This window comes from Astatotilapia calliptera, chromosome 12 (genome assembly GCF_964374335.1).
Source record: "Astatotilapia calliptera chromosome 12, fAstCal68.1, whole genome shotgun sequence".
Taxonomy (NCBI): Eukaryota; Metazoa; Chordata; class Actinopteri; order Cichliformes; family Cichlidae; genus Astatotilapia; species Astatotilapia calliptera.
This window is the reverse complement of record NC_137433.1, coordinates 27101120-27165033: the sequence shown is the minus strand read 5'-3', so window position 1 is coordinate 27165033 and position 63914 is coordinate 27101120. Positions and strand designations below refer to the sequence as shown.

The 63914-nt window shown below is 39.4% G+C and overlaps 2 protein-coding genes across 3 annotated transcripts; both read right to left on the bottom strand.

The window, feature by feature from the left end:
- Positions 1-3298: 3298 nt before the first annotated feature.
- Positions 3299-34361, bottom strand: loxhd1b (lipoxygenase homology PLAT domains 1b). Its single transcript, XM_026188989.2, has 42 exons — positions 33900-34361; positions 32224-32338; positions 31717-31797; positions 31441-31625; positions 31203-31301; positions 30929-31077; positions 29030-29153; positions 28602-28711; positions 27235-27375; positions 27015-27150; positions 26178-26338; positions 25988-26074; positions 25633-25768; positions 25380-25534; positions 25095-25255; positions 24725-24801; positions 24450-24646; positions 23554-23746; positions 22932-23092; positions 22499-22817; positions 21297-21448; positions 18882-19015; positions 18575-18720; positions 18369-18473; positions 18147-18275; positions 17886-18050; positions 15828-16009; positions 15627-15743; positions 14691-14853; positions 14049-14203; positions 13758-13967; positions 13532-13658; positions 11967-12175; positions 11581-11766; positions 11355-11482; positions 10724-10841; positions 7246-7423; positions 6703-6888; positions 4801-4971; positions 4534-4666; positions 4141-4296; positions 3299-4064 (listed from the first exon to the last, which is right to left on the bottom strand). Exons 1-42 carry the CDS (start codon positions 34138-34140, stop codon positions 3584-3586), a joined length of 6759 nt encoding a protein of 2252 aa, XP_026044774.2. The 5' UTR covers positions 34141-34361; the 3' UTR covers positions 3299-3583.
- An 18211-nt stretch (positions 34362-52572) lies between these two features.
- Positions 52573-56693, bottom strand: ptger4a (prostaglandin E receptor 4 (subtype EP4) a). 2 transcript variants are annotated; one of them, XM_026187442.2, is made up of 3 exons: positions 55853-56693; positions 55606-55753; positions 52573-55269 (listed from the first exon to the last, which is right to left on the bottom strand). In XM_026187442.2, the coding sequence occupies exons 1-3, from the start codon at positions 56383-56385 to the stop codon at positions 54700-54702; spliced, it is 1251 nt and encodes a 416-aa protein (XP_026043227.1). In that variant the 5' UTR covers positions 56386-56693; the 3' UTR covers positions 52573-54699. The 2 variants fall into 2 exon arrangements, with proteins under 2 accessions (XP_026043227.1, XP_026043226.1); XM_026187441.2 differs by having other exon boundaries at positions 55606-56693.
- Positions 56694-63914: the final 7221 nt, after the last annotated feature.

Here is a 63914-nt window from a genome sequence, read left to right as displayed (position 1 = left end):
AGCAATCAAGATGTTATTAAACAGTGGAAGGTCTAGAATCAGGAATGCAGAGGAGAGGGAGTATCTGAAACAGGCTCTGTGTGGTGTGTGAGGTCTGGCTTGACAAAGGAGGATGCTAGGGATAGGGTGAGATGGAGGCAGACGAGCTGCTATGGCGACCCCCAAAGGGAGCAGCTAAAAGAAAAAGAAAAATCAGGACGATATTAAAGTGGAGGTTTTTTTTAGTTGACAAATATATTGCCCACTTGTTAAAGTATCTTCACTAATAAGACAAGCATGACCGATAAAGTCATGCCTTGGCTAGGTGTCCGTCATCTGTCCATCCACAGCTGACAAGATTCACTAATCCTCCTGGAGTATTGGTCAGATTTGATCACCTAGTGGATTTTCATCCATATTGTGCTCACGGTCAAGCTCGAGGTCACATTTATTGTTCTCACTGGATTTTCATCCTGATTAGTTTGTGCAATATAGCCACAATGACAAGGAAGCCTACTATATCGCTTTCTTTCTGTATTTCACGGATTACAATACCTTGTAAATTGTTATAGACAATAGTCACAGTAAGCCAGATGAGCTACTTATGACAATGAAGTTCTGTTTTTTGTATTTCTTATGCAATCCAAGATTACCTGAAATCTGAAAATCATAGATAATGTCCATGTGGTGATACACTTATTTAAAAATAACAATCAACATATAAAGAAATAACTGGGACACTGTAAAATGTTACTCTAATGATCACATTATGCGTGTGATTATGTGTATGTGTAGGTCTTTATCTAATAATAATAATGGATTGCATTTAGCGCTTTTCAAGGCACCCAAAGCGCTTTACAATTCCATTATTCATTCACTCTCAAATTCACACACTGGTGTAGGCAGCTACAGTTGTGGCCACAGCTGCCCTGCGGCAGACTGACAGAAGCGAGGCTGCCATATCACACCATCTGCCCCTCTGGCCAACACCAGTAGGCGGTAGGTGAAGTGTCTTGCCCAAGGACACAACGACCAGGACAGAGAGCCCGGAGAGAACCGGTGACCTTCCGGTTACAGATGCGCTTCCCAACCCCCAGCGCCATGGTCGCCCCTACTACTCCTACTCCTACTACTCCTCAACAGGTGGGCCAATCCAAACAAGACTGCACAAACATGGAATCTGTATGTTAAAAAAAGTTTTGTAATATTTATTATAAATTATGAATACATTGTTTTGAATTTGGTTTATATTATGTTTATTTCATCATCCCCCTACAAATGTTATATGTTCTCCTTTTGTCTTTGTTTCACGTGTCACGTTCAGTGTATCTCGTCCATACTTAACGGTCAACAAAATTTGATCTGTGATGTAATGAAGCATCACTGTGTATTAGTTCTGGTGGATTATGCAACGTGATATCCCGAAGCAGTGCCACTGTGCACTATTTCTAAGAGTGCAGCGCAGGCGCTGTTTCAGGTCGTCTCCTGATTTGGCATCCCGAAAGAGATACTGACTGACTGGTAGGTACTGGTCTGTTTGGACCAGCATCCACTACCTTCAGACTGCTTCTCTGGTGACTCTGGTGAAGGAGACAGATGAGTTAGGACCAGAGATGCCAAATTCCACCATTCCATCCTCCATTCATTGTGATAACCATCTCACACAGGCCCAGAGAGCGGATGTTGCTGCATTGCAACAGCATTTTGCAGATGTGTTCTCCCTCCTGCCCAGCCATACCAATCTCATAGAGCACCATTTTGAAATATGCCCAGGCGTGATGGTGCGTTCATGGCCCTGCAGGTTTCCTAAACATAAAAGGCTAATTGTTCAGAGGGAAATGGCTGAAATGCTAAAGCTTGGAGTTCACTAGCTGGGACCACATCCTCGTTAATGATGGGCGATGAGGAATGAGGAAGTGTGAACTGGTGCTGCGGTTTGGGGAAGGCCTCGAAGGGGACTGGCGAAGGCTCTCGAGGAGGAGAAGGGAGGGGAAAATTTGGGGGGGGGGGGGGGCATGGGGCATGAAAATGAGAACAGCAGGTATTGGAGAGGGGGGCTTTTATAGCCTGAGGCGTGAAGGAAGAGTGGTCCTGCTCCTGAAATTCAGATGATATCTCTACTAATAGAAGAGTCATACAGTGGGTGGTATAGCCCCGTGGTCCTTGTGGTGAAGAAAGATAGGTCTATACAGTTCTGCATTGACTACCGCAAGGTGAATGAGGTGTCACAGTTTGATGCCTACCCCATGTCCCGGGTTGACGAGTTCCTGAACTGGTTAGGCATTGCTCAGTTTTTCACAACTCTGGATTTAACCAAGGGCTACTGGCAGATTCCCAGGAAAAAGCATCCTTGTGTACTCCTTACAGGTTGTACCAATTTGTCACACTTCCTTCTTTGGAGCTCCAGCCATTTTCCAACTCCTCATGGACTGGGTACTGCATCCGCAGGCTGCATATGCTGCCGCCTACCCGGATGTCACTGTGGCTGGCATCATCCACAGTGACACCTGGGCGGAGCATGTGCAGTGGGTGGCCACGGTCCTGGAGTCCCTGAGGCACGTGTGGCTCACGGCCAGAAGAAGTGTACGGTTGGACGGAGGGAGGTACAGTATTTGGGGTACCGCTTGGGAGGCGGGCCGGTGCGCCCTCAGGTGTAAAAAACAGCAGCCATTGCATGCTTGCTACAGCACAGTTGAAAAGGAGTGCTTGGTAATCTGCTGGGTGGTTGACTCTCTTCATTTTTACCTCCTGAGCTGCCCTTTCATCCTCTGTTCGGATCACGCTCCGCTACAGTGGCTCCATCACATGCAGGATGCCAACGCCCGAATCACCTGTTGGTGTCTGACCTTACAGCCTTTTAAGTTACAGGTGATCCATAGACTGGGGGCGCAGATGGTCGTGAAGTAAAATGTCTTGGTCGAAACATCTGATATATTCTCTATGTTCTGTTGTGAATGAAATATGGGTTCATGAGATTTGGAAATGATTGCATTCGTTTTTTTATTTACATGTTAAACAGCATTCCGCGTTTTTTTTTGAGTTGTCTTTGTTTTTGCTGCTACGATTGGCTATTCGCCTTCCCTGATCCCTGTGTAATACTACCCATCATTCTACAAAAGGGTTTTTAAATTTATGCATAATGAATATTTTAACCCCTGTTGGAGTGCAATGCCCATATATTATGCTTAAGCAAATGAATTTATTTTTGCTGAACTGTTTTCCAGCTTTGCCTTTATCCCTCAAGTGATTGGCATTGGTATGAAACCTTTCAGTGAGACGTGAGGAAAAGTAAAATGAAGGTAAATATTTGTTGTGGTGAGCTGGGTAATATTCAGTTCTGTTTATTTGTGCGAGATGGAAGCAAATGGCTTTTTCTGAAGAGTGACAGCCTAAACAGTTGGCACAAACTTAAAAAAAAAAAAAACAAACAAAAACAAAAAACTGGCTTTATCCTGAAAAAGTTGAAATGCATTTATATTCAGATGGATTAACTCTAACTTTTCCGTGCAATGTTTCTCTTACAATTGGTAAAAACCCCCAACAAAACAAATGAGTCAAACAGGAAAAAGCAAATGCTCACCCACTCTTTCTTTCTAGCATTATTCTAATATCTGGGATTGAGCACTCGCTGAATTTGTCCATCAGCTTTAGCAGTGTGCAACCACTTTCCACAGTGGAAGATTGTTGTGACTGAATTGGCTGTGTTGGTCACCTCAATACACTCTAAATACCACCCACTGTTGGGGCTAGTGCCGTCGTGCTCCACTTTGACCCTCAGCAATTCCCCAAGGTCCAGCATCTCCAGAACGAAGCGGTCTGTCCGCCCTCGCTCGAAAAGGTTGCGAAACTTCTGCCGTAGGTGACGCTTGCCTGAGTCACCATTGACGCCATACATGGTGATAAAAACATTTGCGTCTGTGCCGGCCGCTTTGACGTCCCCGGTGATGACGATGATTTCATACTTGACAGGGACCAGGTTGCGGACTTTGCTTGCAAAGCTCTCGATGGATTTATAGCACTCGAATGTCTGGAACTGGTCTTTTTTGGCTGCCAGGGGAATTTGTGCATCACAGTGGAAGAAATACCTAACCACAAGAGGATGCATTGATTCAGCACCATCAGTTTTATATAACATAATGCATGTTGTGAGAGTCTACTCACTTGTTTCCCAGCTCCTTTTCTGTCACCACCACCTCCATAACATGCCAGAAAGCCTCATTCTTCACCTTCTTGCCGTCTTTTGTGATGTGGCCAACGCAGATGCTAGCGATTTCCCCCACGTGCTTCGACGAGAACTCAAACGTGTCAGTGGCACCGCTGTGGAAGGGTGCAAGAGAAGTGTGTGTAGGGTTTTGATTTTAAACTGTTAAATTTTGTGGTCTGCCTGAGAGGTTCTGTTTCACCTCATGGGATTATCTCTCCTGAGAGTAAAGAGAAAATGAAGCTACAAGATAAAAGGGGGTAGAAAAAAATGTGTAAAAGAGGGCGATTATGTAAGACCACATTAGAGGGTTTTGCCATGAGTCGTGAACCCTGGACTCTCTGAAGACCTACCTTAAGAACTTCTTTTTCTTATTCTCCAGAACAAACTCCTTGGAACGGGCTTTCCTTCCTTCCAGCAGGATCCAGACATTTTCCGTTGTGGAGGCGTCATCTGCGTTAGCAGTTGTTGTGGCAATTTCATATTCTGTGGCCATGCACAGAGACACAAATTGCTGCATTATTTTACAAGTGACAAATGGTTGTAATTTACTGCAAGTGATTCATCTCAGATAATTACACAACCCATGATTATGCCTACAGACTCTCAGGATTACTAACTTGTTTTGTCACTGAGGTCTACAAAATCATTGTTGGCACAAGCCAGTTCCCTCATAATCTGCCCGTCATCTTCGTTTTTTGCCAACCAGCGGTCACAGGGGAACCTGAAGGTGTTGTCCAGGGCCTCATCTTTCACGTCAAGGTACTCCAGGTGCCATCCAGGAGCAGGGCCTGTTTACAGTAAGAGCAACAGTCAATGGTGAATTTATTCCATCTGTGCACAAATGTTATCTCAACCACTGATCTAAATTTTCCTGTTCCATTGTTTAACAAAAAAAAGGTAAAGTATATATAGTATAAAGTTTCTTGAGATGACTACTATTGTGAACAGGTACTTTATAAATAAAATAGATTTGAAGTAAACAAGCTAACATTAACACTGTGCTGTACATCCACTCTTGCAGTATCTAAGCAAGATTCTGTTATTCCATCTTCCAAGTATCCTTGTAAGACATTTTGTCAGCTTTTTTAGTCAAAAAGTTGAAAATAAAAAAAAGTACTTTGCTTCAATTCATTGCTTATACACAGCTCTTTTAAGGCCCTGCTGTGGCATTTCAATTGGGTTGATATACAGTGGCTTGCAAAAGTATTCGGCCCCCTTGAACTTTCCCACATTTTGTCACATTACAGCCACAAACATGAATCAATTTTATTGGAATTCCACGTGAAAGACCGATATAAAGTGGTGTACACGTGGGAAGTGGAATGAAAATCATACATGATTCCAAACATTTTTTACAAATAAATAACTGCAAAGTGGGGTGTGCGTAATTATTCAGCCCCCTGAGTCAATACTTTGTAAAACCACCTTTTGCTGGAATTACAGCTGCCAGTCTGGGGTATGTCTCTACCAGCTTTGCACATGTAGAGATTCTACAAAACAGCTCCAGCTCAGTCAGATTAGATGGACAGCGTTTGTGAACAGCAGTTTTCAGATCTTGCCACAGATTCTTGATTGGATTTCGATCTGGACTTTGACGGGGCCATTCTAACACATGGATATGTTTTGTTTTAAACCACTCCATTGTTGCCCTGGCTTTATGTTCAGGGTCATTGTCCTGCTGGAAGGTGAACCTCCGCCCCAGTCTCAAGTCTTTTGCAGACTCCAAGAGGTTTTCTTCCAAGATTGTCCTGTTTTGGCTCCATCCATCTTCCCATCAACTCTGACCAGCTTCCCTGTCCCTGCTGAAGAGAAGCACCCCCAGAGCCTGATGCTGCCACCACCATATTTGACAGTGGGGATTGTGTGTTCAGAGTGATGTGCAGTGTTAGTTTTTTGCCACACATAGCGTTTTGCATTTTGGCCACAAAGTTCCATTTTGGTCTCATCTGACCAGAGCACCTTCTTCCACATGTTTGCTGTGTCCCCCACATGGCTTGTGGCAAACTGCAAACGGGACTTCTTATGGTTTTCTGTTAACAATGGCTTTCTTCTTGCCACTCTTCCATAAAGGCCAACTTTGTGCAGTGCATGACTAACAGCTGTCCTATGAACAGATTTTCCCACCTGAGCTGTAGATCTCTGCAGCTCGTCCAGAGTCACCATGGGCCTCTTGGCTGCATTTCTGATCAGCGCTCTCCTTGTTCGGCCTGTGAGTTTAGGTGGACGGCCTTGTCTCGATAGGTTTACAGTTGTGCCATACTCCTTCCATTTCTGAATGATTGCTTGAACAGTGCTCCGTGGGATGTTCAAGGCTTGCGAAATCTTTTTGAGCCTGCTTTAAATTTCTCAATAACCTTAACCCTGACCTGTCTGGTGTGTTCTTTGGACTTCATGGTGTTGTTGCTCCCAGTATTCTCTTAGAAAACCTCTGAGGCCGTCACAGATTACTCCAAACTGCTAAAACTTTCCTTCCTTTATTATGTGCTTACTTATGACTGTAGTTCTCCTTGTCTCCTTACCTTTGTTGTCATGCCACACTCTGACTTTTGACAGTTCGCCCAGACTGAGCATGTCAGGAAATCTGAACACGTCCTTCATTTTTCGCTCAAACTTGTTTCTGTTGGTGCTCTCTTTCAGAGGCAGCGTCCCTGTGTCTCCATACTCCCCAAACACAATCAGAAACACGTTGGCATCAGTGCCAGCACCTAGAATATTGCAAAGATCAGAGAACAGAACTCCAATAAACTTTAACTTATGAGAAAATCTATTAGTAGTTGTAAACATGCTTGTTAAAGTTAAGCACTCAGTGTCTTATTTAACACTTAAAAAAGATGTAAAATACTCATAGAAGTTCAACAAACGTAAAATTTGGGGAAGAAATTTGTGCAGTTAAAGAGGGCTCTGGGATGATTAGAAAAAAACCCCAACTTTGAATATTGATATTTATTTATTTATTTTTTTAAACTTTATTCCAAGCAGACAAATTAAGTTAAAATTGACTGATACAGTTTCTTTAACCTGGTCAACTTTCTAAATATATGTGGAAACATTCTGTGACCCACCTGCAACGTCACTAGTCTGGACTTGGATGATGTAAGTTGTTTTTTCTACCATCTCCTCGTCATCCACCATAGCCGCCAGCTCACACACCTTTGTCCTCTTGGGCCCTTTGGTCTTGGACAGCCAGTTCTCGTAGGTGAACAGGTACTCTTCCTCTGTGGTCAGGTTTCTCATCAGGATCTAACATTTTAAATCAGACGATGACCTCACAATTCGCATTAAACAAATGTCCACATGTGAAATCTACTATTTAGCTGCAGCAGAGGAGGAGGAAATTGACTGTGATTTTGGAATAAATGCATTAATGTATATTTGTGGCTTGAAAAATGTTAAACAATCCACAAATACACTAAAGTTAACCTAGCATTCATCTGTTTCCACTGCAAAAGAATCTGATTAATTAACGGTATTTGCGAAGGCTGAAAAAAGAAATTGCTTCATTATTAAATTAGCAAATTAAAAGATTGTGGTTTAAAAATCACAAGAGTTATTGTTTTAATTACAGCTTAGAGACAGCGCCATCCACTGCAATGATATACCAAACACGCAAGTGAAATTTACTAACTTGTGAAAACTGTTCAGTGTTCCACCTCATTTCATTACCTGAATAGGAACATTTATATAATTTCACAAATACTGTACAATCATTACTTACTTCATTAGGTACATCTGTTCAACCGGTTAATAATGCAAATATTTAATTAGTAAGTCAGACAGCTGCAGCTCAATGCCTTTAAGTGTGTAGACATAGTCCAGATGACCTCCTAAAGTTAAAACTGAACATCAGAATGTGGAAGAAAAGTTATTTAAGTAACTGACCGTGGCATGGTTGTTGGTGCCAGATGGGCTGGTCTGAGTATTTCAGAAACTGTTGATTTTCCCACATAACCATCTTTAGGGTTTATAGTAGTGATGTGCGATACCACTGATTTCCTTTCCGATCCGATACCAATTAATATTCAGGGTGGTATCGACGATACTGATCCGATACCGATAGTTTGATCTCAAGTTATAGCATCATAATGATTACAGGACATCAGATTTCTTGTTCTTATCACTTAATAATGCAGATGAGTTCATCATATAGAAATAGAAAAACTGAAGTTGGGCGCTATTTGAACACCTTGCCTGCCTGCATCACTAAAGGACTCCGTGAGAGTCTCGCCCTAGCAGCACCTGTCCATCTCCTCCTCTTCAGTTCGCTTCAACATACGCTCGTCATATTCTGTGATATGATTTGCTCTGAGGTGTTTGACAAGGTTAGTGATGTTGCCACAACCATACATGCCAACCCTCCCGATGTTTCCAGGAGAATCCTGAATTTCAGTGCCCCTTCCAAAAATCTCCTGGAGCCACCATTCTCCCGAATTTCTCCCGATTTTCCACCCGGACATCAAAATTGAAAAACCATGTCGCAGAATTCATAGCGCGGCGCGGCCCAGCCTATTCCAGTTTCCAGATACTTAGTTTTAATATTACTCTTATTTCTCTTTCTGGGTCGCAAAAAAACTTTTAACATATTTTCAGGTGAGAATGTAGCTGTGTAAACTTCAAATATCTGAGCCAACCGACACATCGTCTTCAAACCCCCGCGGTCGTTAAACATGATATATAAGTCACTTTGATAACTTAAAAATGTTATTGTTTGGCTTTTTCAGTGTTTTATTTGTTCGCGAGTAAATCGGTTTGGCTGAGAATAAAGTTATTAGATTAGATTAAATAAAATTTAACTTTATTAATCCCTCGAGAGGGTTCCTCCGGGGTTTTCACACAGCTGAATAAACGTCAAACAGAAAACTGTTTAAACAGAAGTGTGAGACGGTCGAGAGTTTAAGTCAGCGCCCTGTTATATTTTAGATAGCAAGGAGCAGAGTCTCAGGTGGAAGCAGCCTCTGAATTTGGACACCCCCGCTGTTTCCGGGCCGGCCAATAATAACGGTGACATTTAACGTATTTTATCCGATAAATAAACACTGTAAACTTTATTTATCAACCCCCCAACAGCCTTTTTGAATGTCTCCCTAATTCTGAGGTCTCAAGGTTGGCAAGTATGGCCACAACACCTCACTTTTTGCCACATGTATCGCAAACCACGTCTTGGCTGTTTGTGGATGTAAAATACGTCCGCAAATTACTCCAATTACGCTCAGCCATTGTTGTGAGTGCACACGCCAGCGGCTGCGAGACATTTATACAGCCGTATTTCGCACATGACTATGAAAGGCGGAAGAGGAAGTAGTGCCTTTGAATGTAGACAATCCGAATGTTATAGTTTCTTTCCACTGTGTTGCTGTTAATGATAAACTACAAATTTACTCTAAACTACTAAAATATCGATATTTTAATGTGAGAATCGATTCTAGAACATAAATGATTGGTATCGGAGGAATCGATATTTCAGGATCGATCTGCACATCACTAGTTTATAGAGGACGGACAGAAAAAGATAAAATATCCAGTGATCTGATTGTTCTCTGTGCAGTGAAAATGCCTTTTGATGCCAGAGAAAGACTGCATTGAGCTGATAGGGAGCCAACAGTGACTCAAAAAAACCACACCTTGCAACCAAGGTATGCAGAAAAACATCTCTGAAAGCACAAAATATCAAATGCTGCAGCAGATCACACTGAGTGCCACTCCTGTTTGCTAAGAGCAGGAACCTGAGGCTACAATACACATGGGATCAACAGAACAGATGATTGGAAAAATGTTGTCTGGTCTGATGAGTTCTTGATTTCTGCTGCAACATTCAGATAGTAGTGTCTGAATTTGTTGCAAACAACATGAAAACATGGATCCATCCTGCTTGCATCAACAGTTCAGGCTGCTAGTGGTGGTTTAATGATGTGGGGGATATTTTCTTGGCATGCTTTGGGCCCCTTAGTACCAACTGAGCATTATTGAAATGCCACAGCCTACCTGAGAATTGATGCTGATCATTTCCATCCCTTTATGGCCACGGTGTACCCATCTTCTGATGGTTGCTTTCAAAAGGATGACACACCATATCACAAAGCTCAAGTAATCTCAAACTGATTGCTTGAATATGAAAATGAGCTCACTGTTCTCAAATGGCCTCTACAGTCACCAGATCTCAATCAAGCAGAGCACCTTTGGGATTTGGCTCAACGGGGGATTTGTATCATGGTTGTGGGGCCAACAAATCTGCAGCAAGTGTTTGACGGTATCATGTCAGTAATGGGTAAAATCTCAGAGGAATGTATACACCACCTTGTTGAACCTATGCCATGAAGAATTAAGCCAGTTCTGAATGTAAAAGGGGATCTAGCAAACTGTACCTTATAAAGTAGCACATGAGTGTAACACGTAATATTTATGATAAACTGATGTGAAAGTTTTGTGCTACCTCAAAATGTGCATCTGCTTTCCGGTAATTGCAAATTATTTCTTATCATTCCTTCTTTCTTACATTTTGTATTCTAATACCAGACGTGTTGCATCAGACTCTCTTTGCATTACCCTGTCAAGAAACCAGTCTGGGCGGCTTCCGGTGCCATCTATTCGAATTCTGATCTTCTTCAAAGGAGCGATGTCATCTATCTCCAAGGTAAATGTGTCTTCTTGCCCTCTTTCAAACCTGAATGAACCAATATATATGGATTAAGCTGCATTTAAAGACATGACTGTGCTAATTAAATAGTTTAACCTTTCTGAAGATACATTTAATTGCATTTTAACTTTCATGCCTTTGTAGCTGTACACAGCAGCTGGTTAGATTATCTTAGGTTAAACGGCATAAACAGTGAAACAGCCTGTCCAATTTTGTCCATAGGCAACAGCACAGATTAACATAAAACACTGTGTTTATTCAGAAACATGTGGTGCTTATGGCATTTATATGGCAGACTCTTTGTTATTACGATCTTAGTGCCAATAAAGGAAATCACTGCTTTGATCCAAAATACCACACAATAAGTGACATTTCTTTATAATTAGGTCACATTAATGAGATGCAACACATATATTATTGAACTTTAAAGGTGCTGATGAGCTCATTTTGTTTGTTTAAACTCAGGCATCCCACATTTCCAGTATTTGCACTGAAAGTATCAACTGTTTCTTTACTGATAAGTAATCACTGTGAACTGACCTATCCTCATTTTTGGGCAGAAGCATTTCCTCTGTGCTCCCATTGGCTCCGAACACGGTCAGGAAAATGTTGGTATCAGTTCCTGCATACTGAATGTCACCTGTGGCAACCGTGACTGAATAAACAACCTAAAAAAATACAGTACACAGAGATACAGATACAGTTTTTATGTAACACATTAACTGAATGTTTTCCAACACTTCATATTTTAGGTGCGGTGACTCACTTTGCGGATAATGTTGATCGTGCTGGAGTCCAGCACATTGAACAGTCTGGCAGTCAGACCATCTCCCCTGTCTTTAGCCAGCCAGCACTTACATGGAAAGATGTACTTGATACCTTTGGTTGGCACGGCAACCGACAGCTCATCCACCAACCAGCAGCTCTCTGGTGTGACACCATTATGGCCAAGCTGAGAGGGAAGAGAAGGGAGAGGAGATGGAGAGGGAATTTGTATATCACTTGATTTTTGTTTGATCTAGGCACATCTAGAATTAATTATTGCTGAGCTAGAATGGTTTTATTAAAATTTTAATAGCAGTGCATCTGAAGAGACAGCAGAGAGGAGACAGTTTCACAGATTTAGCTACAGAAAGAGTCCCAGATTCTCACTTCCACCCTCTTGATCTCTCCCACGTCAGTTCCATAGCACACAAAGTGCTCCATGGAGCCAGCTGTGAAGGATTTCTTTCCCTCTGGCAGGTCCAGCCACAGCCGGTCTGTCTCGACGTCATTGGGACCAATGATGATGACATAAACCCTCGCTGTGGTGCTGGCATCTTGTTCGATCGCCGTGGACAGGGTGAAGTGATAAGGGATGACTGGGTGAGAGAGAAAAACTGCTTTGAGATTTTTTTCCACATATAAAATTCAGTCTGATGTCTCAGCCACTTCAGAGACCATTCCTACTTCTTTAATATTAGTACTATCATCTAGCTCCAGGCTGAGTGTGACCTTTTGATCTTTTTCAAATATGGATGGAGACAATATTAAAGTTTATCTTAAAGGAGTAGTTTGACATTTTGGGAAAGGTGTATTCTTACAGAAAGTCAGATTAAGGTGGAAGATTGTTAGCACTCTTTTAAAACTGTAGCCAGCAGCCATTTACCTTAGCATAGCACGAAGACTTATAGTCAGGAAATAATCCTTCATCACTATACACTGTAAAAGCATACAGCTGTTCTTCTTAGACGAAACATGTTGTGTTAATTAATGAGCCTTTAAGGTGTTTGTAGATGCTTTTCTTTTATTAAGGCTACATCAGTGTTATTCTAGTGCTTTAGCACACACATACTATCATGTGCAGCCAAAGAAAGAGAGCAGAGGGATGCTTGTTTTGTGTCTTGTATCATACAGAAGAACAGAAACAGCAACGTTTCAGATCAGAGATTTATTTTGCCTGAGGTAGAGCAGTTCCACTACTAATCAGAAGGTCAGTTGTTCAATCCCTCCTCCTCCTTCATTCTGCACGTTGAAGTGTCCTTGGGCAAGATACTGACCCTCAAATCCGCCTCCCCGTGCATCCTTCAAAAAGTGTGTTCGTGTGTGTGTTTGAAAGTCCTTAGAGGCAGAAAATATAGCTCAAATGTGTGTGTGAATGTGGGTTGTAATAATCAATTGCTTTGAGTGCTCACTTAGACTAGAAAAGCACTACATAAGTACCAGTTCATTTAGCATCCCTGGTAGAGAGGTACAAAGAGGATTATAGAGGATGAGGTTACAAAAGGTGTCTGAGCCAAGCTATCTTTTTTGTCTTTTTTTCTCATTTTTTGAAGCAATTGTAGGTCTGCGTACTACAATTTTGTGGATGTCTCTGCTTTCCTTTCCACACTAAAAAAAGTCAGAACTGCATTGGCAGGACTTCCAGAAGTCTCAGTTTTAGGAGTGCTGTGGTGAGTGAGTTCAGGCACAAGGCGTAACTTTGGTAAGTTAAACACTTTAAAATGAAAGCCACCAAGCACAAATTTCTTTAATGTTGGTTAATTTGGTGTAAATATTAGGGTGAACTATGACCTGATTGATATTACCTATATTTATCAAATTTCTATAAGTTTGCATTGATTCTTCCTGTTGATATTGTGGTTATTTATCATGTTGAATTTCAGTATTTTTTCCTGATATTTGTGTCCACTTCCAGAAACGTCATTTCACAAAGAGACACAATGAATAGACCTTACTTGGACCCTCTTCAACCACTACTGCCTTTTTCTTCTTTTTCTTCTTGTTGGCATTCTTGTCCAGTCCCAGTTTGGCCTGAGCAATCATTTTGGAATATGGATCAGAGCTTCTTTCACCCTCATACCCCTGAAACAGGCACAAAATAAACACAGCTATCAATTTTCTTTTCTGGAATAACTCTGACATACAAAGAAGAAAATATAAAACACTGTCTTTAAATACAACCTTGACGTAGAAGGTCCTGTCTATTCGTTTGTCCTCTTTCTTCGTTGATAGCCAGCGCTCACACAGGAACATGTATACCTCTTCTGTTTCCACATCCAGCACCTCCACCTGGTCCAGGTACCAATCAGCCCCAATCATAGAGTTGTTATGACGAACATGAATCTTAAACACCTGCCCCAAATCCACGGCCTCAATATTGAACTTATCCACCTAAAAGGCAAAAGGAATTGAACAGATTTAGATTTATTTTTGTGCAACATCACATAACGATTCGCACTTCTCCTCTAATACCTCTCCTCTCTCAAACTTGTTCTTGTTATTCTCAGATTTGGCGAGTTTCCGCTCTCCTGTGTCTCCCAAATCTCCATAAATGGTGAGGAAAACGTTGGCATCGGTCCCTGCTCCGTACATATCGCCTGTCCGCACAGACACCGTGTATGTGTGAGCTGTGAGGGAGGAAAAATTTTGAAGTCGGTAAATGCAGACCTTGTTTGCTAATAGATTTTTTTTTCCAACTGTGTTGTTTCCAGTCTCACAGCGTGTCTATTTATACAGCAAAATGTCTCAAAAAATTTGTACAACATGCAGAGGGTTGGTGTGACAGAAGAGGATGCTTTGGATAGTGCGAGATCGGCTGTGGTAACCCCTAAAGAGAGCAGCTGAAAGAAGAAGAATGTCTCAAAATTGGACTTTAAACCGTTCTCCCCACTAACCCTTTCAAAACTGAGTTCAGCTTTGAAAAAGTGCATGCTAGAAGAGCATATTAGGATGCTGAAAAGCAAAATCTACCAAGGCTTATATTGCTCCATGCTAGTTCAACATCTTCACCATGCAACAGCTGAAATACAAATAAGCACCTCTAATGTTTCCTTAGACAGAGCACTTGAAAGCAAGTGTAGTTACATTCCACCGGTGACATAACTTTCAACCTACTTTCCAAAGCATCTTCCACCTCAGTTTCAGTCGTTTTCAGTGTCCCATCCCTGAGGAGTTTCTGTGTGATGATGTCTGAAGGGACAAGCTCCCTCACCGTCTCACCATCATCTTCAGACTTAGCTAGCCAGCGCTCGCAAGGGAATATAGTCGTCTCAGAACCCTGCCATTAAACACACACAACTCTTCAGTCTGGCACCAGCTATGTTTCTCTAGCTGAGACTCAATGAACTGTGTGAGCCAGAAGATGTTAAATTATTAATTTGTTAATAATTTAATGAGGCCACAGACAAGAAATCTCTTAACGATGCACTTACAGTGCATTGCCTAAAGTATTCACTCATCTGCGTTCAAAGGCATATGAACTTGAGTGACATCCCATTCTTAATCCATAGGGTTGAACATGATGTTGCAGCTATAATAGCTTCAACTCTTCTGGGAAGGCTTTCCACAAGGTTTAAGAGTGTTTTTATGAGAATATTTGACTACTCTTCCAGAAGAGCGTTTGTGATGTTGGATGAGAAGGGTGCTGTCAGGACTCTGTACAGGACAATCAAATTCTTTCACACCAGACTCGCTCATCCATGTTTTTATGAACCTTATGTGCCTCGGTATGTGCTCTGTGATTTTATGTGACCTACCACTTTGTGGCTGAGCTGCTGTCATTCCTCAATCGCTTCCACTTAATAATAATAACAGTAAAAGTTTAATGTGGAATCCTTAGTAGTGCTTGACTTCACAGAGCTCCTGAGAGCAACCCATTGTGTCACAAATGTTTGTAGAAGCAGTGTGCATGCCTAGGTGCTTGATTTTATACACACACCTGTGGCCATGGAAGTAACTGGAACACCTTAGCCATGATTTGGATGAGTGAGTGAATAGTTTTGGCAATATAATGCCGCTATTATGGTGTCATCTCATGTGGCTTTTGCTTACCTTTCCTTTCCTGAGCTGTCGCCTGATCTCCACTCTGTCAAGATGCCATCCAGGATTGGTGCCGCTGTTGTCATGTCCTATCCTGATTTTCTCTATAACATCACCAATGTCCTCCAGCTGTTTAAAGACAACTTATCATTCGCAAACCGGCCGCCACTTTTTGAAAAGCTCTATCAGTGAGTAGCCACACATTACACTTACCTCCACAATAAACATGTCTTCAGCTCCCCTCTCAAAGCACAAGCGTCGCTCTCTCTTGTTGACACACAGGTGCTTCTGCTGAGTGCACACCCCCTTATGGCCATACAAGACTATAAACACGTCAGCATCTGTTCCCGCTCCAAATACATCGGTGGTGTATATCTTTATCTCATAAGGCACAACTGAAAAAAATGGAAAAGCTTTTTTGTTGACAGGTAAGGTGGAAGAACCCTTTTTGAGCCGTACACACACTGGTCCCATCATCGTTTACACTTCGGTTTATCAGGTGTCAGGTACAGCTGACCACTTGTGTTCAGATTTCCTTTCCTTCTTTTTAACCAAGAGTCAGCAAAGAAAACAACTATTTTAAGACTTGTAAAACACAAAAGCTGCATGAAAAAGAGAAAACAAGGTGTTACAATCTTGTTGTGGATGTATTAGACGCACTACAAAAAAATGTCAGTGCGTCAAAGACTGAAACTGCTTTGGCGGTTTCACCATTTATTGATGAGCAAACACTATCATGGTTAACTCATATTGATGACGTAGGAGTGGGTATATTTCAACTTAATATTCAAAAGCTTGCGTTTTGAATTTCAGAGGCCACAATTAAACGTGTATAATAGTCTTTGTTTCTATCCCACCTTGATTACTTGTCTGTTATTTGGTTTTAGTGCTTCAGAAGTAAGACCCTTGCTCAAAACAGAGCTACCCATTTTGCTCTTCACTGAAGGACAGTGTGGGTGGGAAACATGCCAGGCTGTCATGGATGAAGGTGGAGGACAGGCTGGCATATAATCTAGTCTTTTATATAAGAAACATTTGCATTTTAGGAAAGGCTATATTAGTATTCACAGCTAACGTTTACAGTTATGATACCAGACGTGCTTTTATGCCTTACAGAAAACATATCAGACTAAACTATCTAACTGTAATAACTGTCCATCATTCTTACTACAAGCATTGATAAGCAATTAAAAGCAAGAAGTTTAGGAAGAAAGTCGTGCAGTATATGTGGTTATTTATCTGTGGAGAGGGATCACAGTTGTGCTAGCTGATAGCATAACTGCTGGCTTAAAATGTGTTTATTGTCACTGATGACATTTTTCTGTTTTAGTGTTAACTTGTTGTTGAAACTCAAAGGAATCATTTGATCTTTTAATACATTTGCTGTCCTAAATAGTTAACATCTAACTGGTAAGATACTGAATGAAAATACAAAGTAAGGTGTAGAAATTATATCTATAGATAATTGCTACTATAATATCCTGAAATTGGTTGAACTTTTAGAGCCTGCTTTATAAAAATGCCCTTATATTGAAGGGCATTAAATTATCGTCATTGATTAAATAATAACAGTCTTTGAGCCCGCTTTATAAACTGCAATATTATTTATTTACTTTCTTGTTGTTTGTATAAACTAACTGACATGAATGGATCATAATGCATAAGTTGAGTTTGCATACATATTGATAAAAAACAAACTATACTCTATAAGTCAATATTTCGGGCTGTTGTCTCAAACTTTATCTCAAAATTTGGATTTATTAACTCAAACTAATGAGAAAATAACTTTATCAAGGGGAGGCTGGAGCCTATCCCAGCTGTCATAGGGCGAGAGGCAGGGTACACCCTGAACAGGTCGCCAGTCTAACACACAGACACAGACAACCATTTGCACTCAAATAACTTAAATTCTGAGTAATTTTGTCTAAAGTTTGAGTGAGTAAGTCATAATCTTTTTTTGGAAAATAACCTGAAATTTCGACTTAGCTCTGCCAATCGAAAATGTTTTTTTCAAGGGCAGAAACAAGCCTTCATTGGAGGAATGATAATAAAAAGACAGGACACCACTGCAGCTTTATAACATTCATTACAGGTTGGAGTTAAGCACCATTCTTCAGGCAGACTGCTTTAAAATACATTTTACTGCTAATGCTTCCGCTCTTTTATCAGAGTGAAATTTTGCATAAAGCACTTTTAGAGGACGATTTCTCAATAAGCCTACTCTACGTTTACTAATGGATTTGAGTGCTTATATCACTGCTGTTCACTCACATGGTGTGTAGAATTCAGTCTGTAAGTCAGCAGGATAGAGGTCCCTCACAGTTGCACCATCATCCTCCCCTTTATCCAGCCAACGGCCACATGGGAAGCGCATCCTCTGACCCTGTGAAGGGGCATCAATGTCGATCCAGTCCAAGAACCAACCAGATGAACCCCCTGATTCAGAAAAAAAAAGTTTATTTTTTTTGTACAGTGCAGTGCTTATGTATATGACTGCTTTGTTTGTTTTTGGACAGTACGTTCTTTCCCCACCTGAGTTGTCGTGCCCGATTCGAACTTTTACCAGGTCGCCCAGATCCACGGCCTCCACAGTGAACTCATTTATCATCCCCTGTTCAAACTTATTCTTGTAGTTTTTACAAGCCTTTAGATTGATGATCCCTGTGGGTGACATGCAGATTTTTTTAAAATTCTGATATTTAGCCAGTAACAGGGATGCCACCATAATGCAGGGATGATGCTGAATTATCGCACCTGTGTCATCATTTTCACCAAAGAGGATGGCGAAGACGTTGGAATCAGTTCCAGCATACTTCTTTTCTCCAGTTTTTATCTTAAGAGTATATGTAGTAGACATAGCTGCAGGATAAATTTATCATATAAGTACATGAAACTTGTCATATTGGTCTTCCACTAATCTTATCCCACTGAGGCGTAAACAAGCTTTGAAGCTTCATTACATTTCTGCTCCAGGCCCAGAGTACCACTCGTGCCCTCATCATCATCATCCTTCCTCATGAAGGCCTCATCCACGGGAACCAGCTCTCTCGCTATCTGCCCGTCGTCTTCATCAACTGCAAGCCAGCGGTTACAAGGGAAGTAGTATCTACAGAAGAAACACCTCTGTTCAACACTCCAAGATATAATCTTGTTAATTTACTCTCCTAATCACACAAAATCTTTAATCCTTGTTTGCTGTAGGATTTTTCTGGAATCCAGCTGAATAACTAAGCAAAACCCACATGGCTGTATGTTTGTGGCACCTACGTTGTATCCTCTTTTGTGTCCACTATTTCAACACGATCCAGGTACCAAGAGGAGTAAGACTCAGAGTTGTCATGACGGATTCGTAGCTTCTTCAAAGGGCCCAAATCAACGGCTGTCACGATGAAAACATCCTCCTGCAAAATGCAGCAACTAGATGTTTTACAAATCACTTTTAATTTAACTGTTTTTATTTGATAGTCCAAAGTGATACCAGAGCAGAAATGAATCGGGACTCACAAGAGTGTTAACTGATAGAAGAGAAGTTGGTTTGAAACAGTACTGAAATATATGAAAGCTTTGAAACTTTACAAGGGAAAGACAGAAAAGGCACAAATATATGAAAATGGAATGCAATCCATCCAGAGTTGCTACAGTATATCTGACCACATCACAAATATATTATTAGAAGAAGCATGTAAGCAAAAACAAGGTAATATGAAAACTCCCTGTTTCTGCGATGCTGTGTAAAATGTAGAGAAGAACAAAATGCAAAATCCCATATTTACCTAAAAATAAGTCAAAGACAACTTAAAAAAAACTTTAGTTGAATTTGATATGTATATTATAATGTTCCCAAAGTCTTGAAAGTAGGCAGGGTAGTTCAACAAACAGACTCTTTTACTTTTGTTTTTACAATTGAGTCATGTTGTTCACGTCACAGAGGTACCTATATGTGGTTTGACATTGTCCTGAGAAATCATCATCTGTATGGCTGCATATGATTTGGAATCATCTGGTGGGATTCATATGTTTCTCCATAACTTGTATGTACTCTTCAGCCTTAACAGTGCCTACCATGTGCAAGTTACTCATGCTTTTAGAATGCACACTAATATTAAGTCATACAGTTCCTCACATTTTTAGAGAGGAGGAAGTGATGGGCATGTTTTCCATCATTTTTATAATTTTTAATTAAATACACTAAGTGATTTGCAAGTCAATTCATTTTTTTCACCTTTCCTATTATGTTAAAAAAGGAGAAGACGGCTGGTCATACTCCACAGAAAACAGTTAAATGAATATGTGAGCTGCAGTTAAATTTCTTCATGGTAATGTGACAAAGATGGCACCATTCGTTTGTTCCCTTCTCCCTTCCACTTGCCACTCCTGGATTTATTTCTGTCTTCCCGAATCATCTGAAAACAGTTGATGTTAGTGACGGGATCTTGAATTATTCTTGAAGATGTGTTTCTGTGACACTCAGTATAATACACACATGAAGGGCCCCTCATTTCTCACAAAAGCTGTTAGCCTCTCTGTGGTCCAGCCATCTCACAGGCATGACAGTGTCTGTTTTCTGGGCCTGTTTCTTTTCCCTTGTAGCTTCCTTCTACTTCCACATCCCCTGCTTGTTATCCTCTGATTTCTGCAGGGATGTCTGTTGTTGTTATTCCGGTCGTCATGCAACTGCAGCACGTTTAATAAAAATGGTAATAAGGGGTCGAGAAAACAGAGCAGGTCTCCCAAGCAACATGTCCGGTGATGGCATAGCTCAAGAAAAAAAAGGTACTAGCAATAAACGAAACAAACCAAGTGTGACAAGAAAAAGTAAAAGAAAGCAAAAAAGGAAGGAAGAAAAGGACAGAGAGAAAGAGAGGTGGGGTTGTTGAGGAAATATTCAGTTTATTTCACTGTTAAGGCACTCACTCATGAGTAAAATATAGTATTTTTTTTTTTTACATTGTATCACATAAAAGTATTTATTTATTTATTTATTTTTTAAAAAAGAAGAACAATTCCTTTACAGAACTGAGGGTGACACTGTTTATTCAGGAGCTTTAATTGGTCATAAATAAACTCTCTTTCTTAAATTTTGTTATTATATATATGCCTCTTAAAGTATCTTTAATGAAAAAAACGATTTTAAACAGAACTAAACAGAGAAAAGGTGTAGATGTCTGTCAGCCACAGACCAAACATTCCCACTCACCGAATGGACTTTTTACTTGTGTCTTAGAAACAGACCCATTTTCCACTGAAGTGAGCTCTATGTTCTTACAGGGCCAGCTGTGATAATTAATTAACAGGTGTGGATAAAGTATGGAGTAAAAGTAGGACGGGTTCAATGACGCAGAGGACTCCTGTGAGTCCAAGCCGGCTTGCCTGCAGGAGTGTTTGTAACCCTACCAGAATATGCTCCCACCCACACCTCAGTGGAAGACTCATGTTGCGCGAACATGGTTGAATCTTTGACTAACTGCTGGTTAATTTTCAGCATGACACATTTTTGAACAAATGTATAAAGGTGTTCAGCTGTGATGAAAGCTACTAAGATATTTTTTTTAAGAATATCAATTCGTAGAACTTGCCACAATAGAGCATAATCACAAATATAATCAATTGACATCTTTAAATCTAAATCATCATTTTTATAATCATACAAATTTAGAAGTGATTGTGTATTTCCTTTATTACCTGCCCTCCCTCAAATTTATTGATGTTGTCAGAATTCTTCAGGCAGCGCTCTCCAGTGTCTCCGTTCTCTCCATAAATATTAATGTAGACATTGGCGTCGGTCCCGGCTCCCATCATGTCACCAGTGAAGACACACACTTCGTAGGTGTTGACTGTCAGACAAAACAAGGGTTCAATTACTAACACCTTGTTAACCTGTCATACATGCCCTCCAAGTAAATGTGTGAACCAATTATGGCTAAAACACAACACTGAAGACACAATGAAGATGTCGTAAATAAAAATAAATTTCAGTTCTTTATTGCTTATTAGCTGTAGCTAATTGAAATTTCTTAAATGACTAAAAATGGGATAAGGTGGTACTGGGAAGTCTTGTTCAAAAAGATAAATGCAGACAGGTGGGTGCTCACTGGAAAACTGATAGAAAATACATCTGCTTTAAGCCTATGTCTTAAATTAATTAACTATGTGAGGAGAAGGGATGCATATGGGAAGAAGAGGTGCTCTTTGAATAAAACAGACCTTTTCTTCTCTCTAACTTTAAAGACATGATGTTAAATCTTTTAGTTTTGGTTGACTTAATAATATTATTACGTGCAATGTAATCATGAATTTCATCCAGCACTGGTATGCTTCCTTTGCTCTGAATGCATTATTCATGTGAAAAGGCATTTGAATTCAGTGCAGATGGTAGATTACCTCCATGACTAGATTTCCACATAGGGAGGTAACTAAGGATTGCACACAGTCAGTGAGACTGCAAAAAGTCATTAATAATATAAAAAAAATTATAATGAAAATCTCACGCATTGAAACTTTAATATGCTCCAAACTCAGAGAAGTGTTTAAAGAACATATGCAATTTCTAAAAATGCATTTTATGCTGTTGCATTTTTGATATAATTTAAAGAGAGGGTTCATGGACCAGCGAACAAAGCTGTGTTTGCCTGACTCTATCCGTGCATGAATAGCAGCTCCATTTTGTTGCAGGTGGTATATTTGAAAGAGTGATTTTGGTGCATTTTTATTGTGGAGTATGCACGGAGAAAAGGGTTTTGTTTTGTACTATGTTGCAAATCCATGGCCACTGAACTACCGGGAATTACTATTATGATGATTATTACTATCACATATATCATCATCATCATGAACTGTGTTAAATAAAACAGTTAAAACTTTCATTTAGCTTGTTCATTTAGTACCTTCCATCTCTTCTGCATCTTCAGGCAGCAGCTCCACCACCAGCTCGCCGTCCTCCTCTCCCCCAGCCAACCAGCGTGAACAGGGAAAATGATATGTCAGCACCACTTCTTGCATCTCCTCGCCACCCTCCTCATCCTCATCTTCCTCTTTCTTCTTTTTCTTCTTCTTTTTCTTGTCCTCCTTTTTCTTCTCCTTGGGCACCAAGGCCATGATGAGATGTTTCACGTCCACTGTCTCCAGGAACCAGCCAGATCCAATGCCGGCGCCATTGTGACCGATGCGTATCTTAAAGATCTTTCCGACATCTTTGGCCTCTATCTGTCAAACAATTGAAAAGTTTTGATTCAACATTTGGACACTTAATTCTGCATTCACGTTAAATTGTTGCAATAGAGTTGGAGTTTTGGAAATCATAAAATCCAGATTTGAAACCTTAAATATTTCGGTGGTATTCCGTTCAAAGTTGTTGGATCTGCTTTCCAGTGTGATAACCTCCGTCTTCCCCTTGTCCCCGTAGATTTGGATGAAGACTACAGCATTTGTGCCAGCAAACACCACATCTCCGGTCACGACTGTTATCTCATAGTTTATTACTAGAAAATGTAGATCGATGAATGTGAAAGTGAACAGAAGTATTTTTCATGCAGCAATGGTGTTAACACATACTCATATACTTAACTCATATATTTAAAACGCCTTACATAATAATTCAGTTCAGTGTAATTGTTTTTAAATAGTGGAAATTCACAATAACTTTTATCTCAAGGTACTTTATATTGCAGGCCCCAAACCCTACAGTCTAAAAAATATTTTAAAATAACCCAACAAAGAGACAACCCCCTATGAGCTTGCACTTGGTGATGGTGGGAAGGAAGAAACTTCCAGTAGAACCAGCCTCAGGGAGGGGCAGCTATTTGCTGGGACTGGTTGAAAGAAAAGACTCCATTATTAACCTTGGTAGGTGAAGGTGACTCCCTATTTGACTTTTGACTTACTCACTCATTTAAATACTGTTTATTAGTGTTTTTCTTCCTGTGCTTAATGTGTTGCCTACATTGTTCTACATCCAGGATCTCGCTTGGGTAGAGCTCCACCGTTGTTTTGCCATCGGCCTCATCTTCGTCCAGCCAGCGGTGGCTGGGGAACATGTAATTCTTTCCATGGACTGGAACCAAAATTTGAACACTGTCCAAGAACCAGCCCGCACGCATGCCTTTGTTAGTGTGGCCAATCAACAGACGGTTGATCTGGAAGAATAAATAAATGACACCAATTACATTTTAGACGTTTCACGCAGAAATTCTGAAAGTTCACAGGAAAAAACAAAACAATAGAATATGTGTTATGTGTTTTTTCCATTTTACTTTAGCAAATATCCTCTCATATTTGGAGCAAATTGAATAAAAAATCATAATAATACTGACAATTATTGTTGCTAAGCCACTGTCCACAAACAGACACTACAAACATTGTTTCTATGATGTGTTTGTAACAGTAACTAAGCAACAGTAATTAGCAGTAAGGGTACAAATGCATTTAGACTACAGTTAAGATCTTTTTTTATTAGAATACGGATAGTATTATCCTATAATAAAATAGAATGAATCACAAAAGGCTATGTGTCTTTCATAAGTGAGAATAGGTCTTTAGTAAAGCTTTTCATAATACTGCAGTAGTGTGTAAAAGTCTCCAGCCACCTCTTATTTATAATCTTTATAATTTGCAAGGAAATTTGGAAAATAGGTGCAGAGATTTATTGAAAAATGTGCAAACCTACATGAAAATATGTGCTTAAAACACAGTCTGTACAATTGAAACAAGGGAATCACCTTTTGGTGCATAAAAAATTACAAAAAAAAGTCAATTTTCATGGAAAAAAAATATAAAGAATTGAAGGGGAAGACTTATGCATAGTACTTTACATTGGCATCAACATCAAATGACAAAAACCTGTCCAATGTCAAAGGTTTCCACTGTGAAGATGTCAACGCGGCCTGTTTCAAAGTAGTTCCCCAGGTCGTTGGCAGAGACCACCAGCATCATCTTACTGGTGTCACCTTTCTCTCCATAGAGCTTCACAAACACATCAGAGTCAGAGCTACCTCCGGGGATGTCACCTGTCTTCACAGCGATGTGATAGTTGGTATCTGACACACACAGAGAACAAATATAAGCATGACAATAAAATTCAAACGTTACTGAAATGTCAGATTCCTTTAACTTACTGTAAAGACGCTGTCCTTCTGCAAACGGAACTAATTCTCTGACAATCTGTCCATCATCCTCGTTGCGGGCCAGCCATCTGCATGCCACATTCAGTAAACAAACTATTATCTCATCCATCACACACACACACACACAGTTTAACAACTATTATGTATATACAAAACATGTTTTTAGGAACATGTAATCATCCAATCATTCATTCATGTGCCAGCACTGCAGCAAATAAAATCTTCAGGATCAGGATCTTTAGTTTATGTGCACATCAAAATAAAGAAATGAGGCAGGCTGTCTTTAAAGATGTGTTCCTAACAAAGTGACTAGTTAGTGTCGATTTTATTTCCCCGCAACAACTGTGACTGATGAGAGCACCTGTTACAGGGGAACTCCACGGCATTTGCCTCAGCTTGTCCTTCCTCTCTTACAATCACTTTGTCAAGAAACCAGGCAGAGCCTCCACCTTTGCCATCATGTCCAATTCTCACCCTGCGGATCTGCCCAATGGCCACCGCCTCAATTAGAAACTCATCCAACTAGAAAAATACACAATAAGATTGGATGAAGATCAGTCATGTGACTTTTAAATGAAAAAACAAAACGAAGTGAAGCTTTCTTCGTGAGCTCTATGTTTAACAGTGCAGTGCTAAATATACATACACTTCCTTTCTCAAACTTGTTGACGTTGTTTTTGCAGTTGATCAGGTCCCTATCTCCGGTGTCCCCTTGGTCTCCAATTAGATTTAGAAAAACAGATGCATCTGTGCCGCTACCACCGACCGTCCCCGTGCAGACAGTTACTCTGTATTTAATCACTGCAGAGCACAATAACATAATTCATCGTCACTTACATTCTTCTTCTTGTTTAGCTAATAAGATTTGGATTGTTCATGGTGAATGTGGATATACACACAGGGCAGAGGCTCAGCAATAAGCTCTCCGGTGGCGGGAAGCTCTCTCACAACCTCATTATCATCTTCATTACTATCCAGCCACCGCTCACAAGGAAATGTATACTTCTCCTTCGTTAATGTTTTCATTAATGTTGCCTGAATGAATAAAGATGATATTGATTTTTGATTGTATCAGTTGGAGCTGAGGATGCTGATTTCTTTATATTAGCACCATTCTTGTGTTTGCTAGGCTAGAATGTCTAAAAACTGGCTGTTTGAGATTTTAGGATTTTTATGAAATCACTAGCAGAAATAGGTATGGAAATGTCACAGCTGAGATAATTTATCCGATTACTAGATTTGAGAAATTCTCACCTTGCTTAGATGCCATCCTCCAAAAGGATTCCTCTTTTCATGCCAGATACGGAGTTTGGTCAGTTTTCCCAAATCAGGAAGTTCAACCTGTGATTTTAAGTCAAGGTAAAAGTAGTTTATTACTGTGTGCAGCCTCAATATCTGATGTGCTGATACTAATGTGCGTAGCACTGAATTGTAGGATACTTACCATAAATCTGTCAACTTGTCCTTGTTCAAAATTGTCTGTTTTGTTGTCCAGCCTGATCTCGTCTGACTTGCCCTTTTCTCCGTACACCTGGAATGAGATATCAGCATCGGTTCCTGCGCTGGGCAGGTCCGACGTCCAGATCCACAGCGACCAGGGATGCTCTGAGGAAAAGTGAACTCAAATCATCATCTTAAATTAGGACTGCCATAGCTTTTCATACCTCAGAAACTAATGGTGTCCCACTTTCATCATCATAATTTGTTTGTCACTGTGACTAAGAGCTCATCCATTCTCCCTGATTGCTTTGGCAGAGTGAAATAAAGTATGCTTTACACATTTGAGGGCAGTAGGAACACGAAGTCTCTGGAAGGATTTTTTGACAAGAGCTTAAAGATGTCAGGGGAGCAGCAGAAAATGCATTTTTGCTCATTAAAAATCTTCTCAGGACGGAAACTACCATTTTGAGGTGATTGCAGCAGACAGCTCCCAACTGTGATTTTTTTGTGATTGTGAATGGGCATGAAGCCGGGCAGTGAAGGAATGCCCACTTTACAAATTTATGTCGAAATAATAAACTTCTGCTGTTTATGTTTGTCAACCAGAAGAAAACTAAGATAATACATAACAAATGCAATCAGCGGTTACATGTCTTCAAAATAGATATTGGACTTAATTTCACTGGCAATTTCACACAAAGCAGAATAAAGACAGGCTGCCTACTGCGTCAGTATGCAAATTTGTGTTAGTTCATTTACTGAGTGGTTCAGGAAATAAACGTGGAAATGACAGCATTAGCTGCCACCGCTGACTAGCCGTAATTACTGACATTCAGCTCACTTTTCTGTCTCTTCTGCCTGAGTGAGACCATCTCGTAGAGCTCTCGCTCTATCAGCCCATCTCCCTCCTTTTCATCCAGCCATTTACTGCATGGGAAAGTCTGCTCTATTCCGGTGAATGGGCAGTAAACCACAACCTGCAAAGAACGCAAGTTCTGTTAAACTATTTAATTGAAAATGAACACATTTTAATGCATTTAAGGGTGCTTGTGGAAATGTACCTTCTCGCAGTACCACCCAGTACTAAGCCCTCTGTTGTCGTGTCCAATGGTGACTCTGCTCAGGGGACTGAGGAGTGCAGCAAGCTCGACATTAAAGATGTCTGTTAAGTCCCGTTCAAACTTTCCTCCTTCCAAAAAGACCTTGATTAAGCACAACAGGGAAAAGTTTAAGTCTGGTTTGTCCACAAAGAAAGGAAGAAATACTCCTATATATTTGTTTAATATGTGCATTGACGGACTAATCCTGGTCAAAAATGACTCCATGATTCCTCACAAGGTTCCTGGAGGCCAAGGTAATGTCATCCAGAGTTGGTATCTGGTTAGATACCATATTTCCAAGATTTAAATAAATATACATAAAATGGTCACACTGATTACACAAAAAGTACATTTATTACAAAAATACATAAAAATGAAAGTGATGAACTTTTAACATTAAGAGGCAACCTTGGTAAACTGGCAAACGTGACCAAAAAAAGTTCTTTAAATCCTACAATGCCAAAGAATTTATAGAATAAATAAAATGTGCTGCCTGGGAGGAAAAAGGGGTTTGCTCTCTGTATGGCTGTGGCAGCTATAGAGAGTAAAATCAACCATAGTGGATTCATCTGTAATTAATTCGTGCTTAGGTGGGGATGGTTTGAGTGACAAAAGAAGAGTGAAAGCGGTGAGGCAGCACCTCAGCTAATTGGAGCCACTTGACTGGACCAGTCTCTCAACTCAAGTCTTCAAAATGATCCCTCTTTTATATCTACTTTAGATTCAGGTAGTCGCAAAAAATGGGACTAAATCAGAATAAAAAGTGCCCTGCATTAGACCAGAAAATCATTGAGTTAAAGAAAAACACCTGCAGAGACCCACTGAAGTTAAGGCCACTTTTAACAACTCTGTTTTCAAATGAATCAAGTTTAAGGCAAAAGTTTAATAAGGAAGATCTGCATTGACTCATCTGCCTAGATTCTTGGGTGTTTGGGCTGCTAGTCTATTCTGTCAAACTCAGTTCTGTCATCATCACTCTGGTCCAATTATATTCTTGCCCGCCTTCTGCGAGTCAGTCGGCCTCTGTTCTGTGCTTTAAACCTCAGCGCTCTTATGTCATTCTGTTTTTCAGACTCCACCTTCAATTCATCCTGGCCCGACAGAGATCCTTATCAAGTCTCCACAGGTCCTGTCCTACTTCCTACCACAGTTGGACTCTGCTCTGAGATCTGGCTTCATTGGTGTCTAATTGCCAAAAACTTTATTTATTTCAATAAATCATGCTCAGTTCCTTAAAATGATCTCTCCTCCTGGCAATGAAAATAATGATTCCTGCTACACTTATTAGTAAAATGCTTTCTGTCCTGTGTCTTGTATTTCCTCTTTACCTTCCCACTGTTCTTCAAGCCTTTCGTGCCGTGCATCACAATGTGGATTTTGGAGTTGGTCCCGGCACCCCGGATGTTTCCTGTCACAATCTGGACATTGTACACAATACCTGATGGATACAGTTACATGTTAGCTTATCACAGGTAGTGCCAGTGGGTCGCCATGGTTCACAGCACCCGTACTCCCAAGGATATGAGCAGGACCAGATAACCCAGATCTAAACAATAGTAGTCTGATCCAAGAAGTAATGCTTACACAGCTTTCTGGCAGGGTTAGTCTGCAGTTATTCATTAATAGTTAATAATTAATTAAAACTGAGGGAAACTATTTTGTAAGACAGCTCCGAATTGTCAACTATCCTTGAAGCTGCCATCGTGTAAACCAGTTGAATTTTCTCAGGCTTAAAAACCAATTTTCCAAATTTCACCTGTGGGCTGACTCCCTCCAACCAAAACATCCCTCTGGATCTTCCCATCATCCTCATCGATGGCAAACCAGCGGCTGATGGGGAATTCATACACTAGTTTGTTTCCAAGATCATCTACTATCACCTGTAGAAAAAAACTGCAATATTCAGTACAACTGGTCACACCAGAAACTACAAATATCAAAAAACCTAAATAAAATGAGATAGTGGTGCTTCATCTTCTCATGTGCTTGCTCGGTACAGGTCACATTAGTGCAATGCTATGATCAGTCTTACAGAGAAAGTTGCAGTAGAAGGATGAAATGAGGCAGAGCAGTCCGAGTTTCAAATTACAGTTTCTTAATTAAAGGCTGGAAAGCTGACTGAGCACATTTGTCTGCTGCTGAGGTGAAACATGCAAGATTGTCATTCAGTATCCACTTAGTGGCTGTTCCTTTCCTAGAGTGCTGAATGTGATGTTGACTGTTTTATTCAAATGTGTTTTGCATGCGCAGGTTTCCTTTTTAGCATCCATTTTGTCTTTATGCTCTAGGCAAGAACTTAATCTAGGAGGACTGGACTGCTCTTTTTATGGCACCAGTGTTTTTGTTGTGTGTGCAACTTGCACCGCAATCCTTAGACATGTGTTTTTATATGATATATATATAGATATTTGTATCAGCTTTACGTATTTCTTCCCCTAAGCTTTAGGGGATTAGTCTTGGTTAGTCTTGGGGGCATGGTGCACAATTAGTATTACTTCACCTGTATTCTCACTAGCTATTCCTCCCTTTTATGTTGTAGACTAAAAATCATTATTAGCTTTTATTAAGTAAGCATGCTCATATGTATCAGCGTATATTTGTCATTTGTCAATATATTGGTAATATAACAGCTGATAAATGTACATTTATGAAGCAAAGAAGAATACCACAAACACAACAACCAGCTAATCTGACCAGAATTGAACTTGAACTTTTTGGAACAATAAAAAAAAAGATGACTTTTAACTGCACTGTCATATTATTTTAGTAAGGACTCATAATTAACTTCACATAACAAATGTTATGGAAATATGTTTGTGTTTCATGTGTCTTAAAATGTTTTTGATAAAATAGATAAATCACCAAATATCGGTATCGGTCTTAAAACATCCGCAGTTATTTTATATGTGCTCGCTATCTTAGATTTGATTATGAATGTATTTTTGATATTTTCTGATAAACTGTAATAAAATGTCCATTTTTTTATTTAACACTGAATTATTGTATATTGCTTATAGAGGTTTCAGTAGCAATGACAAAAACAAAGCTAGCCTCAAATAAATGCTCAGAATCTTTTAGTCCAGAATTTATCTCAGTGTAATAAGTAATTTAGTGGCTGCACAAAACACATTTGAAATGCAAATAGAATATGACTCAGTAACATTGTCACTACTGATCTTTGGTGTCAGCCTGTGCTGCAGTAACCAACAAATCTACCGACTCGTCTGTCTGTTTGCTGTAAGGCAATCTCTTAATGGGGCATGGTGTCCCTTTACACAGCAGGTAGAATGAAGACATGCGTGTTTCGCGTGTCTGTTTGAATGAACTCATCTCTCACTGTATGTGTTGGAGGTGCAGGGACGCTGGTCTCGGATGAGACGGCCGACAGGAAACAAGGAGATCGCATGTCTTAAGTACGACTGCAGAAGCAGGGCAGCGGCACAGCAAGACTCTTTTGTTTCAAGATAATGTACAGTAAAATCCTTAATGTATTATATAACAAATGAAAGTCATTTTTCATTAACAATGCAAACTGACAAAGGGGCATATCTTTTGACCATTAGAATCATGTCAACATCATTTTATTTTACAGACTCATAGGGGAACAGTCTTGTAAACAATACCTGTCCTGTCTGTTTATGTGCCTGTTTCTTACCTTCTCCACAAACCATCCTGCTGAGGAGCCTTTGTTATTATGTCCAATGGTGATCTTTCTAATTTTGCCCAAGTTCGGTGCCTCGATGGTGAATTTGTCCTCTGTGCCCTTTTCAAAGTTATTTTTGTCGTTGTCAAGTCGCCTCTCCCCTAAAATAGAATCAATGAATAAATAAATAAATTATAGCAAACATATTATAGTTTCATTTATTCATTATAGTTTCATTAAAGTGCTTCTTTCAAACTTAAGTGACCAGATATGCTGCACGTGTTACCTGTATCTCCAAACTCCCCAAAGATGTTAATAAAGACATCTGCATCTGTGCCACTTCCTTTTACATCTGCAGTGAAAACACTCACAACAAATTTATTATCTGGAAAATTAAGAAAAAGTACAAAAAAGTCACAATTTTTGCAGAGTTTAAAGACAAACCTGATATATAAACTTCTTAAAAGCATGTCAGCTGCTAATGCCAACCAGATACTTAGAGGGTTTTATCTATGCATACATACATTTGGGTATGTCCATGGGGTCTATGCTGCCCAGCAGGTCTCTGATGTAAAGGCCATCTCCCTCTACCTTACTGAGCCAGTTATTACAAGCAAAATAGAACCTCAGATGAGGTCGAATCACATCCGTTACCACGACTCTGTCCAAGAACCAGCTGGGATTAAGGCCAGTGTTGTCATGCTCAATCCTGGAGAAACAGAAACATGTGGATAAATTACATGTTCCTGGTCAAAAAAAAATGGTTAAGGGTGTTAAAAAATATCTCATGTCTAACAAACCGTATCTTTTTCAAGGATCCAACATTGTGAGTTCTAATTCTGAACACATCTGTTTTGGCCCTTTCGAATGCTGTGCAACTCCTGAAATACCAAAAAAGGTTAAAATTCAGAAGTCACCTGAACGTCATCCTCTTTTGACACATCATACTATTCACTAAAAAATAAATACAAACTAATCAGAAGTAAAAATGTAAATCTAGGAGAATAATTACCAAAGTCATGCAAACTTTGAAAAAATCATGCAGTAAATGGTGCCACCAATAACCACAGCACAATCTGATGGCTAAGCTGTCACAGCAATTTTTTAACACAACAATAAATACATACTTCTTTTCTGTGCTGTGAAAGAGGAGGAAAGACATCGTTTTAGTTCATATAGAAAATAAATACTGAAATGACATAGGGTTTATTTTGAACTGGAGGCTCTTAGAGTAATCACTCTTTGCTGTTTATACGCTTGCAGACAAGCTTACATCTAAACTCCACTAATCTTTAAAGGTGACTTACTTGCTAGCCAGGTGGACTTTGGGTGTGATGCCATAATCTCCAAAAAGAGTAATAAACACATTGGCATCAGTGCCTGCTCCTCTCTCATCACCAGTGATGGCAACCACCTCGTACACTACAGGGTTCAAAAAGAAGAGAACAATAAAACCAAGTAAAGTGTGAAGATGCATTAAGGTATTGTGGTAAACATAAATACATACATACTAGGTGACAGTGTGCATTTCTGTTTTAGTACTTCTGGCCTTCTGAAACTTATCGTAAGCTTAATTTATTCAAACCCACACAGATGTTCCCAGTTATGTTTTCAGATAAGACAATAGGTTGCCAAATTTAATGCACTAATTCAAAAGTTTCTCACAGATACTTTGAAGCTTAAATATTTTATATAGGATAGTCACTGTATCCAATTAGATGATTATGAAGCAATAAGTATTGCTTTGAACTGGTCAAAAAGAAATATCATACTGGGCAAGTAAGCCAAGAATAATACTAGTGGCCACATGTCTGACCGTTTGCTATGAATTGTTAAGATGTGTCCTTTTTTTTGGACTATATGAGGCATGGAGTTATCCACTGTGACACACTATCCAAGATAAAACATACAAATCTTATGATTATTGCTTATTTTTCTCTCAAAATTGTCCATCATTTTGGTTGGTTATCATTGGAACCAGGTATAATGAAGATCTATTCAAGTGATGTGTTTATCTGATGAAGTTGAAGGTGTTTTAAATCTAGATTTCCATTTCTTATGTTTACTAATAGAATTGTTGGGGAGGGCTTGAGCTAATCCTTAGACAAAAAGGGGTACGGAACGAGCAGGTTACTCTACGTTCTCACATCCACACCTTCAGCCAGTTCAGGATCACCAATTAACCCAACAAGCATGTCTTTGAACTGTGGGAGGAAACAGGAGCACCCAGAGGACAGGCACAACTAAGAGCTGCTATCATGACATGTAACTGGTTAACCTGAGTTTTACTTAGATTATGAAAAAATATTTAATGATGAAACAACACACAAGTCGAATACATGACAAGATTTAAGCTTAATTGTTCTTCAAATGACTTTTGATTCCACTCCACTACATCTAAATTAAATTGCTAAAACGAAACAAATCTCAAATATATATCTTTATATTTCTTACTTCTTGAAACAATAAGATTTATTTATATAATTAAATACTTTAAAGATAAACCTAAAATCCATCCATCCATTTTCTTTCACTTCTTTTGCTTGAATGTGAGTGTGAATAGCCGTCTAAACACTCAAATAAAGTGCTAACATTTAAAGTTTACAATATTGTGGTGCATTTCATTGTGTTTCTTTGTTTTTGTAAGATGATGTTTCTTTTTGTTAAGTTCAGTGTGACTTTGCTTTGGGTTGTTGTGGACTGGGATGGACGTGAAACCACCCCACGTAAAGATTAACGACATTATGTTCACTACGCCACTATGTCCATCCGCCTCATGAACATTAAACTAAGGCAGCGACACTGCTAGAGACAGTGAGACTCCTGAAACTGCAAAGATCCACCTGTCCTCTGGGTGTCGAATAACTTTCCTGAAGCAGAACTGACATTATATTGTCCTTGATTCTCCTGAATATACATATTTTACACCTGCTGCTCCCTCATCTTGAATTCTGCATTTTACAAGAGATGAAAAAAAGTTTACCTTTCTTTTTGTGATACTCATCCTCGTAGTTCTCCACTTTTTCCGGCTCGTAGGTACGAAGCTCTTTCTCATAGATTTCAACATAATTTTCAATCTTCTTCTTCTTGCCTTTTGTCTTCTTGGTGTCTTCATCACTGTCTCCCTTTACTGAACCTTTCTTCTTCTTGTCTTTCTTTTTCTTTTTCCCTTCCTCTTCTTCAGGGTCCTCCTCTTTCTTGGATTTTTTGTCCTTTGATCCCATCTTTGACTGAAGACTTCTTCTTTGTGGTTTCAATCACATCAGGAAACTTTTCTCCTCTCGTGCTACCCTTGGTTCTGCTGTCATTAACTTCATTATTGTTGCTGAATACTCTTTTGTCTTCTTAACCTGATTTTCCTTTTTTTTCTAGATGCTCCTCATATCAGACCCTGATTAGTCAGAATTACATCCTGCTTCATCCTTGTCCTTCTTCTTCTTCAGTCTCCTTTGACTCACTCATCTACTCATCTGGTGAAAAACCTGTTAGGTTTCCTCCACTGCTCTCTGACATCTTTTTTCTTTTTTGTAGACATCTTAATTTATTTAATACCTTGTAACCATAGCCAATTCCTGTGGCTGAAACTTGATTAAACTGACCCGTGACAGCACAGGAATGACCCACTGCTAGGACAAGTCTGACTCAGAGTTTACACAGTTTCTTAGTAGGTGGCTGGGGATTATCCTCTTTATTCATGACCTCATGAGAAATTATGAAGTAACCTGAGCAGAGCATAGGGCAGGTTCCCTCCCAGAATGGAGACCTGCTAGAAAAGTCCCTACAGATCAACGGCAGCAAGTAAATAAATGAAATGACTGATACATGTTAAATATGCGTCAGGTCACTAACCCTGTGAGTATTACATGACTGGTATTATATTACAGCCTGTTATTAAAATATAAACAACATTTTATGGTTATGTGTTATTCAACAGTAAAACAGATGTTGACTGCTTCGCATGTGCAGGTTTCTTTTTTAGCATCCAGATTCTGTTTTCTCTTTATGCTCTAAAACAGTAAAACAAAATATGAACAGAGTATTTTTAATTAATTTTTTTAATTAATTTTTAATTAAGGATTTTTTTGTTCTATTATATTATCAACTAACTGCTGAACATTACACAAATTATTGAGTTTGTTAGACAATCATAATTTTTTGTACAAACCTTAAAATAACAGGCTTAATCAGTTGTTTTTAGCTAATGTTGGTTTCTCTAATATGTGCAAGTTATTGATATATTTGACATGCAAACATCCTAAACATCAAACATCCTAAACTTTTAAATATCCTGCCAAATTCGGACTTCATATAATCGAGTGGAAAGTAATTCTTTCTCTCTAAAGTGTAATGTATTAGAAGTAACATGTAGTAATAGAAACGTCCTAAGCTAATGTAGGCCATTTAAAAAAAATAAAAGTTTTAAATTGATATTAAAAACAGATACTGCAATGGGAAAAAAACAGTTTTGTACGTGTAGTTCTAATTGCAACCAGCAGAGGGAGATATTTACGTTTGGATCAGCGTTCAAAGTGTGCTTTTTGTGTTTGCACCCACTCAGCAGAGGATGACCATTGCTTTTGTCATCCAGACTGACTTATCAAAAGGAGCTTATCCCAGCTGGTTTTAATAAATGAAGTTAAAATCACAATGTGCTTCAAACTGCTTGTAATAAGTAAAACAATATCTGTAATGAAAATTTAGTTTTAAACAAACTGGAAAAAGAATCTGTTCACTGCAACATAAGCAGTTAAAAAAAAAAGCTTCATCCTGTATTCATTTTCTGTCTGGGCAAATGTTTTTTCTCCATTTTCAGCAATGTTTCCTTTGGCTGTACAGCAGACATATTCCCTTACACGATGGGCTCAGCCACAATGAAAGCTCTTCCTCTTCCATGTCCTCATCTTCCTCCTTCTGTTTCCCCCCGCCTTCTTCCCCCAACATCTCATTCTCTTGATGCAGTTCTGATTCTTTTCAAAATAGTTAAACTCACTCGAAGTACCTAAATGTTAATGTTTGCATCTGTGAAACAGGCACATTAGCGTTTCATTGCAGCAGTTACGTTGTAACTTACGATCACAGCCTTATTTAAATGGTTTCACATTCTGTGATTTGGGCCACTGAACGTGTCTAATTTTACAGCTAATGTTCAATTTGCTCACCTAATTTTCCTCATTAGTTGATGACTATGCAATCACAGCTTACACACACAAAAAATAACAGTTAAACTGTTTCTGCAGATGTATGTTGTCACTTCAGTGGCTAGACTATAACATTAGTTTGTTGAGACAGCTGTTTATTGACTGAATAAACACCAGTAAAATAAACAAAATGCATGTTAAAAGAGAAGAGAGATAATTGAGACCCACTCCCTCGCTGTGTAGTCTCTCAGTTGGAAAGCTGTTGGGTAAGGAGGCTGTTTATAAGATCCATATCAGTGAAGGATCCAGGAAAAGGAGTTCACGATGACAGTCCTGACAACCTTAACAAGCTCACGGCACTAAATCACTACAGATTTCTTTCGAATTCATTGAGAGAGGAAGAAGTTTACGCTACAGAGGAGCAGATCAGCTGTCATCTGTGTCCACAGGGGCCAAATACTGGACATCAAACTCAGCATTTATCTGAAATGTCTTTGAACATAGATTCAAAGAGTTTGAATCTCAGAGCTTAGTACAGCAGTCAGCCAATTACTATTGCTGCTTGTTCACTGGAGTCAACTAAAGGTCACTCATATTATAGTTGTTCTTGTTCAAGAAGCTGCCGGTTGGCTTATCCAGATAGAGGATGTGTGGATCTGTATGTATAGGTGAGGAAGGTTGTCTGTCTCTCTGTGTTAGCCCGGTGATGGACTGGCAACTTTCAGAGTGTACCCTGCATCTTGTACAGTGTCAGCTGGGATAGGCTCCAGGTAGCCTGAGATGCTAGTTTGATTCAATGAGCAAGACTCCCCTCATAAGTAAATTCACTACCTTGTTGTCAAACTTCATACAAAATGTGAGGCAACGTTAATATCATTGGGTTTTAAAAACTGGGAAAAAAGAAAAGTGATATTATACAGCAAATTAATAGAAAATTTCAGGTGTGGAGCAAAAAACCCCATAATAAGTAAATAACTACTGATTCGAAACAATATGACTTTAGTAAAATCCATTTGCCCTAAGCAAGGGGATAAAAAGAGTCAACCATGAATGCACCCCCAGACATGGAGATTTGACCATGTCGTGACCGGTAGGAAAATCCTGTAATCTACTGCTCAACAGCAACAAAAATAAGGGAATGGTTGCTGACATTAGAAAAAATGTGACAAAGACAAACTGTTTGTATCAGATGAGCTGAGGCAGACCTGAGGTGGAGCAGAAGAAAAGCTTTATGTTCTTGAGAATCCATATCCAAGAGAATCTGCTGCGGTCATCCTCGGGTAAGAAAGCCCAGAAATGACTTTACTTCTTAATTAAATGTAGGCTTGGTCTTAGAATTTTTGAAGTTCTTCCTAAACTTAAAGAGAAGCAATTGAAAGCATCTCAACTGTGATGTGCACACCACACCAAACTAACAAGCTTCAGTTATACCTGTGAGGTGAGGTGTGCAGAGTGGAGCCTCCAATCGGGCACTTTTTAAAAATGTATTTAGTATTCTTTAGTTAGTAGCAAAATGGAGTTATATCGTGGGAAAAAACATTTTGTTATGTAGTAAAAAAACAAATAAGGTGTGCAATTTATGCTTGTTTAAATATTTCCTTAATCATTCCAGTGTTTGAACTGGCATTTAAATGATTAAAATCCTGAAAATAATGTAATTTTTGATCGTTCTGATATGGACTCAAGTTGATTAACTGGTTTATGAAAAGCAACAAAACAAAAAACAAAAAACAATTGTTATATGAGGATTTAATGGCAGATTTTTTGTGTGTACATTTTTGTCCACGAAGATGTCAAAAGAGTGTAAAATTTGAGGAGGGCACAAGGGTTAAGGATTCCACAGAAGTTTTATGATGAATATTTGTGACTTTTTTATTATTTTATAAGTGATTAAAACTGTCTTACTGATCTTACTTAATTTTAAGTGGTTGCCATTTGTGTAACGCAGGTCGCTACTTAAGAAAACAGCTTAATCTATTTAAACAATTTAGAGTCTATGAACCCAAGAATCACAAGAGTCTGTGATATCCTTGACGTTTGTGTCTTTAAAAGATGTGGGTAGTTAAAAAAAGCAAACAGAGCATCTTTCCTCTCTGCACATCCACGACACCCTGATTCATTATCAGCTTTTGGAAATGAACTGATTGACCCTGATTTATTTTAGAGATATAAACATCAAGAAGAAATGTAAACTCTTGTGGGAGTCTGAAATCCTCCTGTAAGTGATGCTGACTTCAGATCCTTTCGTAGCCTGTAGATTATAAGCTTAATTGGTTTCCCAAACTTCAAATGTTTATTTTCTATCCCATCCAGAAGGAGATTCGTGATAACACAGCCGTGGCTTCGCGACACAGAAGACACTCCGCAAAGTCATTCAAAACAAACACACTGGAGGGTTTGTGGGTTCACGCAGGATGCTCAGGAGGAAATGAAGAGGAAATCGACTTCCACAGAAGGATACGTGAGGAACACAGCACTGTCATGTTGCTCGGTCAGCTACCTCAGTCCATGACTGTGGTCGTGTTATGTTGTGACAAGGGGATCAGATTGTGGTGAAACCTAAACACTGATTTATTTGACAAGGACAAGGTGATTGGTTCGTTCTCAGAGCAACTTGTTTGTGTGGCGGTTTTGCAACAGGGAAAGAGGTCACAGCTTGTGCTGATAGTATTATGACTGGGGCCGACAGGTGAAATAAGGAGAGATGAGAATGAAAACCAAAGTTAAAGGTGTCATGTTGGCAAGCAAGCCGGAAAGCCCTTTTGTGCTCAGGAGGGTACAAAACAACACTGTGCAATGGTAAAGCACCTAAAACATCACAATCGTGTGACGGCATGCTTTCATGGAAATTTAGAGGCAATCGGTGGTGCTACTTGATACTTTGGGCTTCCTTAAAGCAGCGATTAAACTTGCCCTTCTTTCAAAATGGAGGTGACATCCTGTAATATTTTCAGAGAATACGTTTAATAGTTTCACCTTTTAGTAAAAAGAAATTACATTAACAATGAACTAAATCCCTAATCTAGCTAATGTAGACATCAGGAAATTACAGGCTTTCTCTCCTTTTTAGAAATGCAGCCCTGTGGTGATGGTGACGAAGAAGAGGTCATCACAAGCCTTTCACTTTTCTGATCCCAATTTATTTTACTCTTCCACAGATAAAGCCAGAAACCTCCCGATACAACTACTAAAACGAATACCAATTTGTCGGCTCACCTGAAGTGGCAGCAATCATTGTTGAGAGCTCGTATAATTACCCATCTGGTGCTTTACTAAATTCATTTTAGCAATCAATTCTACTTCGTGCTTAATCACTAACTGTCATTTTGTCTGCAACAATTAATGCCTCTGCACACTCACAGTCCACCCACATAGATGTTCTTGTTTAAAGTGGCCAATATTTTTATAGTAATGTAGCCCATATTCCTCATTTCTCTGGGGGTAGCGTTGCCCAGTCTCTGTGGGCTGCGGTTGAACATTAGACTACAGTTTCACTTAAAAATATCTTTAATGATAAACATCAACAAAGCGGGACGGTGTGCATGATACACAGTATATGTGGAAAATGATGAAGTGCTGCACTGCTAATGTACCGATAATGAAATACTTTAATATGCAATGAATTCAATTCTGTAGTCATTAAGTCATAACCCTGCACAACTTAATATTGAGCATAACATGCTAAAAGCTAAAGTTTATCAAATGCTAGTTTGAAGACAACGTAACAGTTTAAAAGGATTAAAGGTTGATGGAGCACTTCAGTGGGTTTATTTTAACTTCAGAGTGTTTACATTTGAAAAGTCTTTCACTGACTTGACTTATTCTTTTGTTATTCAGCGCTCTGTGCATTACATTTTAACCCAGCTGTGGCCCTTTGCATGCTTTATCCGTCAGTTCACGCCCCTGAGAAATAATGTTTCCCACTCCTGGTCTAAAGTCATCAGTGGCACCAAAGCAGCATTCAGCAGCATGTTTGGATGTTAGCAAGTAAACAAACTGAATACTTATTATTAATTATGAACACAGTCACAGTATCTGAGGACACCAGATGCAAGCATTTGTGATAAAAACTGACTTAACTTCAACTGATTTGATTAATGATACCGTTCTACAGCATTTCCTCTATTTTTGCATTGTCTTCACTGACAGACAGACAGAAAGAAACAAACAAACCCCAAATAACTCAGTTGTCATGGTTACATCAGATCTCCTTCCTCTTGACCATCTGCACACAGATCAAATATAAACTTAAAAGTGGGATTTATGACAGAAATTGGGCGAGAACATTTTTGAGTACAACTCACATCAGGTTTTATTTTCTCTTTTACAATCCCACTTAGTATCACAATGCAAGCTTCAATCAGCTAGAGTAATCGAGGACAGCAGTAGACCTGTATATGATTGATACTTTTCACAAAAGGTCATTGGAAAGGTCCATCCATCTTCCTCCGCTTATCTGGGGCCGGGTCGTGGGAGCAGCAGCCTATGCAGAGAAGCCCAGACCTCCCTCTCCTCCACCTCCTGCAGCTTGTCTGGGGGAACACCAAGGCTTTCCTAGGACAGCCGACAGATATAATTTCTCCAGCATATCCTGGGTCTGCCCCGGGGTCTCCTCCCGATGGGGCATGCCCGGAACACTTCACCCAGGAAGTGCCCAGGAGGCATCCGCATGAGATGCCTGAACCACCTCAACTGGCTCCTTTCGATATGGAGAAGCAGCGGCTCTGAGCCCCTCCCGGATGGCCGAACTCCTCACTTTATCTCTTAGGGAGAGGCCAGCCACCCTTGAGGAAACTCAATTCCAAATTCAAATTTTATTTGTCACATACACAGTCATACACAGTACGATATGCAGTGAAATGCTTAGACAGCTGCTCGTGACCTAAAATAAAAGACTATGAATAGGATAGGAAATAAATATGAAAATTAAAATAAAGGGTAAATTTAACTAGGAAAGAATAAAATAAAATGCAAAAATTAAAGTTAAAAATAAAATAACTGTACAACAGAATACAAAATATAGAAAATATATAAGAATATATGAAGAAATATAGAACAATAAGAGCAGCTGTACGAGTAATAAATGGTAATGAAAGAAATGTAATGTCCAGGGTTTTGCAATCCACATATTTAAGTGACTTGTGATAGAGTGATTTGATTTAATGACCACACAGTGTAGTTGTGCAGTGGCCACTAGTGTAAACAAATGTCCAGTGTGTATGTAAAAACCATATGTGTGGGTCAGTACTATGTGGTGGTGTGATTGAGAGACAGTATCGCCTGTGGAAAGAAGCTCCTCCTCAGTCTCTCTGTGTTGGTCTTGAGGGAGCGGAATCGCTTTCCTGACCTCAACAGAGAGAACAGTCCATTGTTGGGATGGCTGAGGTCCTTCGTGATATTCCTGGCCTTGGTCCAGCAGCGCCTGCTGTAGATTGAGTCATATGTGTACAAAGAGTACAGCAGGGGGCTCAGAACACACCCCTGGGGCGCTCCAGTGCTGAGAGTGGTGGAGGCTGAGACATGTCCGCCCATCCTTACTGCCTGTGGTCTGCCAGTTAGGAAGTTGGAGATCCACTGACACATAGATGAGCTGAGTCCCAGATGCTCCAGCTTGGTGGTGAGTGTGGAGGGAATTATGGTATTAAATGCAGAGCTGTAGTCGATGAAGAGCATTTTAACATAATTCCCTTTTCTAGTGTCCAGGTGAGTGAGTGATGTGTGGAGGAGATGAGAGATGGCATCGTCTGTGGAACGATTTGGACGGTAAGCGAACTGTAGTGGGTCCAGTGTGTCTGGTAGTGAAGAAATGATGAAGTCTCTGACCAGGCGTTCAAAGCACTTCATCACTACTGAGGTGAGGGCTACAGGGCGATAGTCATTGAGAGAAGCAGGGTGGGGTTTCTTCGGGACAGGAACAATGATGGACTCTTTGAAGCATGTGGGGATCACCGACTGAGATAAAGAGATGTTGAATATCTCAGTGAACACAGGTGCTAGCTGGTTCCACCGCTTATATCTGTGATCTCGTTCTTTCGGTCACTACCCACAGCTCATGACCATAGATGAGGGTAGGGATGTAGATCGACCAGTAAATCACGAGCTTCGCTTTCACACTCAGCTCTGCCTTCAACACAACGAATCGGTACAGCGTCTGCATCACTGCAGCCGCAGCACCAATCCACCTGTTGATCTCCCACTCCCTTCTCGCATCACTCATGAATAAGACCCCGAGATACTTAAACTCCTCCATTTGGGACAGTAACTCATCCCTGACCTGCAGTGGGCATTCCACACTTTTCCAGCTGAGGACCATGGCCTCAGATTTGGAGGTGCTGATTCACATTCCCACCACTTCACATTCGGTTGCGAACTGTTCCAGTGCGAGCTGAAGGCATTCACCCAATGAATCCAACAGAACCACAGCATCCACGATAAGCAGAGACGATTCTGAATCCGCCCAAGTGGAAGCCTTCCACCACTTGGATACTCCTAGAAATTCTGTCCATAAAAATTATGAACAGAATCAGTGACAAAGAAAAGGTAGCCAACTTAACCGGTATTTGTACACATATAACTAGTCCTCTAAACAACTTCAAACATCTGAGAATGAAATCAGGTGGTGCTGCTGGTTTATTTGATAGCTATTAACTGTAGTAGTAAGCTAAATGTTAAGCCACTTCATAACATTCATATGAAGAAAGGTATTCATTTAACTTTATCTTTTAGTTTTGGGTTGCCCCAAAGTAATTGTCTTTTATTGAAAACTGTTCCAAATATTTGAAAAAATTATCACAAGTATGTTTTCATACTCTGAGCCAGGGGTGCCCAATCCCGGTCCTCGAGAGCTACTATCCTGCAGCTTTTAGATGCATCCCTACTCCAACACAGCTGAATCAAATGGTTTGATCTCTTCAGCATGCCATCATGTTTGGCAAAGGCCTGATAACAAGCCATTCATTTGATTCAGGTGTGTGGGAACAAGGATGCATCTAAAAGCTGCAGGACGGTAGCTCGCGAGGACCGGGATTGGGCACCCCTGCTCTGAGCAGTTTGTGACTTGACCAGCAGAAACAAGAAGAATGTGGAGTTGTCAGCGTCAAAGCCCAGACAGAAAGACATCCTGGTCTTTGAAGATAAGCTTTAGTATCTATTTCAAACTTCTACTTAATCAACATCTTTCAACCTTCAGTCTGGGCTTCCTGTTATTTTTCAGCATTTAAGATACGGGTACTTCAAGGAGATTACTTTCTCAGGGTGAGATGTGGCTTTTACGAAAGAAAATGATGGTGTTTTGTATTTATTAGATCTTACAGAGGTGAGTGTCAGAAAAAGAGGTGTACCAAAGAGAAGGTCATGGAGCAGGAATACACATTTTTCCATTTTTCCAATGTAATGTCAAATATTTGGTCTTTCACAACTTAAATTATTAACCAAAAACCCCTTTATGCATCATTTAAAGTGCTGTAAATAAGTGTTGAGGTTCAGGGTGGAAAAGTAAAGTGAAAAAAAAAAACTGTCCAGCAAAGCGAGCAGCTTGGTAAATACTGATTTATAAAATGTTAATAAATTCTGTAAATAAATTATTTACTTCAAAATGAAATCATCATGCTTAACATAATAGTTAGTATGAATTCTATGATGTGTGACTCAATCTGTTTATCTGCAAAAGCCTTTCTGGGTTTGTATTTGAATGCTACATGGAACTTGATCCAGTTTACAGAAAACTGCTGGACGACTGACACAAAGGTTCTGTGTATTTGGCTTTTTAAACTAATTATTTAATGTCCTGAAAGGATATAAGAATTGCATTACGAAAGCACTCCTTTTCCTCTGCGGAGAATGGTTTGGAAATTTGTGTGGGTGCAAAAGTGTCATGGTCCTGGGTCTTTTGACCCAGCGTTTTAAGTTTGAGTTTATTTTGTTCATTAGGTTATCGAAGTTCATTTGGTTATTAGACTCCTTGTGTTTTCTTCCCCTGTATTTAAGCTTCCCCTCACCCTTCGTGTTTCATGCTGCGTGTCTTATGTTATTAAGTTTGTATTATTATGCCTAAGTGTTTCTAGTTATTATTTTCCCCTCGTGTTTCCAACCATGTTAAATCTCCCCTGCTCTTCATGCGTTTCATGTCTGTGTCTTACGTTGTCAAGTTCGGGTTGTCATGTCTATGTCTCATTATGTTTCCTGTTTTATTGTGAAGAGGTCTGGTGTTCTGTGTTCATCATGTTCAGTTTTACTCTCCCACTGTGACGTCATTATGTTCATGTGTGCCAGCTGTTTCCTCATGTGTCTCCACTTCCCCTAATCACCTCCTGTGTATTTAAGTCCTCTGTTTTCAGTGTGTGATTGTCAGGTTGTCTGTTGTCCACGCCATGTTTCCTATGCCATGCTTCCAAGTTTCTTGCCTAGGTTTTTCTTATTGCTTGTTTAGATTCCCCAGTTTAGGTTTGTGTTAATTTTGCTTCAGTTTGCCTTGCCCTTTGTTTGTACCTCTTCTACTAGCCTTATTAAACGGCTCGCCTTTTGTTAACATTTCAAGTTCTGTTCCCTGTTCCTTGGCGTCTGCGTTTTGGGTCCTTTTTCAATTCTTACAGTCTGCCCTCGCCAGACTGTGACAAAAAGAGAAACAGATTTGATATAAATGCATTTGCTCCACATCTGCACTGCTTCATGCCATCATTTCTTTGCTAGTTTTTTAGGGGGGGCCTGCTGAAAGTGCACTTAGAAGCGACATCTGATACAGTGTGTGCAAATGAGCATGCTTATACATAGTCTCTGCTAAAGCACTTACACAAATGTTGACCCGTGCCGTCTACAATTAGTGGTCCCCGTTCCGGGCAGTTGAAATGAGGATACCGTTTCATTGCCTTTGGTGAGAAGAAAAGAAACTGAACCCAAGAATCACAAGAGCACGAAACCTGAGCAGTGCGGGCAATTCCCATTTACACACAAATGCACATAGAAACAAGCAAAAACACATGCAATACACACTTATTATGATTAATAACATGCCTATTAGGTACTCTTTTGAGAGTAATTTACTCATTAAATACAGAGGGGTGCACTTTTCCCACTAATTTTTTTGCCCTATTGAAGTTGAAGATTGCATAAACCTTTCCAAACTGGCATAAAATAGCAGATTTATGACCTGTGGATGTTGTTTTATTTCAGCAGCCTAAATGAACCATCCACTAAATCATGCTAGAATAAGCTACCTTTCATCAGAAGTTCCCATGCATGCTGCTGGCTCAGAGACACAACTTACTTAAGCTACAGATGGTTTTCAAATAGTCGGCTAGTGCAGCAGCAACAACAGATATTTAAAGAGCCCATTTGCAGTGATTCAAAGTTTTAGCAGATTTTTTGTTTGAATCACAGTAGCCTGAAGAAAGCCAGATAAATTAAAAATCATGGTAAAATACCTCAAATCTGAATCACTTTACCCTGTACCATCATCTAGTAAAGCTCTAACCCAACATTAATATATACTCAGCGATATTTAAGATGACTTATTGATCTTAAACTGAAGTATGATGTAGTGTGTTGAACTGCCACAATTTATTACATCTGTTAGCCCAAGGACAGGACCATTTGCAAGGTGTGATCAGAAATGTGCATCCCCACAGAAATTCCAAAACCATGTGTTATTTAAATCTGTCCACTCGCCCTTACCACTAGTCTCCTTTGGGCGGCTTTTTAAAAAGTCTCTGTTCTGACGACTTGCACATGAACCTCTGCAAAGTACTCTGGATGTTCTGAAATATGTCAAAGCAGCACCCTTTACATTTTCAGGTATCCAAGAAACATTTAGCTTGATGAGGCCCAAAAAACGTATACGTGGTATCACACACTGCAGTCCAGAAAATTTGCATGTTCACAGTTTGACCCTAGGGGTCAAATTCACTTTGCAGAGCCATGTGAAAGTAGGAAAAAAACAGCAAAGGCACTCCTGGCGGTGCTGTTTGTAGTGAAATTGTGGAATCATGACTCCTGGTCAAAGTCAAAAAGGACCTCATGAATGTGCCTAGGTTTCTGAGACAGGGAGCTGTCTTTGAATCTGAACAGCGAAAGTTGTCTCCTATAATAAACTGAGACATAAAGATTAAATAAATCAGCATGAATAATACACATATAGGGAAGGATAGCAGAGATAATGTCTGTGTATAATGTCAGCACTGTGCACATAAATGAACCTGGGCTGTTTGGTGGTGCCGTGGTGGTAAACTCTAGGTTTGCATATTCTCCGTCTGCCAGCATCTCCAAGATGTGTTAGGCAATTGATGATTCTAATTGGGCTGTAGGTGAAGAGGGAAGATAAATGATCTTCTGTATGAACGGGTAAAGCATTTAGAGCAGTCAGTATGGCTAGAGGATTGCTCTACAAATTGCAAACCTGTTTTCATTTACACTATTTTTTCTGGTGCCTGCTATGTTGTAATACCCCTGACAGGCTTTAATGTGACAAGCACTTCTTTTTTAAACCAAACAAATTTACAACAGTTTGTCATGTAAATCTTCAGCTTGTATCCAGCACAAAATAGCCATATTTTTAAATAACAACACTCAAGACAACTGTGAGAAAAACACCAGGACATTCATTTTCTGTGATTCATAACCACATTCGCTGCGTCAGTACGTCTGCCTGTGATTAATAAATATGTTTAAATATTTATGGCACACTGTGCTGCTTTGCTTGAGTTATGAGACGTTGAAACTTTAAAACAAATCAGGATATAAACAGGTTTAAGCTATCAACACTGTTTCAGAGCAACATTTGTTTAAAGGAAAACCCACAGAAAGAGATTCAGTAATTTGATTCCCGGAGAGCGAAGCAGTTCAGCAGTGAATATCTGGTAAAGCTTTTGAAGTCGAATAAACATGTTTGTAGTGATTAATGGTGCAATGAAACGATGAGGGGTCATTCCACTCAGCATGTAATAAGTGATCACAGGGGCTAATTATTATATTAAAAAACAACAGAGAAATGTACTTATATTAGGTGACTTAAGAAAACAAAACAGCTGAGAGCTGCAAGAATCATTAAGTGAGGCCCCAGAGTTGGCAGAAACAACGGTGAGAGTTGGGAAGCACTGCTAGCTTCCAGTATGTGAACATGTGACTTTCTGTTGGAGCACCTCCCTGATGACCTGAAGCGGTGAGCCGAGAATCTAGTATTGCATTTTTTTGGGTTAAACCACATATAACTTAATACTAAGACAATAAGACACTTAATAATAAGAACACTTATAATAAGACACTTAATTTTGTCTTAATAAATCATTTCTCAGTGATGTGGTGCTATTTTAAGAGTTTGAAGATTTTTACTGGCCATGGCAAAGATTTTACAATCTTTATGTTTGGACTACTGGGCTGGTTTCTGTTGTTTCCCTTTTTAAGTTTCAAATTTAATAAATGACTACCTGTTTGAAGTTATTCATTAATAAATGTAGTGTTGATAAATCAGGATGACAGTTCCATGTTCTTTTTACTCCTCCCTGTTTTATTGTGAATGTTATTTCTTCATGTTGTATTTTTACTTCCTGTCTTTGTTCTCTTCCTGCCGTCTTTATGGCTTATTTACACTTCTGTGGTGAATGTTGTAGTGCCTATGACATAACCCATGTAACTGGTCAACACTGTTACAACATTGTTACCAGCATTCATGTTTTGTGTGATGTTTTTGGCATTTTTTCCCTCCTGGGATTAATCTTTTCTCTCTCTAGCTCCCCCCCTTTTTTGAGGCAAACATATTTGTCTCTTTAGTTTTTTTCACCTCTTTGTACTTGGTAATATCCTTCCAGGAATTTGGTGACATCTGTCACTGATAAATTCTAAAACTGTGGTGACGAAGTAGCTGGAAATACACAATAGTACTGAACATCCTAATAGGTTAAGGCTGTATCAACACAACATATGGGTTATGTTGTACATTTTCAGAGGGGTCTGTGAATATGATGTAATTACAGTATAGATTTAACTTAGAAGTATGAATCCCCTGTTAATGCCGGGTTCACTGTACCTTATTACTTATTGCTAAGTTGTCTGATGGCTTAAATGGGTCTTTTGGTGACCATGCTCCTGTGACATGTATATATCTTTCTACGTAGCACTCTTAATTCTTATTCTCATGTATATATCTCATGTATAGCTCATGCACATATCTTTCTACGTAGCACTTTTAATTCTTATCCCTACTTTTATTTTTTCATGTCTATTTAAGTGCTATTTATGACACTATTTAAGTGCTATTTATGACACTATGTTTGCACTGAAGCACCGCAGCAATTTCCTAATGTTGTAAACCTGCTCAACATTTGGCAATAAACCCCTTTCTGATTCTGATTCTGACTGTCAGGCACATCATGGAGAGGATGTGGAGGTTTGGTACTAGGAGTATGTGCCCTGAGTAAGCGAATGTCTATCTTGACATGCTGTAATTACCAAAAAAACCAACACTTTTTTGTCAGATAAACAACCCTACAAGTGTCGGTGACTCACTTATTTTAACTGCTATTATTACATTTGACCTGCTTTAGCTAATTTCCTTAATAATATGAAGTTTGCGCAAGCAATAAAGCAAATCTTGGGTGGTCTGTGACTCATCTGAAATGCACATTTGGAAATTACTGACTCTGTGAACTCTAAACTTGCAGGAATGACCTACTGTTCTTTGATAAATGTGACTCTGGGGACTACACACAAACACACACACATGCACAGTCGTGTTTTCATATCTTTATGGGGACATCTAATTGATATAATGCTTTCCCTAGCCGCTTACCCTAACCCTAACCATCAAAACAGAATGCCGTACCCTAACCCTTAGCCTAAACCTAATCACGACCTAATTGTAATCCTGGCACTTAAACCACATTTTGAGTCTCAGGCTACGTCCACACTAGCCCAGATAGATTTGAAAACGGTGTTTTCGTCTGAAAACGCTCCGCGTCCTCACTATTGTTTATCAGTCGTTTTCACAAAGTTGTGCGTCCACATTGAAACGGCTGAAAACGCTTACGTTCCAGTCCTGCGCATGCCTGAAACGCAAGTTGATTTGACCTGCCTCAATTCTGTCTGCTGTTTATTTACTTTGCTCTTTGAAACGTGCAGCAAAATGGCAAGGAAAAGCACAGGTTTTTTTAAATGAACTAACAATGAGATGGAGTTGTTGCTGCGAGTAACACAAAAGTACAAAGTCGCAAAAGCGAGTGAGAATTACAGAATTTGAAGAAAAGCTATCTGGAGCATGTACAAACTGATATTAATCTTTAATAGGGCTGTCAAAATTGAGAGCAAACAAAACTACTGCTCTTAGTTTAATTGGTCACTTGACTGCATCACATGACTAAAATGTGTCATCGTTTTCAAAAAGTCTCAGTTTTCGCTGTCCACACTGCCAGGCGAAAGCACTGTTTTCAAATGTATGCGTCCTCGAGAGCGTTTTCAAAACGCTGCGTTTTCCTTGAGTGAAAATGCCGTCTCAGTGTGGACGGGAGGCCAAAACGAAATGCATTAGTGTGGACGTAGCCTCAAAAATGCTTTCAAGCCCGTGGGGACGGATATTTTGTCCCCATAAAGGCTGTTAGTCCCCACAAAGATATGCAAACATGGCACACACACACACACACACACACTAACACACAGACACAGAGGAGCAACAGTAACACATGGTGTAACACTTTCATTGTTACTCCACACTTTTGTCTACTGTGTAAAACGTTTCCCAGCAACATTTATTGTATTCAGATAAGTAACTGCAGTAAGACTTTTATTTTGTTGAAGTATTTCATTTCCCATGTAAAAACAAAACTGATTTAGAAATATGTTGGAGGACATACTGTGTTGTTTTTTTCCACTGTCTGTTGCCTAACAGGTCACCTCATGTGGTTAAGTTTTTCCTATTTGCTTGTATAACAGCAGAGATCAAAGTTACTAGTTGCTTGTTTCATGGGAACGTGCTGTTGTACATAATTCTGTTTTAAAAAACTTTGAAATAAGTTGCCCTGCATTCTGTATATTTGTGTGGGATTTAACACAGTCTGGAGCCCAATCCTAACGAATTTCTGCCCTGGAGCTGTTCACACTATCGTCTTCTATGGAATGAAATGTGACAATAATAATCAGAATTTGGGGGGAAAAAAGAAAGAAATCTAGGTGGTCATCTAAGTACTAAAGTATTTTTTTATTTTCACTTATAAGCATGAAAAAGCATGTCTCAAGTATGAAAAGCAAGGCTTTAGCTGGAAGTCAGTTAACTAATATCAAATAAAATATCGTCATCTTTAGGTATGCACGTGCAAACGTTTTGCAGAACATTTACTGATTAGCTCTGAGATTTTTGCTACCACTCGAAAAGATCAGGCCCTTTATTTTTGACATTGCAGGCAGTAAACCCCACAATCATGATCCCAGCCAGAGATATGAATTTAAAATGTTGTGTTGTAGTATTAGCTAACCAAAGCTAAAAACCTACTCAATCAAAACTGACACAAAAAATTCTGAAGACTGAAAGTTGTCAAGTTGCTTTCAGTTGCTAATAATTTTGGACTGATGATCCAACACCTCCAGTATGTCTTTCAATTTCCACATCAAAGATAAGAGATAAGATAAGATAAGACTTTATTGATCCCACAACGGGAAAATTTTTGCGTCAGCTGTTCTTATTAACTTAGATATTATAATACAGCCTGCAAATGATCGGCATCATAACAGATTCTGGTTGTGGTGCTCTCAGCATAAAATAAATAAAATGTAAACAAGCAATCGTTAGACAAAAAAATTTACATTCAAGAAATTCCTATATAACTCTGAGACCCCTTTGGGTCTCAGAGTTATATAGGAGCTGACATTGGGCTATAGCCTAAGGTAATGCAGACCGCAGTACTTTGTTAAAATATATTTTTGTATTTTTTTTAGTAAGCCATTTAAAATTATGTTGAAATTAAAATATTTTAATTGTTGTATATTATATTGTAACTTTATGTCTATGTTTCAATTTGTATGTCTTTTATTTTATTGTCCATATTTTGATGTTGGGTTAATTTTTACCTCATCAAAATATTGTTTTACAATAGCATATTTTAATTTTTTTATACCATTTGTTTGTTTAATCTATTTGCATTTGTATGTTTAACTTTATTTAAAAAATGTAATTGCTGTAACAAAAGAGGAGATTAGCACTTAGCTTGTGTGGCTTCACTGATGTCACATGGAGAAAGGATGGTTGTCACACTGATGTGAAAAGAATGGCTCCAAACACACTACAGAGGATCATATTTTCCCTTTGAATTACATTTAATTTCTCTTTTCACCATCACCCGAGGGAAGAAGCGCCTGCACTAAGACTTGCTTCAGCTCCGCTTTGGCTCTGACATATTTTCAGACTCGTCTTGTTTAATTTCCTCCTTAACCGAGGGCGACAGCAGACACTGTTGAGCAACAGGTGCTTTCTGTTGTTTATCAATGAGCACAGAGGTGACAGTGTGCAGACTGTCACTAGAGGACCCCGCTGACATAAAGCAGCATCACAGCTTTGCCACTTACACAACATGTCAAGTTGTGCATCACATGAGATCAAATTCTCTGAGCATCACAGAGATATTCTTTCACAGCTGAAATTTAAAGCTGATGGTCTCACCACTTACTTCTCCAAAATTTGATTCTGTCTTATAAACAGTACACTTCCATAATGACCGATTGAGGAAACCTGCAGTCAGCTGAGCTGAGACTGAAGAAGTCACTTGGATGAGTGACGAAACGTTTCTCCCACTGAAAACGTCCAGATGAACAGAATCAATTTTTGGAGATTTACTTATCTGGATGATTGAGAATGCATCAAGACGTCACCACTTACTTGTTTGCCTGTTTGGGGTTATTGAAGCAATCCTGAACATTTGTGCAGGCTGTGCTTGTGCACCTGTTCATCTAGATGGTAGATATCAGTCTTGTTGCTTTTCCATTAATACATTTAATTGGGTATTGCAGACTCTGGTGAACAAAGATGATCAAATTACTGAGAATCTTCATGAATGTTCCACGTATCACCATCTCCCGCTATGGTACAATCCTGATTTTCACAGTTTAATTAAATTAACGCGTCTTGTTCCCAGAGACTGGAGGATCCTCTCACACTCCGGTGTTTGCTTAAGCCACTGCAATGCTTGTTTAAGCTTAATTGCAGTGAACTGGAGCTTTCAATTGTGTTTATTGTTTCAGGAGAGAAGTGCTCTGGGGCACCTCTACTTCCAGAGACCCCTGATTTTTCTTTTCCATCAGAGCAAAGACCTCTGATTTCCTCTTATTGTGAGTGTGTGTGTGTGTGTGTGTGTGTGTGTCTTTCACACAATCAAGATTCAGTAAGATTGTTGTAGACTAGCAATAATCACATTTGTGTTTATTTATCTATAAACGTCGGGAAAGTGGTAGCACGCTTTTCTCAGGGTCATTTGTCTGAATTAATGGCGGTCATGAGATGGTCTCACTAAATATAAACAAGGAAAATGTGACTGTGAGAAAGAAAGCTCGTATTAAGCAGTTCTGCTTTATGGTAATAAAATATGACAACATGTCAAAGGCGATGTTTGCTCTGAAACAGTTAGTGTTCATTTACAACTGCATCATAAATGTAGACATATATATTTCTTATCAGACAGGAGTTCTCAGTCATTTCCACTCAGTTTTTTTCTTGTACATCAAGTCATATTTACAGATATAATATATTACCACAGCAAATAAATTCAAAGCTCATACAGTATATGCATGTACACAAATTTCACTCTGCAATACAATATGAACCACAACTGAGCATAAAGTGCATAATTTAATGACTCAAAATAAATTAAAAGTTTTCAACTAGTATGTCAATCCCTAACTTTTGCCCTCACTGTACAATGTTTACAATGTTCATGTTCAAACTCAGACAAAAAGAAAATCTGAGTGAAAAACTTCAAACCAGCAGTAGTTCAAAAGTTCAGTCTGTATAGTGTTAGAATACCAGAAGGTTTAACTTTTAATATTAAAATGGAGAATTTGCCTTATAAATGCAACAGAGAGGAGGATTACGCTGTATACTCACATGAAACTTGAGAATAATATTTAAATCTAGACTTGTGATCTTGGATAATTCATATTAGATCTGATATTGGGTGGTATCTGGTGATTTTCAAGGAGGAAAAAGGTGCTGGTACCATCTTTTTAAATGTGAGCATCATCAGACTTTTCCTGATTTTGTAAACAGCATGTCTTTGACAACAAAAACTTTGGTTTCCTGCAAAACTGAACATCTCACTTTAAACATTACACTCAAAGAGAAGTGTTACTCCTAAACTTAACCTTTAGCTTCAGTCCTAACTAATACAAAACATTTTTCAATAGGTTCTTTGATATTTTGAGTCCTGACTTTATAGATAGTGATGTTGAAAGACAACAATTTGTGAGTGTAAATACTGATCAAACTGCATGACTGATACAATTTATAACTGCGCATAAATATGTCTTTTGGACGAGTAATCCTTTTGGACCTGGAATTTATTCATTTTGACCTTCTCTTAGAGAAGAATAGTTATATATCACAAAAAAAATATTTTACACAAGATCGCTCATTTAGAACTTGATTCTTCTCAAGCTGACCGCTTAATGCATCTCATTAATCAGCATCTATCCACTGATTTATAGAACATTTTCTGTAGCTGTGGAAATTATGCAGAAATTTCCCAGTCTACTGTGGAACAAGAGCCTCTGTGCCCTCGCTGTGTTTTGTTTTGTTTTTTTAATAATTTGAGACAGTATCTTTGTGTGTTTTCCGGGCTATAGAACAAAAACGTCTGTTTTCACAACCTTATAAACTCTACTCTACATTAGTCATGGAGCTAACATGACTGTGCCCTTCAAAACTCACTGTACAGTAGAGTTTCCAAATGAATCAGTCCTAACAATAACTATGTGAATACTCATAGTGACTACTCACAAGAAGCACAATCAGGACTATTTCATTTACTACACTGACCACAAGCTTGTAGTCAGCACAGTTTGGAGACAGTAAATAGAGCTTTACAGTAAAGGTTTCCACAATGGTTGAACAAAGTAAATGAAATTGAGAATGATAAGTTTTTTCATCAATGTTATGTGTCTAACATAGGGGCGATCGCGCGAACATATATAGGGGCGACCGTGGCTCAAGAGTTGGGCGTTTGTCTTGTAATCGGTAGGTTGCCAGTTCGAGCCCCGGCTCTGACAGTCTCGGTCATTGTGTTGTTGTGTCCTTGGGCAAGACACCTCACCTGTTGCCTACTGGTGGTGGTCAGTGTCCGGCAGCCTCGCCTCTGTCAGTGCCCACAGCTAACACACCCATGTGTGTGAATGGGTATATGATTGTGTTAGGACCAAATAAAGCGCTATACAAATACAGACCATTTACCATAACATCTTTCTTAGGCAAAATGGCAAAATCTGCTCACACAGTCAGTCATCACAGAGATTGCTGGGTGCTGAAACAAACAACGGGACGATATCACTCACAGCACTTATCTCTTTCCCACTGCATGGGCTCTACTAGATAGAAGAGTTACTTATTATTTATGTGCTACTTCCATTTTTGAGTTCTTCAAAAGGTCTGTTGTAGAGAAATAAAACGGTATTTCTCTGGTTGGGTCAGATGCATTTCTCCTTTACTGTCTCGGTGTTCAGCGTGACCTGAAGTGCTGGATCTTTAGGGCATGGAGATGATGGATGATCTGTGATTGCATTTGTCTCGTCTCTGGTCTGATCCTCAGCGCTGCCCTCTTGGGATGAGTAAGAAGCTTGTGAATTTCTTGCTGAAGGTGGTTGTGAAGCAGAGAGTTTGTTTGACTTAGGACATTTTTCAGTGCACATCTCAGTTTTATCTTTATAGTAGAGGAAGGTTTGACAGGTGCTGTTGCTATCTCGTTGGTCACTAGACACCAAGGAGTTAGAGTCCCTGTTAGAGATCACAGAGGAGAGCTGATAGGCATCAATACAGGGGAAGTTTCCCTGTCTCTGTTGCCTCCTTGCTCCCATTTTACAGAACAGGCACTTGATTTTCTCAATGAGCTTGATGAGAACAGCCTTGCGGAGCAGGATGTAGATCCAGGGGTCAAAGATAGGGTTAAAAGAGGCAAAACGTATTGCCCGTAGATCAGGGTTTTTGTCCAGCCGCACCTCCACTGGAGTCTTATAAAGCTGGTTTAAAAACACCTGAGCCTGCAGGGGAGAGGAGAATAGTGACTGAATGAAAAGATATGGATGCGTATGTTTGAGAGGCCACTAATATAAACATGAAAGGGAAGAGAGTCAGTTCACCTCTAATGTAAACTGTTTTACATAATCCTGCATACAGCAGCTGTGCTGAGTAAGTGTGATTAATCTGGACTGTAAGTGTTGTGGCTGAAAAGGTAAAAGGAAAAGTTATTCTTTTTCACATTTTTTTTAACCTAACTAAACAGTTTTCTGCACTTAAAAAACATTTTTGTGTGAAAAAGAACCATGCGTAAAGCGTGCGTAATGGTAACATGCAACCGAAAAAAAAATTAAACTTACAACAAGTGGTATAGAGCAGATGAGGACTACTACCGATGTGCCTATGAGTAGAATAACCATCTGAATCTCTGCACCGGCCAGACGACCAAAGCTGCGTGCTCTTCTTCGCGGGTCCACGCTGCGTCCCACATCGGTGCCAAGCGACATCCTACGCACAAAGCGTCGATGCATCCGGATCAAAGCCACACACACCAACACATTACAGATGACAGTGGAGAGAATAAGAAGAGAGCTGAAACCAGCATACATGTAGGAGTAGGCGGCATCGCTGGTCTTGTTGCTCCTCCACTCTAAAAAACACCACGTTTGTGGGTACTGTTTCTTCACCTGCCCAAAGCCCATAATTGGCAGGGCGCAGAAAAAAGCATTTGAGATGTAGATCGCTACTAGAGTCAGTCCCGCCAGTTTTTGGTCCACGTAGTCGTTGTAGAAATAGGCATGGTTTATAGCAATGTATCTCTCTACCGACATGGCACATATGATGCTGAGCCCTGCCAGCGAGAAGAAAAGCATGGTGAATCCAAAGTACTGGCACAGCGGGTCCTCTCCGGGCCACGCGCCTTTCACATAAATGGCGATGGTGACCGGACTGGCCAGCAGCGTGCCAAGCAGGTCCGTGATCGCCAGGCCACACACCAGCGTGTAAAACGTAGTTTCTTTCTGTTCTTTCCGAGATTTACAAAGGACCACGATGGCGATGAGGTTTCCAACCACCCCGAAAATGAACATAATGGACGGAATGGTGGGGACCATGGTCCTCCCTGTGGTTTGATTATTCATTGTGAAGTCCAAACGCACTTCAAGACAAGTGAAGCAACTCGTTTTATCGCCTGTATTTCCAGTCCAGAGCAAGAAACTTACCTACAAGTGAAAGAAGCCTGGGCAGCATTTTCAAAATAAGAAAGTAGTTTTTTCTTATCTGAAAACTAACCTTTAAAAAACTTACAAAATCCCCCAAAGCATCCTCCGCATGCTGCCTCTGTGGTAACCAACAACTCCGTGGTGCTTTCTTATCAGATCCTCAGCTAGCTGTGCAAGACAGAAGCAGATTTCACTCACCACGCCAGAGAGATAAAGCAAGCAACACCAGTGACTTCATTGAAATGAGGCTCTGCCTTCTGGCGTCTTGCTGGGCTCAGCCCCTCCCCTTCATTTTACTTCACAGCCCTAATCAGCAGTTCAGGAAAAAGGTCACATTTTGTAACACAGAGATTAACCACAACTCACAGCAATTTCTTTACACCATGGTATAACATTATTAGGTAGGGGAAAAAGGACAAAACAAAAGTGAGTCTGAAAAATAAAAGTGTAGTTTTTTGCTCTCAAAGTTTCCACTTCAGGACAGAGGGAGGGAGGGAGGAAGAAAAGGAAAAAATCTATATTTTTCTTACATTTTGATCTGTTAGGGTGGATTCTACTTTGAGAAATGATTGATCGCAAAGATTAACCAAACGATTCACATGAAAACACGCAAGATTAGGTGATGGGAAATAAGACAATAATTCAACTAAAGGTTATACTTTGATAATCTGACTTCCTTACAACCATTTCATATTTTGCTTACTGGTTCAAGGGTCTTTTTGTTCCTTAGGTACTGATAAAAATCAACAAAATGTGAAAAGGCTCCAGTGACATCAGTTAGTCTCCAGTCTAATTCTGATCACATATGTTTATAAGAGTGTCATAAAATGTCAAACAAACAGCCTCTTTGAATAAGGCTGTAACAAAACTTTCTGTTCCTATGATCATATTTTAATGAGAACAGTTTATTAGTAACTTAAAATTCAGCCGCCAAACACATTTTGTTTCAATTAAAGGCAAAACAAGCACCCATCATTTTCACTGTGGAGTACATAAACACGATGGTAAGGTGAGAGCAGTAGTCTTCTTTTTATTTAATTCCTTTCAATAATTGTCAAAAAACACAAAACACATCAAAACAAAAGTGACATTTAAACAAACCAGCAGATGTACATGGTAGTTAATCTGTAGAGATGAATTAGTGAGGTAGTTAGTTGTCTAAGAACGTCAGGTATATATAATACATATAAATAGTGGAAAGTGTTAGTCATAGCTAAGTTTTACCAGTCTACAAAGGGTTTCCGGGGTTTCTGAAATTTATCAGATGAGCCACACAAACCGATTCTTCATTTCTCAAGATGAAAATGTCTGTGAGTCCATCACGATCTGTGAAAGTTCTTCCAGTTTAGGAGAACCAATATTTATGCAATTTTTATGTTTGTTTTCTGTGACTTAATACTACTACTTGATACACTGGAACACAATCCACAATCACATGCAATTCAGCCTTCAACCTGCTGCTATGTCAAACCTCAGCTGGCGAGTAAATGCCAGCTGAAGTGTACAATGTCTATGTACAGCGGCAATAAAGGAATCTTTATCTTACCTTATCTTGGAAAAGAATTCTACATGTTTTGATTTAGCTGACTATATACTGTAGGCATAAATGGCAACAGTAGGCCAGTTTGGTAGCAGAAAAATCAAAATGTTGTCATCTGTACTGGAAAAATCAAACAGGTTTGATCACTGTCAGTAGATGAATGTAGGATTCTACCAGCATTCTACTTAATGGCCAGCAGGGGGTGAGTCTTGGTTTCAAACAATCAGCTGTACAGAAATCTATGGGATAATAATCCCGGCCTCCTTCACGTGTCACCTCAGTAAATACTCTGTGATGGCTTTATAAGCTGAGTTGCTAATTTTAGGTCATACTGAACAGTACGTGAAGTTAAATTATGGTTGGTATTAGAGTAATTTTCTAGAGTATGCTAACTGGCTAATGATTTGTCAAACAGAAGTCGTCAGCCAATGAGCATGCAGAGTCCCCTTGGTTCACAGTTCACTTGTCACATCAGTTTTTTTTAATATGAGGATTTTTACAGCAAAATGCTCGGCTTGAGGCTTCATAGCGTGAATTCCCCAAGCAGTGCATTCATCTTTTATACCTACTATGAGTGTGAGCACAACAATGTATATATATTTTTGGAGTATTTATAGCAACAACTTAAAAACTAGTCAGATGCACATCTAATCGCATGCTACTCATAGTTAGTTATTGTCGTACCATTCAGTCAGCAAAAATACTGTTAGATTAAATTACTAAGGGTGTGTGTTTCAGTCACACATTTTTCTATGTATATTTGCTATTGTGCGATAAGTTACAACTGATCCTAATGTGCTGCACTCAAAACTTCAGTGGCTCGAAGTAGAAGAGTGTCGGTATGGCAGCGAGTGCTTTGAAATCTCTTTCATCTTTGCATTGTGTTTTTGGCTTTATGTTCTATGTGTGTCCTGTAGATGGGGATTTGTGGTGGTGTGTGGGACTGTAGCTAAGGTTTATGTTTTTAACTGGTAATTATGTGACAAAGCCTTTCAGTTCATTTTGCAGAGTAATGAGAAAGTCACATAAAGAGTGTTATGAATCACTTTATCCACCCAACTTTAAGAATGCTACTGGATTACTTTCAAGAAAAGGAACAAGTAATGTGTAATACATTACTTTTTTTAGGTACCGACCTCAACACTGTATTTCCATGATACACTTACATAACCTGAGTCAGGACAATGTGTTGGAAATCACTGGTGTTCACTTGAACTTGAAGTAAATGACAACTAACCTACACTGCTGATACAGCAAGTCTGCCTGTAATCTGGGCCTGGGTGTGGCCAGAAAAACTGAGCTCAGCTTTTCAAAAGATTTCTTTAACAGCAGTTAATCCATGATTTAACAAGGGGCTAGGTCACTTTAGCTACGGTAGTTTTAATTATTTAAACTTCAAAGTTTAATAAATCGAGTCTTTCTAAATTTTTTAGTTTCACATTTTGGGTGTACTCAGGTTGTCTTTGTCTAATACAGAAATTAGTTCTATGATCTGAAACACGTAACTAGGACATATATGCAAAAAACCAGAAGGCGGGAAAATACCTTTTCCCAGCACTGCATGTGAGGGCAAGGAATGATTATAAAGGACTGTTGACAAACAAACAGTTTCTGCCACTTAGCTTCGGTGGGTGGGGTCAGTCAGTGTGCGGGCGCACTTGTAGATGCAGCCGGACTGTCGCCTGTGCTGTGCTTAACCCTGAGCTACCTGTCACCTGTGCAAAACCAGCACGGACAAATTGTCTGCATGGAAGGTGTTTGTTTTTGTTTTAAGTTAATAAGTAAAGATTACTGTGAATGTGCAAGCCTTTAAAAAAAGCACACACACATACACACACGGGGAGAGTCCACAACTTCTGGCTACTGCTTCTTTTTAACTAGACTGTGACAGAACACGTTGAACTCTTGAGACCTTGAGTCCCCTTATCTGACGTCATCCTGTTATAGTGACCCCATCAAAACACAATCTGTTGCTGTCAAAGTTACAGACATTTTACAGCCTTGAAAATGTTTTTTTTTGTTTGTTTTAGCATTGCATTCATATGTAGTCCGTATTACATAATTGGCCTTAACACGTCAGCCCGACCAGAAAACACAGCTGTGTGCGTGAACATACTCATACCCTACAACTTCCAGTTGTTTGTTTCTCTGAAGTTATGTTTAGTTTCAGGGCTATCCGAATGTGCTGTAAGTAGATTGGAAAGATTAGGCTTCACATGAATGTGCTTTTCCTGGATTTGTGTATTGAAGTCAGATAACCTGCAGCATAGCTGCACTGTAACTTAGAGTAATAACCACCAACACTACTGAAATAATCAATTTTCCTCTAAATACAATTCTGTAGATAGTTATTGTAGATAGACCATTGCACAATGTGGTTTTTGCATGGGCTTTTCTATTTGTACGTTTGTTTTTGTGTGAGCTGTACTGTCTAAAGAAAGCAAATCACACACAAAAAAAACCCTACTTCCCAAAAGCATTTCTTCTTGCTTTAATTCCTGTGCCAAACAATTACTACATTGTGTTGTGGAAAGGATTTATAGATTCCTATGTCCTCAAAGTATTATAATTTACGGGTGAGGGAATGCACATTTTTCTCCCATGGTTTTGTTTCCCAGAACAGTCATTTATAGAGAAGAAAAACTGCTATTACAGGTGTGTGGCACTCTGTATTTGCTACAGCATTTACAGTAGGCGTTGCTCTGGATTATTTCCCTTGCAACAATGCTCCTGTGTTTTGGTTTACTGTTAGGCTGGCTCTAAGATTATGACTGCTACCCGTAGAGCGGCATGATCGCTGAGGACAGGTAGAGACAGATTTGATAGCTCGGGGGATGGGTCAAAGAAAACTGTCTTCATTCCTTATTTAATTCCCTGTACGCAGGGATGAACTGCCTACACGCCCACCAGTTTCATAACTGACAAATGTTGCTCTAGAGCTTTGGAGAGGCAGATGTTTGCTTAAAAATATGTAACCTCTCACTTTTGTCTCTCTCTCTCACACTGCCTCACATGAAAAGCTCAGCAATTTGTAATAATGTGCTTGTTCACCATTTTGAAAAGGTTTTGACAGGTTCTCAGATGTGCCATAACTAACAGCTGTAAGTTTATGTTTGAGTTGGAGTGAGAGAGTACTCTGTGCTACTCTTTCTAAAGGTAACTAAATCCATTCAGCAGCCTTTTAATGCTCGCTCATGTTAAACATGTTATCTCTTGTTGTTAAATCTGTATGAAAAAACTTTAGCTGGGAGCTATTGTAAGATAATCATCAAAAAACGCGGCAAGGCCTGGACTTTGTGCATCGTTAAGCTCTGGGCTTCAGAGAGTATTGTTAATTTCATTCCAACTCGATGAATAAGGGACATAACCTATTTCTCAAATTGCCAAACTATTTAAACACTGAGTGGATTTATTGCTGAAGTGAAAATGAACTTCAAGTATAATATTTTTGATTATTTTGGAATACTTTCACGCATCACAGGAGTCTTCACAAAAAGAGTTAAATTAATTTGAATAACGAGCAGTTAATGTGTCAAAATGTCCAAACACTGTTCCTACAATTGCAGATCTGTTTGTGAATTTAACACAAATGCTTGCAGGGAATATTTGAAATTAAACTTCAATCAATATTTTTTGCAGGTTGCAGGCTACCTACAACCACTGCATACCTTTTTTTTTTGTATCAACTTGTTTCTTGACCTCTGGGTGGAAATCTCACTAATTAAATAGAACAGCAGGTAAGAATGGGTTTCTCTGACAAAATAATTCCCCAGATTTCTAATTAGTCATTTAAAAGTTGAGTCAACTTATTCCTAAACTGAGAACTGTTTTAATCTGTTTACCATACAGCAATGTCATAGGGAGGAGTACAAAAACCATATATGAAAAAGCCAAACAAACCCACAAACAGTCAGCACTAATGCTTATGACTCAGCAGTGCTTGTGTTAAACATTCAAAAACATTTTATCATTTCACGATCTGTTCGTTGCGATTCTTTTCTGCTGAATCAGACGTGTTTGGGTTGCAACCGAGGGCAGAATAACAGTTATAAGACTGCAGTTTACTCTCCGCTTTACAGTCTTGGTTAGGCAGACAATTTGGCCTTGAAGTTCTGGAACTCTTATTGAATTACTTTATGATTTTTCCCCCCAATAATGTATCAACAAATAGCGCAGAGCTTAAGGGGCTGACCTGGTAGCTCTAAACAGAGCAGTTTACAGTTACTTTAAACCAGACGAAAGATTCCCAGCATCTCCAGGAATAAGCCCAGGTGGACGGGATTGTTGTCCTTGAGGACATTCTGCCTGCAGCTTGTTTTTAAATGTAAAGTTTAGAAATAGCAAGGATGTGTTTATCTTGAGGTCTGGTTGATTTACAGATAACATCCGTATGCGATCTCCTTCAGCATAACAAAGCCACGGCGCAGAGAATCACATGTAAACTGTTTGAACTGGCACTGAATTGCCAACTTGCAAACAGAAAGTCCCTTTTTTTGAAGATTTGTTTTTTTAGATCAGATTCTGCCAGTTTGTTTAGACTGTCGATGAAGTTGTCATAATTAATCACGTGTACCTTATAAAAATATTCATTCACAGTTCCTGCAAGCATGACCTTCAGTCAGATTCGAGACTAAAACATCCATCTAAAGTGAACATATCTCTTCATAGGGTGATTTATTCCTCAGCTGGTACGCACCACACCAGAGAAGGAGGCTCACTCTAGTTTATAAAAATGACAAATAAGAGTCTGTGTTTTACACGTTACACAGCACTTCTCCTTCCAGAAAGTTTTTCTCCAAAGTAGATGTGACTCATCGTAGCAACAGTCAAACAACAACATTCTGGTAAGTTGAAGCGTTAATCCAGCCAATTGATATTCCTGGGAAAAACTGTAGCTCTTACTTCTCTTAAGCTGCGCATAAGACATTATGATGGTAATCATTAGCAAGGAAAGCAAACCAAAGAGACATTAAGGACTTTTTCTGCTAATCTTTAAATGACCGGATGACTATATTTGGCCACTAGAGCACAGTGGAAAAAGTCTGCAGGAAGCTGTATTGCTGATGGAGCAAACTTATAGCCAAAGGGCAAAAGCAAGACAAATGAGGAACGCCGTTTAATTAGCTTATTTATATTCCAATCCCTGAGTCTACGAATTAGTTTTGGACATGCTGGATGTTGTTTGTGAGCTCCTGCTGTGTCATTTCTTTGAAATGCAGGTAACTGAATGGAAACCTTCCATTCAAATTACTGATGCTTACGCCATTAAGAAGCAGCTTTATCAGATCATTCAGATATCTATCTATCTATCTATCTATCTATCTATATAATACTTATATTATATTACATAACATACACACACACACGTTATATATATATATATATATATATATATATATATATATATATATATATATATATATATATATAAAACATGTGTGTGTGTGTGTGTGTATATATATATATATATATACACACACACACACACACACACACACACACACACACACACACACACAAAATTGTATTTTTTCTAATTTTATTCTATTTTTTCATTTGGCTTTGAATAACGTTTGCTGAAAACTTTTGCCAGCTATCCTCACATGGTCCTGTCACAGGAAGTGGGAGCACGTGAGATTTCTTTCCAGTATTTGAGGATTGATTCATATCAAAACATCCTGCTGCTTCTATTTTTGCTTCAACATCATGGCTGTAGCCACTGCGCTTCTTCATGCTTATCAGTTCAGTGGGACAGCTGTGAGACATCTTGCCAAATAGTCATGTCATCACTGAACGCTCAGATGCGGTTCATCCACCTCTGCTTGGTCAATGTGACTCTAAAAAGCTTTGTTGATTAAATGTTTTGGCCGCCTGTGATCAGACACAGGAATACCTAGCAACAACAGTC

Excerpts from the sequence above, each read along its gene's own strand:
- loxhd1b (XM_026188989.2), bottom strand. The coding sequence starts at position 34,140 with ATGGGATCAAAGGACAAAAAATCCAAGAAAGAGGAGGACCCTGAAGAA. Across the intron at positions 27,376-28,601 it reads GCTTGAAGAACAGTGGGAAG|GTCTTTTTGGAAGGAGGAAA; the intron begins GTAAAGAGGAAA and ends TGCTTAATCAAG. Across the intron at positions 11,767-11,966 it reads GAGAGATCAAGAGGGTGGAA|CTTGGCCATAATGGTGTCAC; the intron begins GTGAGAATCTGG and ends CTTCCCTCTCAG.
- ptger4a (XM_026187441.2), bottom strand. The coding sequence starts at position 56,385 with ATGAATAATCAAACCACAGGGAGGACCATGGTCCCCACCATTCCGTCC. Across the intron at positions 55,270-55,605 it reads TCTGCTCTATACCACTTGTT|GCTCAGGTGTTTTTAAACCA; the intron begins GTAAGTTTAATT and ends TCTCCCCTGCAG.